Raw genomic sequence first — 72,089 nt, forward strand, 5'->3', positions numbered from 1 at the left:
CCTATTTACCATGGCTTTAGTGCCACACAACATGATGGAGGATGTTCTCAGTGTGAAGATGAGACTTCATCTCCACAAGGGCTGTGCAGTGGTCACTCCCACCAATACTGTTATGGACAGATGCATCGACGACAGGTAGATTGGTGAATGCAAGGACAAATAGGTTTTTCATTCTTGTTGGTTCCCTCACCATCTGCCGCAGGCCCAGTTTGGCACCTATGTCCTTCCAGACTCGGCCAGTAGTGGTGCTACTGAGCACTCTTGGTGATGGACATTGTTATCCCCCACCCAGAGTAAATTCTATGCCCTTGCTACCCTCAGTGCTTCTTCCAAGTGGTGTTCAACATGGAGGAATGCTGATTCTTCAGCTGAGGGAGAGCGATAGGTGGTAATCAGGAGGTTTTCTTGCCCGTTTTTTACCTGATGCTATGAGACATCATGAGGCTTGGAGTCAATGTAGACGACTCCCAGGGCAACTCCCTCCCAACTGTATACCACTGTGCCGCCACCTCTGGTGGGTCAGGACATACCCAGGGATGGTGATGGTGGTGTCAGTGACATTGGCTGTAAGGTATGAATCAATGAGTATGACTATGTCAGGCTGTTTCTTGATTAGTCTGTGGGACAGCTCTCCCAATTTTGGCACAAGTCCCCAGATGTTAGTTAGGAGAATTTTGCAGGGTGTGCCTTTGTCGTTTCCAGTGCCTTGGCTGATGCTGGGTGATCCCTCCAGTTTTATTTTTCTAGATAGTGGTTTGGTGGGTTGCGTGGCTTTCTTGGCCTTTTCAGAGCAGTTAAGAGTCAACCACATTGCTGTAGGTCTGGAGTCACATACAGGCCAGACCAAGTAAGGACAGCTGATTTCCTTCCCTAAAGGGAATTAGTAAACCAGATGGGTTTTTATGATACGAACATACGAATTAGGAGCAGGAGTAGGCCACTCGGCCCCTCGAGCCTGCTCTGCCATTCAATAAGTTCATGGCTGAACTGATTACTCCACATTTCCACCTACCCCCGATAACCTTTCACCCCCTTGCTTATCAAGAATATATCTACCTCTGCCTTAAAATTATTCAAAGACTCTGTTTCCACCACCTTTTGTGAATGAGAATTCAAAAGACTCACGACCCTCTGAGAGAAAAAAAATTCTCCTCATCTCTGTCTTAAATGGGCAACCCCTCTATTTTTAAACAGTGACCCCTGGTTCTAGATTCTCCCACAAGGGGAAACATCCTTTCCACATCCACCCTGTCAAGACCCCTCACGATCTTATATGTTCCAGTCAAGTCGCCTCTTACTCTTCTAAATTCCAGCGGATACAAGCCTAACCTGTCCAATCTTTCCTCATAAGATAGCCCGCCCAGGTATTAGACTAGTAACCCTTCTCTGAACTGCTTCCAACGCATTTACATCCTTCCTTAAATAAGGAGACCAATACTGTACACAGTGCTCCATATGTGGACTCACCAATGCCCTGTACAGCTGAAGCATAACCTCCCTACTTTTGTATTAAATTCCCCTTGCGATAAACGATAACATTCTATTAGCTTTCCTAATTATGTGCTGTACCTGCATACTAACCTTTTGCAATTTGTGCATCAGGACAACTAGATCCCTCTGCATCTCAGCGCTCCGCAATCACTCACCATTTAGATAATATGTTTCTTTTTTATTCTCCCTGCCAAAATGGACAACTTTGCATTTTCCCACATTATACTCCATCTGCCAGATTTTTGCCCACTCACTTAACCTATCTTTATCCCTTTGTAGCCTCCTTATGTCCTCTTCACAACCTACTTTCTTACCTATCTTTGTGTCATCAGAAAATTTAACAAGCATACCTTCGGTCCCTTCATCTCAGTCATTTATATAAATTGTAAAAAGTTGAGGCCCCAGCACAGATCCCTGTGACACACCACTCATTACATCTTGCCAACCAGAAAATGACCCATTTATGCCTACTCTCTGTTTCTTGTTAGCTAGCCAATCTTCTATCCACGCCAATATGTTACCCCTACACCATGACCTTTTATTTTTTGCAATAACCTTTGATGTGGCACCTTATCAAATGTCTTCTGGGAAGCTAAGTACAGTACATCCACTGGTTCCCCTTTACCCTCAGCACATGATACTTCTTCAACGAACTCCAATAAATTGGATAACTATGACTTCCCTTTCACAAAACATCCACTGGTTCCCCTTCATCCACAGCACAAGTAACTCCCTCAAAGAACTCCAGTAGTTTCCAATAGTTCTACAGTCACCCTTCCTCTTTCATCTAATTTAGACAAATTGAAATTCCACCAGCTGTCATAGTGGGACTTGAACTCATATCTCTGGAGCATTAGATTAGATTAGATTAGAGATACAGCACTGAAACAGGCCCTTCGGCCCACCGAGTCTGTGCCGACCATCAACCACCCATTTATACTAATCCTACACTAATCCCATATTCCTACCAAACATCCCCACCAGTCCCTATATTTCCCTACCACCTACCTATACTAGTGACAATTTATAATGGCCAATTTACCTACCATCCTGCAAGTCTTTTGGCTTGTGGGAGGAAACCGGAGCACCCGGAGAAAACCCACGCAGACACAGGGAGAACTTGCAAACTCCACACAGGCAGTACCCGGAATCGAACCCGGGTCCCTGGAGCTGTGAGGCTGCAGTGCTAACCACTGCGCCACTGTGCCGCCCATAATCCAAGTCTCTGGATTACTAGCTCTGTTTGGAGCTGGCATTCTAATATTTGTTCTTTTTCTATCTTTGTAGTTCTGGACAAGCAGCTTGCCAGCATTGGTGTGGCCCAGGACAAGACAGAACCTCTCTGCACCCTGTGTCTCTCTCACCAACACTTGCAAACACCAGTACAGCTATACAGATTCCAGAGGACATAGTTAGCAAGCAGAGGTGGTGGCCTTGAAAAAAGAAAAATGTGCATTTAAGTAGCCCCTTTCACAACCTCAGGATGTCCCAAAGTGCCTTGCAGCCAATGACGTATTTTTGTAAAGTAATCACTGTTATAATATAGGAAACACTGCAGCCAATTTTCACACAGCAAACACTTTCCATCAACAGTATGTGATGGAGTCCACGGTCGGCTGGACCAGTGGGGGAGTGTGTGAAAACTGTTGTCTGACCAGATGACTTGTCGAATGTTCTGTTAGGTGCACTGACCCTGATTTCAAAGCTTGTTTTTTTTGAGACATACCCTGACTGAAAGGGAAACTAAAGCTGAAACTGAAACTAAAATTCTGGGGAAACTAAAACTGGCTGTAACTAGATAAAGGGGACACAGAGCTATTCAAGCTCAGATCATGCTGGAGTGGTGTTCAAACAAGTTGAAGAAAGTGAAGTCTGAATCCAGGAGCTGTTTCTGTTATTTAAAGTAACCGATTGACCCGACCTGGCCATAGAGTGTCACTGAAGGGTTTGGATAAAGGTAATACTGGTAGACTCACAGCATCAAGGCTGTCATGAACAGAGTTGAAGAAGTTCTGAAGTGCTGAGTGTTTTGGGTGAAGACCGTATCCGTGGAGCTTGGGTTGAAGGGGAATTGCTGTCAGATGAGAATCAGTGACAGTTTCTTAGAAGACAGGAGCTGGAAATCTACCTGCAAAAGTTCAAAGCTTTGAAGAACTTTGTGGCTGTAGTTGGTGCCATATATGCTGAGTGGACTTCCAGTAAATTCATTAGATCTATCTTTAGTGTATCTGATAATGTGTAATTTGTAATATATATATTGACCATGATTTTTCTGTTAATTCATGTTTGATTTATGTTCATTTTGATTTGATTGTTGGAGTAAAAGTTATAAAAGTGAAATCTTGTCCTTTTTTTATTGGGGTCATTTGGTAAATTCAGTTCTTTTGGCTTGTTGATCTCCATGGGGATCATAACAAGTGTAATTATGCCAATTAATCTGTTCTTTTAATGATGTTAATTAAGGGATAAATATTGGCCAGGACTTGGGGATATGTAACTATACAGTACAATTGTCACTGCTTGTGAACTAACACCTGAAACTCAGAGATAGAAACGTAAAAAGTTACGCAAACCTCAGAACAGTATTTACCAAGAAATGAGAAGCTTGGAACTGTGAAATAGCAGTGGGACTCTCCCAACAGAGGAAATAGTTTCCATCTACCCTATCAAATCCTTTAATCATCTTAAATACTTCAATTAGATCTTCTAAATTTCCATATTTAAAGGAGTACAAGCCCAGTCTATTCAACCTGTCCTCTTAAGACCCAGAATCATTCTGATGAATTTTCACTGCCCCTTTCTAAGAACAATTATATTGCCCCAGATTTTGCTGCCAAAATAATACTGAGATTAATGATCATGCCATCATTAGTGTGTAAATCATCCAGCAATTTGTGCCAAAGAAGAGATACCCCCTGAATTGTGAATCACCGCAAGTTGCTGGATAGTTTGCAGCGTTCCACTGTTAGCCTCCACTACTGGCAGCTTTCCCTCAATCTCCTTGTATGTTTCAAGAAATTGCGGCATTTTCACATTAATTACCCATTAACTTCATCACGGAAAGTTAGGGATGTTAATGAAGAGATTCATCTTCCTGCAATGTCACTCAACCTCGCTGAAAGGGAACAATTGAAACCGTGGAGTCTCATCCCTACAGGTTGTAAACTGTTCTGGTAAATTTTTTCAATTAAATTTGATCAGATGTCCCATAGCCCTTCTCAAGCAGAAGGGTGAGGGAAAAGGTCTAATTAATGGGCTATGCTCCCAGATGACCCGCTCCAGCAAAATCGGGGTGGGGGGGGGGGGCAATTCATCCTGAGGTGCAGTGCCCAGAACTGAACACGGTGCTCCAGATGCAATCTAACCAAAGCTTTATACAACTGTAACATGACTTACATCCCGCTGCCTTCCTGCCCCCATAAGATGAAGGCTAACATTGCATTAGCCTTTTTGATTAATTTTTGTTCCTGTCCACCAGTTTTCAGTGATTTTTGTACATGGACCAGTAAATGTCTCTGCTCCTCCACACCTCCCAGTTTCTTGGTATTTAGAAAATAGCTTGATCTCTCTTTCGTATCCCCAAATTGAATGACCTTGCACTTGCCCATGTTGAATTCCATGTGCCACAGTTTTGCCTTTCAATTAATCTACAAATGTCACTTTATAACTTACTGCTCCTATCTACGTTACTTTCAACCTACCGTCCAACCTAAGTTCGTCTTTTACTCTTCAGATGAGGTAATTGATCCTCTCTTGAATTGTGGTAACACACTTTCCTGTGGTCTTGCCTTGGGAATTATCTCCCAGTAGACCACTGTGCAGTGTGGAGAATGCCCCAGCATGCATCAGTGTGATTATCTTCAGTGGAACCACTGGGAGTGTGTCTTTACTTAGGCAACAACACTGTTTATTTACATTTTTGTTTTTCCAATTGATTCCAAATCAAGCTGGACCACTAATTTTAGAGGTAAAAGTTACATTTGGCTGGGGCACAAAGCGAGGGGTAGTGGATTGGCTGCTCATTTTACACCCCGTATGATTTTCCTTTCCATGTAAAGGAAGATTAGATGAGTATCTAATGGGCAACCAATCCACTACTGCCCATTTTGCACCTCACCACAGCTGAGTTTCACCCCTTAAGTCTTACAGGAAATTGTCTTCATTTGTTTATTGATTATTTTAAGGAGAAAGACTACTGAGATGATTGTACCACCGCAATTAATTTGTTCACACTGAAAATTCAAAAACAGTGATTACGTAAAGATTTAGGCCACAAAATTCACAAGGCTGAAGAGGGCGGAAAATCTGATTTCCAACCAGGACAGGATGTCGGGTGGAAGCCATGTTAAGGAGCGTATCAAAAGAGATTTCTCAAGCTATCCTAGGAAATTCTACTCTTTATGCCCTTAGAAGAATTCACACCAGCTAAAGTGTGGGTCCTTCTGAAGATCCCAAACTTTTAATAAACTATGATCATCGACCTCTTCCCACACTGCTCCAGTGCTCATTTCATGTTGTGGTAAGGGTGACCTTAAAAGAAGAAAAATTGTAGTCATTTATTTATGCCTCATTGTTGTATAAACACTTTGATAAGTCATTAGTCATTGCCTTGGACATCTCTTTGAGTGTATAATTCTGGTCAGCATGCATATGGGACCATTCAGAAGCTAGAGGCAGTGTGTAGGTTCAAACATGTGAAGGACAATAGTAGGACAGATGCAAATAAACATTTATTGAGGCAGAAAATGATAAAAAGCTGGAACTGGTTAACAGGAATAGCACTTGAGGCCAGGACAATGACTCATTTAAAAAACAATAAGATGTTTTAATGGGACAAACCTCTGAACGATGGCTTCAAATGATCTAAAGGGCTTTCTTTATCCAGATTTATCCTGTGATCTCAAAATTCTTTGTTTAAGCTTGATGCAATGCATTTTGCAACAAATTATGGCTCTCCATCAAGGTTTTACTTATGGCTGCCTAGTCTCCTCTCAAATTGCTCTATTTATTCTGTGGCTGACTGTTTATCCTCTAACTGTTTTTCGATTAACTCAAGGATTCCCCAGCTCTTTCCTCATATCAATGATTTCTACCACTTAACATTAACTCTATCTACTCTTTTCTTGATGATTCTGCCCTACATTCATCAACTTCCACCACATTACATACTATCCCTGCTGGCAACTCTGTCACCTTCCAGGGCAATGGCTGAAGAACATATCTTCAATCTTCTCCATGGTCTTCAATTGGACAACAAAATCCCAGGTCTGGGCAATCATTTATGCTGTTGTTGCACCTTGGAGGTGACACTTCCACCCAATGATCCTCTCAAGTGCTGACCTCACGATAAGTTGCAGGGTCCGTATGGTTGTATATCATTTGATATTGCTTGAGTGGAAACCCCAGGGAACACAGGAGTGCTACATTACAGGGAAAGGAAACCTCAGGTGCAGGCCTTTAAAGAGCTGAGATGGCTAAAGATTTGCAGCAGCATGTAAGCAGTGAACATTTTGACAAACTGGGGTAACTGTGGGGTATGTGCTGTACATGGCTCGCGTGAGATCTTGTAACACTTGGAAGGGGTAAAAAAAGATCATAACATTTTAATGATGGTGAGCTACAAACCACCCTGAATGAAATGTAGCAAATGAGAGAATGACTGCAGGGTGACCTACGGAGGAAGTCACAAGAATGTGTCTCATATGCCATGTGGATGGAGATGATAGTGCCACCACATCTCTCATTTCCAGAATTGCAAACCACTGCTGGATAATCTTTAATGGCTTGACAAAGGCAGGCAAGGTGACACACTAACCATCCTCCCTTTTCTTCTTTGAACATCACCTTTTAAATTAAAAGCTTCGCAAATTACCTTTCACACTGCGCTGTGGTTAAGAGGTCACTGTTACTACTGTTATGACAGCTATTACCACTACTACAACTGCAATAGCACAACAACCTATTGCACTTTAACGCAGAAAACATTTCAAAGCTTTTCACAGAGGCATAATATAAAAAAAAAGATTCTGAACCAAAGGAGGATATTAGGAGTGTCAACCAAAAAAATGTTGTTTTAAGGACGGTCTTGAAGGAGAAGGAGATGGAAAGGGGAGAGGGATTTATGAAAGGAAAACTCTGGATGTAATGAGATATGTATTGCCATCTTCTCAACAGCAATTGCTTTATGGTGGTACCAGCAGATCAATTACATCAGCTGTCCAATGTCACCTAATTCACTCAATCATTTTACTGGTGAAATTTGCTTACAGTGCAAGGTAGGGGGCCAACTGAGGTGCGGTGATAGGGAATGTTGATCTCCTATGAGGAGCAAGCCATGGAGCTGCTGGAGAAGCACTTTGCTCAGGTCATGGGTGACGGCAAGGTCAGTGGGACATTTTAGGCAGCAGGTAAGGGGCCGTATGTCTGCATAATCACTGCAACATCCCTGTGAAACAGTGCACAGCCAGAACCTTTCACCCCCTTTGTCTTATTAATTCCAAGGGAGTCATGCTCACATATTCTTAGCCTGTACTCTCTTTTCCTGCAGCTCTATCCCAGCAACAGGAGCAGAGAATGAGGAAAAGGAAGAAAATAATGATGAATTGGAGGAGCAGACGGTCAAGACCATGTCGCCCTGTTCAAGTGAATCTTCAGTGCGCTCTTTTAGAGACATTGTTATCCGCCCTGCTTTTTTCTGCGGAACACCAGTTCTCCATAAATCACTGCTTCAGCAACTGTGCATAATCTATCCTAATAACATGTCCAGTTGAGTGGAGCTGAATATTGGTTAACATAGCCTCAATGCTGGTGCTGTCAGCACACTCCAGTACATCATAATTGGTGATCTTGTTCTGCTATCTAAGTAAGGTTTGAAGGTGTCCTTGGTGAAACTTTTCCAGCTGTTTATCTGCTTTCTAGAGAAGGTCAATATTTTGCATCCATGCAGGAGATTGATAAGGACATCAGACTAGCAACCTTACAGTTTAGTGGGAACTTTGATACTGCACTGATTCCAAACACGCATGGACAGTCTACCAAAGGTCATGCTCACTCTCTGTATGTGAGCCATCACTTCCTTTATCAGCCCTTGCATCATCAGATAGAACATTTTCAAGATAGGTGAACTCCTTGACGAATTTCAATCCAGTTTCACCGAGAGTGATCAATGCTCCAACAAATGGTTTGCAAGGAAGTTGTTGATACATTACTTTAGTCTTCTTCAGACCAATAGTAAGCCCGTAGTTGTTAATCTATCCATCATCAGGTGAAGACGCTCTTCAACATGCAATTGTTTTTGTATAATTTGTTTGGAGACTTTGGTCAATAGTCTTAAAAGTTCAAACTGTTTCCCTGGTAATTCAGATTGCAGCTGTGAGAAAAGAGTTGGTTGGCTTATGTTTACTTTTGAGTTGCTTGTAGTAAAGGAGAATTTTGTGCTATTCTTAGAGATTATAGTCATGTAGGAAAGTGGATGTAATTATGTTACACACAGTTATTCATTCATATTATGTGGACTTGCATGGTTGTGTGGAGCCAAAGAGGTTTAATGTGTTGTGATGTTCTAGGATAGATACTGGATTGAAGGAGTTGTTCTTTATTTGAAGGTGGGAGAGGAGGGGTTCTGGTGGTGGTGATAACTATTCTTTGGCCTCCTTATCTCGAGAGACAATGTGTAAGCGCCTGGAGGTGGTCGGTGGTGTGTGGAGCAGCGCCTGGAGTGGCTATAAAGGCCAATTCTAGAGTGACAGGCTCTTCCACAGGTGCTGCAGAGAAATTTGTTTGTTGGGGCTGTTACACAGTTGGCTCTCCCCTTGCGCCTCTGTCTTTTTTCCTGCCAACTACTAAGTCTCTTCGACTCGCCACACTTTCGCCCCGTCTTTATGGCTGCCCGCCAGCTCTGGTGAACGCTGGCAACTGACTCCCACAACTTGTGATCAATGTCACAGGATTTCATGTCGCGTTTGCAGACGTCTTTAAAGCGGAGACATGGACGGCCGGTGGGTCTGATACCAGTGGCGAGCTCGCTGTACAATGTGTCTTTAGGGATCCTGCCACCTTCCATGCGGCTCACATGGCCAAGCCATCTCAAGCGCCGCTGACTTAGTAGTGTGTATAAGCTGGGGATGTTGGCTGCCTCGAGGACTTCTGTGTTGGAGATATGGTCCTGCCACCTGACGCCAAGTATTCTCCGGAGGCAGCGAAGATGGAATGAATTGAGACGTCGCTCTTGGTTGACATACGTTGTCCAGGCCTAGCTGCCATAGAGCAAGGTACTGAGGACACAGGCTTGATACATTCGGACTTTTGTGTTCCGTGTGAGTGCGCCATTTTCCCACACTCTCTTGGCCACTCTCTGGACGTAGCAGTGGAAGCCTTTCCCATGCGCTTGTTGATTTCTGCATCTAGAGACAGGTTACTGGTGATAGTTGAGCCTAGGTAGGTGAACTCTTGAACCACTTCCAGAGCGTGGTTGCCAATATTGATGGATGGAGCATTTCTGACGTCCTGCCCCATGATGTTTGTTTTCTTGAGGCTGATGGTTAGGCCAAATTCATTGCAGGCAGCCGCAAACCTGTCAATGAACACTCTGCAGGCACTCTTCAGTGTGAGATGTTAAAGCAGCATTGTCAGCAAAGAGGAAGTTCCCTGATGAGGACTTTCCATACTTTGGACTTCTCTCTTAGACGGGCAAGGTTGAACAACCTGCCCCCTGATCTTGTGTGGAGGAAAATTCCTTCTTCAGAGGACTTGAACGCATGTGAGAGCAGCAGGGAGAAGAAAATCCCAAAAAGTGTGGGTGCGAGAACCCAGCCCTGTTTCACGCCACTCAGGATAGGAAAGGGCTCTGATGAGGAGGCACCATGTTGAATTGTGCCTTTCATATTGTCATGGAATGAGGTGATGATACTTTGTAGCTTTGGTGGGCATCCAATCTTTTCCAGTAGTCTGAAGAGACCACGTCTGCTGACGAGGTCAAAGGCTTTGGTGAGATCAATGATAACTATAGACTGTGGCAAACAGATGAAATTCTTCATTGATATGATCTCTGATGCCTTTTGAAGCCATCGCTGAGGATTCTTCTGAGTGATGGTCTTCCCAATGCTCCATTCCATGTTCTTCTGCTCTGATGCAGCTAGGACCACCAGCCCAAGAATCTCCAAGCCCAGATCTTTTTCGATAGAAGATTTGTGCAGGGCTGCAACAATGCAGAATGCACAAGCCAGAGTATACTGCACAGCTCTTCCTGATCTACCAAGGCAGCAAAAGTGTCCCTTCAAAGTCCCGATAGTTCTCCAAACGACTGCTCTGATCACAGTATGGGGAGAGTTGTGGCACTCCCTAGGCGCTGTTCTTACAACTGTTCATGGGATCATTGTCAATGACAGAAAGTGTCTGCTTAGTCACCACAAACGATTTGTTCTCTTGAAGAACTCAATGGGAGCAGAATTCCAGAGGATGAATGAATTGTAGCAACATCCAAACTTCTGACTTTGACATCTGAACTCGCATGATTTGAACGTTCAGTGAGTGGTAACACTTTCTGTTAAGGCAGTTTAGGTGATTAAGTATAGGAGTTCATTATAGTGCATTAGTGCCATCTGTTGCACCCAGCAATACGAGAAAACAGGGTGGCCTTGGTGGGAGGCTAATACCTCATAGGATGCATTCTCCTCCAATGCTGCCTCACTCTCCTCTATCCTTGTACTGCTCCTCCTCCATTAAAGATACAAGCAAGGAATGTCCGTGCTGTTAAGACCACGTGGTGTGACGTGGGTGGCTCCCACTGTTTAACTCCTCGACTGACCACAGCATGTCTATTTGCATTAGAGTTTAGCTCCTTGGTGCCTTATTATTCCAAATAAAGAGGCAGTGACAGGTTTTCTTGTAGGTTTTTCTAAAAAAGAAAATCGATTGTTTTGTGATCAATATACCTTATCCAGTATTTGTTGCAACCGCATCCACTCACGCATTCGCTCCCGTGTGTGCGCGCACACACACACACTCACACGCACACACTCACACACACTCACACGCACACACACTCACATGCACACACTCACACACACACGAAGAGACAGATAAAGAAGGGAAAAGGGAAGGTGGCTTTTAGTGGGAGAAAGGTTACAATAAACCTGTTGCATTCTCTTGGAAATCAAGTTCTTGATGGATGCAGGCCTAAGATGATTGTAGCTTTCTCTCTTGATTGAAGGTTCAATTGAAGAGGGTAGGTTACTTCCAGCTCTCATGGCTGTATAATGTAGATGTCAGATTCTGCAGCAGGGCACATGCTTTTTCTGGTTTGGACAGAACACAAGCTGTTAGGATGTTGCTTTTCTCTCACTCTCTCTCTGGCTGTCTTTTTAAAAGTAAAGCTGTTATTTCTCACCTCCCATTAGGAGACACTCTGGTCTCTTCCCCATGGTGATCGTTCAATGGCCCAGGACGTGACTATTTCACACCTTCTTTGTTTCAGAAGAAGACATTCAATTCTGGAATGTTTTAGGATAGGTGTAGGATGGGTTCAATTGACACCTCTTAGCTTCGAAGATTTGTCCTTTACCTTTGATGGACAGTTTGAATACAAAAAGGGCTAATCCCTTTTTCTTTGGAGCATTGCTCACTTTTTAAAATAAATGTTTTTATTTAAAGACAAAGTCTGTTTTTCATAACTCTTCAGAGTTAGTCCATGGTTGTTGTCTCATTGTACTTCCGATGTGCATGACAATACACAAGTTTCAGAATCTCTCACTGTGAATGGACGAGCCTCTAACAGACTTTGGAAATGAAAATATCCTGGGTGGGTCTCACAGGCCCTCAGGTTGTTGGAGATATGTCCAGTTTTATCCAGATGCTAGGTAAAAAAAGAAAAAATGTATAAGCTCTTGTGTAAGCAATCACTTCTGTAAGTTTCTTTAAGCTGCAGGTTCTGAAACAAGGCACGTTGCCAGTCTCAACTTATGCTGACAATGGGTATTCCTTTGTAGCTCTTTGTTAATTATCCATGGTGCAGGGAGAGTGCGTGTCACCGGTTCTGGGGACTCTGGCACCAGTCATCCTCATCTTAATAATATTATGATAATCTCCATACAGAGGGCTCAGATTGGGATGGAAACTACAGTGTTGTCATTACAAGGTGTAAACCTGACAGAAGTGGGCCCTAAACCAGAAGCCATCGCCAAAAATACTGGTATTAGCCACAAACTTACGAAACATGGAAAGTAAATTCAGGGCTGGTTTAATCAACAGTTACCACCTCTTACCTCTGATTTATCCATCCTTAGTCCTTGTTCCAAGCTCATTATTTCCTTTGAACTCAAGAGAACCAATTCCTTCATTATTAAGTCTGCCTCCAAGAATCTTAGATGTTTGTTACTTGGAAAACAATTATTTGCTCCCCCACAGCTCTTAACTGTCTATAAAACCCGGATACATTTAATATGTGCATACCGTTCCCATAACTGGAGAGACTGTAGCGCCTCTCACACGTTTTGATAGGATACAATAAAAAGACCCAAATGCCTCTCTCCCTACCACAACCTTTCTTGTCATTCTCAGTTCACAACATATTCTTGTCACATAATGAAACGGAATCACTTTTGCCTAAGTTGTCAGAGATGAGTAATGAAGGTCAGATGCCAAGACAAGATCCCTGACACAGCATTCCTTAAAAAAAAAAGCCCGCATGATGAGCAGGGGTGCTCTGATCATGAAGGTAAGGTGATGATAGTCAGTTCATGTGGTGTGAATGTCTGAGGAACAAATGCCAAGGAAGATCTTTTTTTGCCACGTTGATAACGATGGAAGCAATTTTGAGTGGTCAACAAAAGAGATATAAAGACTACTTAAATGCAGCTCTGAATCAGGCCAAATCAACGTCCATAAGTGGGTACAACTTGCTCATGTCATGAACACGTGCCTTTTTTAAATCCATCAGTTGGAAACCTGAATTAAACTTTAAAAAGAAAGCAGGAGACAAAGAACTTGAATTGAACTCTAAAAAGAAAGCAGCCACCACAATTTGCATCAAAATACCTCATATACCAAGGTATCGAGGTGGAGACGAATGTCTGGTTAATCTCCCACCAGAACAATGGCTTGCAAATTTTGAATGCGCTACCAGCCTTACCTCCATTAACAAGAAATTCAAAGTCATCTTGGAACATTAACACTGGTGGAGACGAACCTCAAAGGGTAAACACTGAAACAATGGGACCCTGAGAGATTGAGATTTAGATATGATCTAATTAGACTGCAAAAGAGAGAATACACTGAACAATCATGTGACTGTCTCTCCATCTGTGTAAAAACTTGCAGTTTATTTTTGCTATAGCAGACAAGCACCTGAGGTTGACCAGTGCAGGGCGCAAATGCGGGTCTCTCTCTCTCTCCAGACAATGCTGTAAGTTCAAACCCTGCCTGCTGGCTGCAAAATATCCAATTCTATCATTGTTGCAGACAGAAACCCCAGGAGAAAGCCATCTACATCACTGTTTCCAAGAAAACCCTGAACCAGGTGGCCACCTCTACCAGCCAGAAACTTTAGGACCACGAGTGCATCTGCAAGACAACTGAATTACCAAACTCCACAGACTGTATATTCTTTTATTTGTTCTGGACTCTAATCCGATCAATCTATGCTTCTTCACTCTGTAACCTATTTGCGTGTGTGTGTGATTCTTATGTTTGTGTGTGTGTGTGTGTGTGTGTATGTGTTTGTGTAAAAGTTGGAGCATAGTTTATTATTTTACTTAGATCGGGTTTTTGGTTTTAAATACAATAAATTAACCACTTTCTGGTTTAAACTCAAGTAAATCTTTCCGAATGGTTCTTTTATGATCATAGCACATAAAGGGTTAAATGCTCACTGAATTGGTAAGCATATCCACTGTTTAAAAGAAATAGACTCTGTTGTGGTCAAACAAGGAGAGGGACAAGAGGGGAGTCTTTCGACCCCTCCTCACTTGATCGTAACACTCAATTTAAGAAAACATGGTGATAAACCATCCATGAAGGTCTGTTGTATTGCTGATGCTGAAAGTAAGCACCAGTTGAGGAAGTCTCACTTGAAAATCTGGGATCCACTATTCAATCTGTGAACACTCATTCCCAGCAATTCATGTCTCATCAGTCACAAAATAACCCACTGCAGAAAATGAAATGATATTCTGGCTGTCTTCTTCAATATTGATCAACAAATGATGACAAAAATGCAGCTATGGTCAGTGCTCCTCTCAGCTTATCTCTTGAGTTTCTTCTAAGCTTCAGCTGTACCATATCGGCACCAATAGGCGGAAAGAAGGATGAGGTCCTGCAGGCAGAGTTTGGGGAGCTAAGAGAGAGATTGAAAAGCAGGATCTCAAAGGTAGCAATCTCCAGATTACTCTAGGTGCCACGTGCTAGTGAGTACAGAAATGGGAGAATACAGCTGATGAAAATGTGGCTAGAGAGGAGAGCTTTAGATTTCTGAAGCATTGGGACTGCTTTTGGGGGAGATGGGACCTATACAAGCTGCACCTCAACAGGGTGCGGGACCAATATCCTTGAGGGGGTTTTGCTATTGCTGTTGAGGAGAGTTTAAACTAGCTTGGTAGGGCAATGGGAACCTGAGTAGATTCCAAAGGGAGAGAAGAAAACTTGGAAATGAAAGGCAGAAAATTAGTAAGTGTGTTTCAAAGGCAGAAAAAACAAAGGCTAGAAAATAGACAATAAGGTATGTACTTCAATGCAAGAAGTCTAGGGAATAAGGCAGATGAGCTGAGAGCACAGATTGGCATGTGGGAGTATGATATATAGCTATTATTGAGACATGACTGAAAGAAGGGCAGGAATGGCAGCTCAACATTCCTGGTTACAGGGTTTTCAGATGAGTTAGAGAGGGAGATAAAAAAGGAGGGGGGAATCATAATATTGATTAAAGAAACAATTATAGCTGTGAGGAGGAATGATATGATAGAAGGATCATCAAATGAGGCCGAATGGTTGAACTGAAGAACTAAAAAGGGTCAATCACATTACTGGGAATGTACTATAGACGCCAAACAGTCAGTGTCATAGAATCATTTACAGCATAGAAGGAGGCCATTCGGCTTATCAAGTCCATGCCGGCTCTCCATGGAGTTATTCGGTCAGTCCTGCTCCACCACTTGATCCCCGTAGCCCTGCAAGTCTATTTCCTTCAAGTGGCCATCCAATTTCCTTTTGAAGTCATTGACTGTCTCCACTTCAACCACCCTTGTAGGCAGTGAGTTCCAGGACATTACAAACCGCTACGTAGAAAATGCTTTTTTATGATGCCGCCAAGGGGCAGCATGTAGTTGAGAAATAGAAGGGGGCCAAGGATAAATCCTTGGGGCACACCAAAGGTAATGGTACAAGAGCAAAAAGAGAAGCCAATGCAGGTGGTTCTCTGGCTATGATTTGATAGATAAGAAACTAGGCAAGGCCAGTTCCACGCAGCTGGAGGACAGAGGAGAAGCACTGGAGGATGATGTTGTTAACTGTATCGAAGATTGCATAGAGGTCAAGCAGAATAAGGAGGAACAATTTACCATGATCACAGTAATACAGAATGGCATTTCAGTACTGTGGCAGCAGCAGAAACCTCTTTGGAGGAAATCAAACATGGCGACACAGGCAATATGGGCATGGACCTGGCAGGTGAAAACACCGTCAAGGGCTTAGGAGAGAAAAAGGAGGTTGGAGATGGGGGTGGGGGGGGGGGAGGTGGTGGGAGTTTGCTAAGACACAGGGGGTAAAGGGTGGATTTTTTGAGGAGAGGGGTAACAACAACAGATTTGAAATGCAAGGGGAAGTTAACTGAGGTGAGAACATGGCAACCAGGAAGGTCAGTCTGGTAGGAATAGGGCCAAGGGAACAGGAGGTGGATCTCATGGACCGGTTGAGCTTGGAGAGAACATGGCAGGAGATGCGATAGAATCTAGAGAAATACATGAGTTCAGGGCTAGGGCAATGGGGAACGTTAGAAGAAGTTTGGCCCAGTGGACTAGGAGATGGGAAGGAACCAGCGGAAGCAATTGAATGGATGGTAGTGATCTTTGTGACAAAAGGGTCCATAAGCTCCTCGCTCTTGTTATTGGAGGTGGAGGAGGTGCAGGAGGGTGGTTTCAGAAGATGGATTGTGGTGGAGAAGAGAACCAGGGGTTATTTTTTCTCACATCCACACAATACGAGCTTATGATATAAAATGAACATATGAAGTAAACCTGAAAAGAATACATTTCTTGTAATATACATAGAACAACAAGAATCCTGAGCTAACTTTCATGCTTGGACAAGTCTTGGAGACATCATTAAAATACAAACGACCTCTCTGGACACATCCCTGAGAAGTCATTAAAATACAAATGACCTTTCTAGACACATCCCTGAGAAATTATTAAAAGGTAAACAACCCTTTCTGTGGTAATGACTGCTTCTCTCCAACTGATTGGGTTGACAATACTGTTACAGACTTTTGGACTCCAAACTCAAATTCAAAAGAATGGGTGTTAAAAGCCCACCTTATCAAGGTGAGATGAGGATGAATAACACCTGGACTCCATTGTCTAACAATGGCCTCGCCATGAGAAACCATTTATGAGGACAATGGAAAGACAAACTATGGTCACATGACAGAAATTAGATTTTTGATAAGGAGCTTTAGTAAAGTTATAGTCTGAGCAGACGTCTTTATAACGGAGACATGGACGGCCGGTGGGTCTGATACCAGTGGCGAGCTCGCTGTACAATGTGTCTTTGGGGATCCTGCCATCTTCCATGCGGCTCACATGGCCAAGCCATCTCAAGCGCCGCTGACTCAGTAGTGTGTATAAGCTGGGGATGTTGGCCGCTTCAAGGACTTCTGTGTTGGAGATATAGTCCTGCCACCTGATGCCAAGTATTCTCCGAAGGCAGCGAAGATGGAATGAATTGAGACGTCGCTCTTGGCTGGCATACGTTGTCCAGGCCTCGCTGCCGTAGAGCAAGGTACTGAGGACACAGGCCTGATACACTCGGACTTTTGTGTTCCGAGCTGGCGGGCAGCCATAAAGACAGGGCTAAATTGTGGCGAGTCGAAGAGACTTAGTAGTTGGCAGGAAAAAAGACAGAGGCGCAAGGGGAGAGCCAACTGTGCAACAGCCCCAACAAACAAATTTCTCTGCAGCACCTGTGGAAGAGCCTGTCACTCCAGAATTGGCCTTTATAGCCACTCCAGGCGCTGCTTCACAAACCACTGACCACCTCCAGGCGCGTATCCATTGTCTCTCGAGATAAGGAGGCCCAAAAGAAAGTCTGAGCAGACAAGGAAGATCCATTTATGCCATTGAAGAGAAAGGACCCTGCCTAAGATTACCAGCTTTGAACTACAGGTAGGCAGAGACTGGAGTTTGGCCTTGAACACCCTACCTCAGAAATCCTAACAGGACTTCACCCTGGGGAAAAGCAAGTTTAACAAAGAATTCTTTAAAATCATCAGACCGAACGCATGTTATCTTTATAATTTTTTTTCTTGCGTGTGTGCATATTTGTATGAGTGTGAGAATGGGTGTTGATGTGTATATTTTGGGTGTTGTATAGTAAACGTTTATCTTTTTTTTAAACTGACAAGAAAACCTATCATTTGTCTGTTCGTGGCAATTAAAGCGCTCAGGGGTTACAAAAACACCTCTTCCTTAAAAAAAAACACTGTCTTCAGTCAGTCAAGAGGGGAAAAGGAAGAAACTTTCCCATCATCTCTCACCTGTCTGTAACACTTTGCATTTCAGGATGATCTTTGAGTACTGAGCAGTTTTAACAAGGGAGAGCAAGACCCAATACTGCTTTATGTGAATTGAATGTTTAGTGATTGGTTTCAAGATGCTTTTCACTCTGTGTCTAGGAGCTGAATTTTACCAGCCCTCCAACATCGGGGGTCGTGGTGGTGGGCCTTGGAAAATTCTTCTGGGAGAAGCCTGCCTCAGCCCCCGATGCCAAGAAGGCCCCGCTGCATTTTACTGGCAGCGGCAAGGCCTTGGTGTGGCACCCCCGCCACACAGCGGCGGAGCCTTCATTTGCATACTAAAATTAATGCTAATACATGCCAATAAACTTACCTGGACTGGACGGCCACCTACACAGATATTCTGGCCAGTGGCCGGATGTCCCGTGCCTTTGGATCCCAGTTTGGAAATCCGAGGCGAGACACTGGTGGGAGGGGGGAGGAGTGTAATTTTCAGGTCAGAAGGAGGGTGGGGAGTGGAGAAAACTGATTCAAATGGCTGATGGGATGGTGGGAAAGGGTTGAAGGGCAAAGAGTACAAAGTTTGGGGTTGAAAGGTGGGGACCAGCAAAAATGGTTTTTCGGGGAGAGATGGAAATAAAATTGTGGGGCGGGGGGGACGGGTGTTGAAGAGGGGCTTTGATCTCTACTTTAATGTTTTTTACTTAAATTACATGCGGTTGTGACTTTAAAATTTAACATTAGCTGTCAGGTCTTGAAGCCCTTTAAAAATGGCGCCGGCACCAGCACCTGCGCAGTGGAGCCAGACGTCATTGTCAGGGACGGAGCGGCCACTTCCTCTACGTCATCAGGGGCGGCCGTTCCACCCCCTCTATTTAAATGAGCGCCCGTGCAAAATATCACGGGGGCTCAGCGGCGGCCACTCCACGCAAGTCGATTGCCAACTTCAAAGTGCACTGCGCAATTTGCGGTGTGCTTATAAAATTCAGCCCAGGGTATCACTGTGTGTGTCACAGCTGCCATTAAATAGAATGTTTACATTTTGTGGCCATGTACATATTCAGAAAAGAACATATGAACATACGAACTAGGAGCAGGAGTAAGCCCCTCAGCACCTCGAGCCTGCTCCACCATTCAATAAGATCATGGCTGATCTGATTGTAAGCTCAACTCTATATTTCCTCCTACCCCCGATAACCTTTCACCCCCCCTTGCTTATCAAGAATCTATCTACCTCTGCCTTAAAAATATTTAAAGACTCTGTTTCCTCTGCCTTTTGAGGAAGAGAATTCCAAAGACTCACCACCTTCAGAGAAAAAAATTCTCCTAACCTCTGTCTTAAATTGGCGACCCCTTATTTTTAAACAGTGACGCAAAAGACTACGAATGTTGGAAATCTGTAATAAAACAGAAAATATTGGAAACCCTCAGCAGATCAGGCATCATCTGTGGAGAAACAGAGTTAATGTTTCAGCTCGATGACCTTTCATCAGAAATGGAAGAAATTAGAAACTTACCAGTTTCTAAGCAAGTACAGAGACAGGAAAAAAGGGGGAGGTGGGAAAGAAGAAAAGGGTTGCAATAGGGTGGGGAGCAGGAGTGATTAAATGACAAAAGAAATGACAAAAGCAAAAAGGGTGGGATTAACAAATCCAGAGCCCCATGGATGTCAAGGAGCTTAAAGGAGAGAATAAAGAAAAAAAGGGAAGATTGACAGATACTGAGGGCTCAATACTGCAGAAAACCTAGAGGAGTATAGAAAGTGTAGGGATGAAATTAAAAAGGAAATTTGGAAAGCAATGACAGGGTATGAAAAAGTATTTGTATGTAAGATCAAGGAAAACCCAAAGATTTTTTTATAAATACATAAAGAGCAAGAGGATAACTAAAGAAAGAGTAGTGCCCATTAAGGACCATAAGGGTAACTCGTGTCTGGAGGCAGTGGATGTGGGTAGGGTTCTTAATGAATACTTTGCGCCTGTTTTCACAAAAGAAGAGGACAATACAGACATTGCAATCAAGGAGGAGGATTGTGAAATATTACATGAAATTAACATAGCGATAGAGGAGGTATTCAGGGGTTTAACATCTTTGAAAGTGGATAAAGCCCCAGGCCCGAATGAAATATGTCCTAGGCTGTTAAGGGAAGCAAGAGAAAAAATAGCAGAGGTTTTGACCATTATTTTCCAATCCTCTCTGGTTATAGGTGTGGTGCCAGAGGACTGGAGGACAGCTAACGTTGTCGCATTGTGTAAAAAGGGAGAAAGAGATAGACTAAGTAATTACACGTCAGTTAGGCTAACTTCGTTGGTGGGAATACTGTTGGAAAATTCTGAGGGACAGGATAAATCTACATGTAGAAAGACGCGGATTAATCAAAGATAGTCAGCATGGATTTGTTACGGGAAGGTTATGTCTGACTAACATGGTTGAACTCTTTGAGGAGGTAACAAGGAGGGATGATGAAGGTAGTACATTTGATGTATTCTATATGGATTTTAGCAAGGCTTTTAATAAGGACTCATATGGCAGATGGGTCACAAAAGTACAAGCCCACGGGATCCAAGGCGGAGTGGCAAGTTGAGTCCAAAATTGTCTCAGAGGCAGGAAGCAAAGGGTAATGGTCAATGGAGTTTTTGTGGCTGGAGGACTGTTTCCAGTGGGGTTCCAAAGGGCTCAGGACTAGGTCCCTTTCCCTTTGTGGTATATCAATGATTTGGACTTGAATGTAAAGGATATGATTAAGAAGTTTGCAGATGTTACAAAAAGTGGCCTTGTGATTGATAGTGAAGAAGATAGCTGTAGACTGCAAGAAGATATCAATGGACTAGTCAGGTGGGTGGGACAGAAGCAAATGGAGTTCAATCCAGAAAAATGTGAGGTAATGCATTTGGGGAAGGCTAACAAGGCAAGGGAAAACACAATAAATGGTAGGATATTGAGAAGTGTAGAGGAACAGAGGGACCTTGGAGAGCATGTCCATAGATCCCTGAAGGTGGCTGGAAAGGTCGATAAGGTGGTCAAAAAGACATATGGGATACTTACCTTTATTAGTGAGGCATAGCATATAAGAGCTAGGAGGTTATGCTGGAACTGTATAAAACACGATTTAGGTCACAGCTGGAGGACTGTGTCTAGTTCCGGTCACCACACTATAGGAAAGATGTGATTGTACTGGATAGCATACAGAGGAGATTTATGAGGATGCTGCCTGGGCTACAGAATGTTAGTTATGAGGAAAGATTAGATAGCCTAGGGTTGTTTTCTTTGGAAAAGTGGAGGCTGAGTTGAGACCTAATTGAAGTGCAAAAAGATAGAGTGGTCTAGATAGAGTGGATAGTAAGGCCCTTTTCCCCTTGGTTGAGGGCTCCAGAACCAGTGGTGGGGGCGGGGGGGCGGGGGGGCGGGGGGGGGGGGGGTGGGGAGGGGGGTGGGGGGAAGGGGAGATAGATTTAGGGGAAGAGCTAGGAGTTTTAGAGGAGTTTCAAGAGAAAAATATTTCACCCAGAGGGTGATGGGGATCTGGAACTCTCTGCTTGAAAGGGTGGTAGAGGAAGAAACCTTCATAACATTTCAAAAGTACTTGGATATGCATTTGAAGTGCCATAACCTACAAGGCTATAGACCAAGAGCTGGAAAGTGGCATTAGGCTGGATGGCTCCTTGATGACTGGCACAGACACAATGGGCCGAATGGTCGGCTTCCATGCTGTAAATTTCTATCATTTTATGTACCAAATGTAGGTGCCTCGGTGCTACGGAGTGATGCATTCAGCCACTGGGCCATTGGTCAGCAATGACACTGCTTCTGTAACTCTGTAGGAAAGAATGAATTGATGAATGATCGACTGGATGTAACAGACCCATTTCTTATTCCCAGTCTTATGGTGGATTCTTTCTCGTCATAATGTAATCAGTATACTGGATATTTGGAAGGGCAGATGTAGTAGGAGCCAATTCTATGGACCTTATTGATTTCTCCTCAGCAGGGCCTTCTAAATTAAAACACTCATCTTTGCCCCTACACTCCCATTGGAAATCATCATTTTGGAGGTTTTCTCCCATGAGAACCATTCAGAATTATCTTGATGGATATCAGTGCATTTCAATCTGCCTTTAAGGCATTTGATGTATGGGGATATAGGATATTATTCTGGTTTACTGAGGTTTGGGACATAGCTACTGCCACACTTATTTGGTCATTGATGTTAAGCTGACTCCTGCCAGCTTCAGCAGTAAAATCTGATTAATGACTACAGTTGTTTGGAGTTGCTGGCGGTAAAAATGAACTTCATTCGTGTTACACAGAATTAGGTCTATTAGGCTGTGGATGGTAAACAGAGAATTGTTTACTCAGGAAATGGTTCTATACAATTTGTTTATAATGCCTACCTGATAATTCTTCAAAACAGACTCACGTTCTGCTAACAAGCAGTGCTCCCTATATATGCACATTGACTGTGCTGATCCAGTTACGTCAACCTCTCGTAAGGTAATTTATTTCACTGTTTTTTTAAGGCTGGGAATTCCTCTTTAAGACATTTAAATCAATGCAATTGCAAATAATACAATTTAATAGCTATCTTAATGTGTGACAGAGTAGAAGTGCTAATGATGGTGTGACCATAATTTTGACAATGTTGTAATCTGCAACAAAGAACAGTGATGAGAGTATTTAATAAAGACTTGCCTTTTGAACTCAGGACATTACAAAACATGTAACCTACCTGTTTAACCAAGCTTTCGGTCATCCAGCCTAGTATCTCCTTACACAAAAACAAAAAATGCTGGAAATACTCAGCAGGTCTGGCAGCATCTGTGGAGAGAGAAGCAAAGTTAATGTTTCAGGTCCGAGATCTTTCATCAGAACTGGCAAAGGTTAGAAAAGAATTAGGTTTTAAGCAAGTGAAGGGGAGGGGGTGGGGGAGAGAACAAAAGGGAAGGTGCTTGATAGAGCAGAGGGTGAATAAATAACAAAGCTGTCATGGGTCAAAGACAAAGCATGTGTTAATGCTTGCGGTCCAGAGAGAGTGTTAATAGTGGAATAATGAGCAGCTCTGACTGCATGAAAAGCAGGCACATGGTTAAAAAATAAAATATAAAAAAAGGCCAGTCATGCTCTGAAGTTATTGAGCTCAATGTTCAGTCTGCAAGGCTGCAGAATGCCTAATCGAAAGTTCAGGTGCTGCTCCTCGAGCTTGCGTTGATGTTCACTGGAACACTGGAGCAGGCCAAAGATAGAGATGTGAGCATGAGAGCAGGGGCATGTGTTGAAATGGCAAGAAGCTCAGGGTCATGCTTTCGGATTGAGCGGAGGTGTTCCGCAAAGCAGTCACCCAATCTGTGTTTGGTCTCCCCAATGTACAGCAGACCACATTGTGAGCAGCGAATACAGTATACTACATTGAAAGAAGTACAAGTAAATCGCTGCTTCACCTGAAAGGAGTGTTTGGGGCCTTGGATAGTGAGGAGAGAGGAGGTAAAAGGGTAGGTATTACACTTCCTGCGATTGTATTGGAAGGTGCCGTGGGAGGGGGATACGGTGTCAGGGGTAATGGAGGAGTGGACCAGGGTGTCGCGGAGGGAACAATTCCTCTGGAACGCTGACAGGGGAGGGGAGGGGAAGATGCATTTGGTGGTGGCATCACGCTGGAGGTGGCGGAAATGGCGGAGGATGATCCTCTGGATGTGGAAGCTGGTGGGGTGGAAAGTGAGGACAAAGGGAACCCTGTTGCAGTTCTGGGAGGGAAGGGAAGGCGTGAGGGCAGAAGAGCGGGAAATGGGCCGGACATAGTTGAGGGCCCTGTCAACCACAGTCAAGGGCGGGAGGGGGGAATCCTCGGTTTAAGAAAAAGGAAAACATATCAGAGGCGCTGTTGTGGAAGGTAGCATCATCAGAGCAGATGCGTCGGAGACGGAGAAACTGGGAGAAAGGAATGGAGTCCTTACAGAAGGCAGAATGTGACGACGTATAGTTGAGGTAGCTGTGGGAGTCGGTGGGCTTATAATGAATACCATAATGAAAAACCCATCTGGTTCATTAATGTCCTTTAGGGAAGGAAATCTGCTGTCCTTACCTGGTCTGGCCTACATGTGACTCCAGACCCACTGCAATGTGGTTGACTCTTACATGCCCTCTGAAATGGCCTAGCAAGCCACTCAGTTGTATCTAACCTCTACAAAGTAAATAAAAAGGAATGAAACTGAACGGACCACCCGGCATCGACCTAGGCATCAGAAATGACAACGGCAAACCCAGCCCTGTCGACCCTGCAAAGTCCTCCTTACTAACATCTGGGGGCTTGTGCCAGAGTTGGGAGAGCTGTCCCACAGACTAGTCAAGCAACAGCCTGACATAGTCATACTCACGGAATCATACCTGACAGACAATGTCCCAGACACTGCCATCACCATCCCCGGGTACGTCCTGTCCCACCGGCAGGACACACCCAGCAGTGGTATACAGTAGGGAGGGAGTTGCCCTGGGAGTCCTCAACATCAACTCTGGATCCCATGAATTCTCATGGCATCAGGTCAAACATGGACAAGGTAACCTCCTACTGATTACCACCTACCGCCCTCCCTCAGCTGATGAGTCAGTACTCCACCACGTTGAACAGCACTTGGAGGAAGCACTGAGGGTGGCAAGGGCACAGAATGTACTCTGGGTGGGGGACTTCAATGTCCATCACCAAGAGTGGCTCGGTAGCACCACGACTGACCGAGCTGGCCGAGTCCTAAAGGACATATCTGCTAGACTGGGCATGTGGTGAAGGAATCAACAAGAGGGGAAAACATACTTGACCTTGTCCTCACCAATCTGCCTGCTGCAGATGCATCTGTCCACTACAGTATTGGTAGGAGAGACCACCACACAGTCCTTGTGGAGACGAAGTCCCGCCTTCACATTGAGGATACCCTCCTTCGTGTTGTGTGGCATTACCACCGTGCTAAATGGGATAGATTTCAAACAGATCTAGCAATGCAAAACTGGGCATCCATGAGGCGCTGTGGGCCATCAGCAGCAGCAGAATTGTACTCAACCACAATCTGTAACCTCATGGCCTGGCATATCCCCAAGTCTAACATTACCATCAAGCCAGGAGACCAACCCTGGTTCAATGAAGAGTGCAGGAGGGCATTCCAGGAGCAGCACCAGGCATATCTCAAAATGGTGAAGCTACCACACAGGACTATCTTTATGCCAAACTGTGTAAGCAGCATGCGATAGACAGAGCTAAGCGATCCCATAACCAATGGATCAGATCTAAGCTCTGCAGTCCTGCCACATCCAGCCATGAATGGTGGTGGACAATTAAATAACTAACTGGAGGAGGTAGCTCCACAAATATCCCCATCCTCAACAATGGGGGAGCCCAGCACATCAGTGCGAAAGATAAGGCTGAAGCATTTGCAACAATCTTCAGCCAGAAGTGCCGAGTTGATGATCCATCTCGGCCTCCTCCTGATGTCCCCAGCATCACAGATGCCAGACTTCAGCCAATTCGATTCACTCCACGTAATATCAAGAAACGACTGAAGGCACTGGATACTGCAAAAGCTATGGGCCCTGACAATATTCCGGCAATAGTACTGAAGACCTGTGCTCCAGAACTTGCTGCGCCCCTAGCCAAGCTGTTCTAGTACAGCTACAACAGTGGCATCTACCCAGCAATGGAGAAAATTGCCCAGGTATGTCTTGTACACAAAAAGCAGGACAAGTCCAACCCAACCAATTACCGCCCCATCAGCCTACTCTCAATCATCAGTAAAGTGATGGAAGGTGTCATCAATAGTGCCATCAAGAGGCACTTGTTCAGCAATAACCTACTCAGTGACGCTCAGTTCCTGACCTCATTACAGCCTTGGTTCAAACATGGACAAAAGAGCTGAACTCAAGAGCTGAGGTGAGAGTGACTGCCTTTGACATCAAGGCAGCATTTGACCGAGTATGGCATCAAGGAGCCCTCTCAAAACTGAGGTCAATGGAAATCAGGGGGAAAACCCTCCGCTGGCTGGAGTCATACCTAGCGCAAAGGAAGATGGTTGTGGTTGTTGGAGGTCAATCATCTGAACTCCAGGACATCACTGCAGGAGTTCCTCAGGGTAGTGTCCTAGGCCCAACCATCTTCAGCTGCTTCATCAATGACCTTCCTTCAATCATAAAGTCAGAAGTGGTGATGTTCCCTGATGATTACACAATGTTCAGCACCATTCGCGACTCCTCAGATACTGAAGCAGTCCGTGCCCATATGCAGCAAGACCTGGATAATATCCAGGCTTGGACTGATAAGTGGCAAGTAACATTCCCACCACACAAGTGCCAGGCAATGACTATCTCTAACAAGACAGAATCTAACCATCTCCCCTTGACATTCAATGGCATTACGATTGCTGAATCCCTCATTATCAACATCCTAGGGGCTACCATTGACCAGAAACTGAACTGGAGTAGCCATACAAATACTGTGGCTACAAGAGCAGGTCAGAGGCTAGGAATCCTGCGGCGAGTAACTCACCTCCTGACTCCACAAAGCCTGTCCACCATCTACAAAGCACAAGTCAAGAGTGTGATGGAATACTCTCCACTTGCCTGGATGGGTGCAGCTCCAACAACAGTCAAGAAGCTCGACACCATCCAGGACAAAGCAGCCCGCTTGATTGGCACCCCATCTACAAACATTCACTCCCTCCACCACCGATGCACAGTGGCAGCAGTGTGTACCATCTACAAGATGCACTGCAGCAACACAAGAAGGCTCCTTCGACAGCACCTTTCAAACCAGCGACCTCTACCAACTAGAAGGACAAGGGCAGCAAATGCATGGGAACACCACCATCTGCAAGTTCCCCTCCAAGTCACACACCGTCCTGACTTGGAACTATATCACCGTTCCTTCACTGTTGCTGGGTCAAAATCCTGGAAATCCCTTCCTAACAGCGCTGTGGGTGTACCTACCCCACATGGACTGCAGCAGTTCAAGAAGGCAGCTCACCACCAACTTCTCAAGGGCAATTAGGAATGGGCAATAAATGCTGGCCTGGCCAGCAATGCCCACATCCCATGAATGAATAATAAAAAAAAATTAGTAGGCAGCCTATCCCCAGAGATGGAGACAGAGATGTCGGGAAAAGGAAGGAAAGTGTTGGAGATGGACCATGAAAACGTGAGAGAAGGGTGGAAATTGGAAGCTAAGTTGATGAAGTTTTCCAGTTCGGGGCGGGAGCAGGAAACGGCACCGATACAGTCATCAATGTACCGGAAAAAGAGTTGGGGGAGGAGGCCTGAGTAGGACTGGAACAAGGAATGTTCGACATATCCCACAAAAAGACAGGCATAACTAGGACCCATGCGGGTACCCATAGCAACACCTTTTACTTGAAGCAAGTGAGTGGAGTTGAAGGAGAAGTTGTTCAATGTGAGAACAAGTTCAGCCAGGCGGAGGAGGGTGGTGGTGAATGGGGACTGGTTGGGCCTCTGTTCAAGGAAAAAGCGGAGAGCCCTCAAACCATCCTGGTGGGGGATGGAGGTGTAGAGAGATTGGACATCCGTAGTGAAGAGGAGGCGGTTGAGGCCAGGAAACTGGAAATTGTCAAAATGACGTAGGGCGTCAGAAGAGTCATGGATGTAAGTGGGAAGAGACTGGACCAGAGGAGAAAAGATAGAATCAAGATAGGAAGAAATAAGTTCAGTGGGGTAGGAACAGGCTGAGACAATGGGTCTGCCTGGACAGTCCCGTTTGTGGATTTTAGGAAGGAGGTAGAAGCAGGCTGTCCGGGGCTGCAGGACTATGAGGTTGGAAGCTGGAGAGGGAAGATCTCCGGAGGAGATGTGGTCAGTGACAGTCCTGTGGATAGTGGCTTGATGTTCGGTGTTGGGGTCATGGTCCAGGGGGAAGTAGGAAGAAGTGTCTAAGAGTTGACGCTCAGCCTCTGCAAGGTAGATGTCGGTACGCCAGACAACAACAGCACCACCCTTGCCTGCAGGTTTGATCACAATGTCGGGGTTAGACCTGAGAGAAGAGAGTGCGACAAGTTCAGAGGAGTGAGAGGAGCAGAAAAATTGAGACGGCCGATGTCTCGCCGACAGTTCTCAATGAAAAGTGCAAGAGTGGGTAAGTGGCTAATATCTCCTTATGCAGCTCGGTGTCAAAGTTTGCTTTATAACGCTTCTGTGAAGCACCTTGGGACATTTTATTACCTTAAAGGTGATATATAAATACAAGTTGTTGTGATTTACAGCCAATGGAATACTTTTGAAGTGCAATCATTGTGAAGAACGAAGTGACAAGACACAGAAAATGAGCAGCTAATCTATTAGGACAATGAGTCAAAAAAGGAAAAGGCAGCTTGCCTCTGAGTTACAAGGTTCCGGGTTCAAGTTCCATTCCAGCACTTAATTATAAAAACCAAAGCTGACACCCCAGTGCAGTACTGAAGGAGTGTTGTACTGTTGGAAGTGGTCTTTCACATGCGACATTAAACTTGAGGCTCCTTTTGCCTGCTCCCCCGTGAACATAAACAATCCCATGGCACTGTTTTGAAGAACAGGGGAGTTATCCCTGGTGTCCTGGCCAATATTCATTCCTCAATCAACATTTCAAAAACATTACCTGGTCATTATCACATTGTTGCTTGTAGGAGTTTGCTGTGCGCAAATTGGCTGCTTTGTTTCCTACATTACAACAGTGACTACACTTCAATAGTACTTCATTAGCTATAAAGCGCTTTGAGATGTCAGGTCGTAGTGAAAAGGGTGATGCAATTGCAAGTCTTTCAATGAGTCAAAAGATGATTTGCCTCATCTTTTGAATGAGAAGTGTTTTGCATAATGAGCTGTGACTCTATCACTTGTAGGGACAGTGATCAAATCTGAGAGCCTTTTTAAACGCAATCTAACAGGCCCCTAAAGTTGCAAATATCAAGGAAATGTCAGGAGTAAGAGTTATGTAATTAGTGAGACAACCCATTTAAAACATATGGAATTGTGTAAGTCTGAGATACTTCACACCAGTAAGATTTATGATCAGCAACGTGACGTGGACAGAAAACTCAATTAAAAATCTGGAGCCACCTTTACTTTCAAGTGATTGGTCAGATTTTTAATAAAAAATGAAACTCCTCCACCGTTTCCATGTCGCCCATCGGGTTGTTGCAGTTATTTTATTTTTTAACCATGTGCCTATTTTTTCATGTGGACAGCATTGCTCATTAACACTCTCTCTGGACTAACGCTTTGTCTTTCACCACAAGCATTAACACACTCTGCCTTTGTCCTATGACAGCTTTGTTATTTAATCTCACCCCTCCTGGGCCCTATCATACACCTTCCCCCAGTTCCGAAGAAGGGTCACTGACCCGAAACGTTAACTCTGCTTCTCTTTCCACAGATGCTGCCAGACCTGCTGAGTGGTTCCAGCATTTCTTGTTTTTATTACACACCTTCCCTTTTGTTCTCTTCCCCACCCATTCACTTGCTTAAAACCTAATTCTTTTCGAACCATTGCCAGTTCTGACGAAAGTTTAGCTTTGCTTCGCTCTCCACAAATGCTGCCAGACCTGCTGAGTATTTCCAGCACTTTCTGTTTTTATTTAATAAGATCGCTTCCCTCCTCCCGGGGGCCCCGCCCAACGTTAGACTCGGCCACTTCCGTCACTCTTCGTGGAGGGGATGTTGGTGTTAGACTCGGCAATTTCCGTCACTCCTCGTGGAGGGGATGTTGGTGTTAGACTCGGCAATTTCCGTCACTCCTCGGGATTGCTGCCTTGTTTCCAGACGGCTTTATGTCTGTGGGGGCGGGGAACGGTGGCGCGCGTGCGCGGTCGCCATCTTGCTGGACTCAGTTTTCCAGTGACAGCGACTGAGGGAGAAGAGTAGCCCGGTCAGAAACACCAGGCAGGAGCCGAATCAGCCACTCCAGCTCCCCTAGCAACCGGCGCCCGCCTTTCCGTACATCCCGGCCCTGACCGGAGAACGCCGGCAATTCCCCTCCCCCCAACTCTATATCAGATAGATATTAATTTTGAATGATGCGGTGAAACGGCCGGCGGAGCGGCTCCCTCAGCCTCGGGGACCTGGGCCTGCGGTGCTGCCGGCGCTCAGTTTGTGTTTAAAGGAAGGAGGAGGGCGGGGTGGGAAGCCAAACTGTTCGGCTGTCTGTGGAGTCCGGCCTGCGCTTGGGGCCTTGGCCCCGTTCTCTGGAGTGAAGCGAAAGGCGAGCAGCTGAAGTGTCGGCAGCGGTTCTTGAAATGAGGCGGCGGGAGGAGAGGGAGAGGGCGAGGAGGCGGTGTCTCATTTGAAAGGAGGGCAGCGCTTAGCCAGCCAGTGTTAGAGAGGGAAAGGGAGACAGCGGGTGGGTTCAGAGCAGACACCGGCCGGCCGGGTGGCTCGGTTCAACTCGGCTCAGCTCACATTCCCCCTTGGCCCCCGCTTGAAGTTGGCTGATTTGCCGCAGTCGGGTCGGGTCTGTTTGGGAGTGGAACCAGGGGTGGGGGAGGGAGTGGAGGGGGGGGGGGGTCTTTTTAATTTTAAATGCGATGATGCACCAGTCGGAAAGCGCGGCGGACAGGAAGATGGCGCACCCGCTCTACCCCCGGCGGAGCAGCAACCCGGCCGGTGCGGCCGCCTCCGCCTCCTCCTCGGCCTCGCTCAGTAGCCTGATGGGGGCCCCCACCGGCCGCCCGCACCCGGACGACGTCCCACCGGCTACCATGCGCTCGCCCGCCGTTGTGTCGGCTCCTGGCCCGCTCACCAACCCCAGCTCGGTGCCGGCTCCGGCCACCCCCGCCGGGCCGCATCCTCCGCAGAGTCTTAGCCTGCATCCTCCTACTGTCCCTTCTCCAACCCCCGGCTCTATGGCCGGAGCGCAGATGAAGAAGAAGAGTGGCTTTCAAATCACCAGCGTGACGCCGGCACAAAACAACGCCGGTTCCAACAACAGCATCGCCGAGGACACCGAGAGCTACGACGATCTGGACGAGTCTCACACCGAGGATCTCTCGTCTTCCGAGATCCTGGATGTCTCCAGGGCCACCGACTACGAGCCAGAGCGGAGCTCTTCCGAGGAGACTCTGAACAACGTCGGGGACGCGGAGACCCCCAGCGCCCTGTCTCCCAATCAGCCTCGCCTGCCTCAGCACCAGCCAACTTTGTTTAATGGGAGCATCCACGGCCTCCATCCACACCATCACCCGCATCATCATCACCACCACCACCACCCTGCCATGGTGGTGGGGCCTGGGATAGTCAGCGCTGCTACTGCACCTTCAGGAGGAGGAATAATCCCTTCTATAAATGTTGCTGCTGGTACTGAAAAGAATGGCATCAGTGCACCCATGTCTGGATTAGTGAGCAGCTCAGTTGGTACACCTGCGCCACTGACTTCCAACATCAGTACCCTTGGTAATGCCAGAACTGTAAGTGCAGTGAGTGGTGTTAGTAGTAATGTAAATACCAACGTTGGTGGGACAACTGGCACCAATGCTAACGCTGTTGGTAGTACTACCACTGTTATTGGGGCTTCTTCTAATACTGCAATTTCTACGAGTGCAGCAGGAAGCCAAGTGCCTGCAGTAAGCCAGCAGCCTGCAGCTGGCAGTTCCAGGTTTAGAGTTGTGAAACTGGATTCCAGTACTGAACCTTACAAGAAGGGTCGTTGGGTTTGCACTGAATTTTATGACAAGGAAAATGTCACTGTTCTCACTGAAGTCACCTCTGTGAACAGAACGGTGGAAAGTGTAAAGCAATCTGTTGCTGATGCAAATCTGGAACGGGAGAGTACAAGTGGAGGAAGTTCGGTAAGCAGTACTTTGAGTGCAGTAGGTTATTATATTGAAAATGCTGGTAATGGGGAGCCAGGGTTGGTTTCTGCACCTCAGCAGCAGTCCTTTCAAGCACTGTGTAATCAGCAGTTGGATTTTAGCAGTGGTGGTCCTCTGCCACAAAGTGCTTCTCAGCCACAGCTTACACAGGTACAACTGCATTCACAAGATGTTATGCATTCACAGCAGAAGCCAAGTGCTCCCCTCTCTGGTCGTACAAGTATCAGTAATGTAACAAATGTTCAACAAGCCCCAATCCAACAGCAGTTACCATATTCTCAGCAGCAACCACCTTCGCAGACTGTGTCAGCTGTGTCCCAGCCACAGCAACTATCGTATCCTCAGCAACAGCCAGCTTCACAGATGACAACACAGCATATTATGTCATCAAATACAAGTGCTGTCATTACAGAATATGTACAGCACCCTCAAATGCAGCCCTCTGCACAAACTATGCAGCAGAGCAGTGGTGGGGTCAGATCAGTAGCACCATCAGGCCAACCGCAAATTGTTCAAGGCCAAGCACAATCTGTATTAGCACAAGTACAATCTGGACAGGCACCAAGTCAGCCTGTGGGACATGTTTTGGCAATGATGCCACCTACTGGTGCTGCCAATGGGCAGTTGGTAACTGGTCAACAAGGGAACACAATCCCTTTGTTACAGCAGGCTTGTTCACCACCTATTAACCAGTCAACACCAATTGGCTTGCAGCCAAGTGCTCCTCAACCTGCCCCCGTACAGCAAGTAGGACAGCCTTTGCAGAGTGGAATGATACAGCAGCAGGCCAGCGCATCAGGGCTTATGCAGCAAGTAACTGTGGCGCCACCAAAACAACAGTTGTCATCACAATCACAAGGTCAAGGAGTCGAGTGTATTATTCAAAGTGTGAATAATCAGATAACTGGAATAAGTTCTACACAATCTGTTAATGCCAACCTGCCCAGTGTTGGATCTAATGTATCTACCAGTATACCTACTGCACCTGCAAACACTGTTCCACAACAAACCACTACGCAGACCTCTGTGCAAAATGGCAGTTTGATCCAGAATGCCAGCCAGTCTTCCATACCAACAAAGGCAAGCCTCCCTGTGGCACAAGGAGGACCACAGAAAATGGTGCCAGGCTCTGCCCAGTACTCAGCTCCCATCCAGTCCCTGTTGAATGCAGTGGAAGATTCACATCGACCTGCAGACCAGCCAGCACTGAATGTCCAACAGGCAGCTATTGGAGAAAGTGTACTGAGTGCAGCTTCTGCTCTGGTCCAGGAAATTGCCAGCAGTGCCAACCTACCTGCTTCTGCATCGCTACTTCCTTTAAAGACCTTGCCACTGTCCATGCAACCTGTGGATGGTGAAGATGACAGGTAAGAGTAGGTTTTGGCAAAGCCTATCTTGCGTGTTCTTAAGTAAATGTAAGTTCCATGTTTGCATATAAAATACTTTTTCTTCAGGAAACTTTTGTGGTTTAGCATTTGTTGCATTTTGCAGCTTTACTTTGAACTGTGACTGCTGTTTACATGTTCCAGACAGTGATATGTTTTTACATTGATTCCAGCAGTATTTGTTTTTATTTTAAAATTTTCTTCAGAGATATTTAACTATGTATTGGACATTCTCAAGTCAAAATGGCTTCTCTCGGTCTTCTGTAGACACAACTTTTTTTAAAAATTCATAAATTAACCGTCACTAGATAAAAGTAACCTCCAAAATACTGCAATTAAGACTATAACAGTCTGTAACTTGCAAAAGGAAGAATAAGACTATAAAATTTTCTACAAAGTAGTCAAAACATGGACATTTTAAAATTACATCAGTAAGAATTTAAATAACCAGAAGAAAGACTTGTACTTCATCGTACAGATCTTATGTTGTAACTATCGGTGTTTGTCAGATGCTCAGCCCCATTGTAGTTGATGGTGCGGGATAAGAAAAGGGAGAAAGTTAGCTGAAAAATTGCAGGATGTGTGGCGAGATTACTCAGTTGAATTATTCCTGTTTTGGAATAATTAAGCTTTTAAAGAAATAATTTCATCTTGTTCAGTGAGAGGTGCTGGCCTTTGCAGCTGTGCCACTGGATGATACCCAGTGCTTATTGCTGTCGTATTGATTTGAATTACATGGAGCATTACCATGGAAGGGCACACTGATTTTTATGTATTTTTAGTTGCCAATTTGTGAAGAACTTTTTTATAAAGTTGATTAAAAAGGAAAGCATTGCCTTGCAGACAAAGTACTCGTCAAAATAGTTTAGAATCTGACATTTGACCCATGTAGAATATGAGCCGATTGCTGCACACTGAATCAGCCAGTTGTTTGGCTTGTCTGCCCTACATTGCTATGGAATAGTGTAATGCTATAGCACTCTGAACAGGGGACTTGGTTCTGCCTCCCTTTCATTGGTGATTGGCATGGAGCTGGTGCCTTGTGCCAAAGTTTATACAAATGCTTAACAGATGGTTGATGGATTCAGATAAAAAGATGACTGTCAGAGATAGTGTGAACTCAAAGCTCCTAGAATATGAATGCAATCTTTTCCTTGGTTTTTTGAATTACCAGTATCTGTTCCATTTTACATGTTTAAGTTACTGAAAGTACATATTTTGATCTAAATATGTAAAACAGTCAATGTATGGATCTGAATTAAAAGGGTAAAACATTGCAATGTTTACTGTAATTTCCTGCCCGCCCGCCCTGCCAAAGACCTGTATTTAATGTCAAAGCAAGCTTGATATGGGACATGGACTGTGCATCTATTTGCATATATAGACACGTTTTACCATTTAAAATGGGTTTTTTGCTTTAGAAAATAAGTACGTTATATATGTGTGCATTTTGTTTGTGGGAAAACTTGCGGTTCTGATGCAAAAGAAAGACTGCAGATTGACTTTCAGGATGTAAAGATAGTTGTAAATCCCCATCCCTTGGGTATATGAACAGTGGGGTATGGTACTGAGCCCGGATGAATTGTTCTCTCGTGAACCTTGAGTTGATGGATCTTAACTGTGCAGTGGTTAAGGCATAGTTGACAATGGTTGGAGAGAACAGGAGAATGATTCGGGGTCCTGTCTCCCATTTCTGTTCAGTCCTCCCTGCTGGCATGTGTGTGTAATAGATGCAGGAGACAACAAGGTTATGATGTCTATTCCCACTGCCCCCACTCCTCCAGTTTCTTAGATTCATTTGAGCGGTGAAAGTCTACTGAAAGGCTGCCAGAGCCTGCAAAACTCTACTCCAGCATAAAACATTGCCCAGCAGAGGGGGGAAAGCCTGAAATCAGGGAGTTTGTATGATGTAAAGTTTTCAGATGTAAGGTATATAATGATCGAGGTTTATTGCTTCACCCAAAAATGGAAATGGGTGATACTGGGGTCTCTGCAAAAGAAAATTAAATCCTCTGCTGTGTTACATTGTAAAAGTTTATAGCAGTTCAACAGTGATATGCTGGGAGCTATTTATGGTGAGCCTGTGACTGCTTGTCAAATCTAAGTGATTAACATGATAAGCTTCTTGCTTCCCTTGCTCCATCCATGACTCCCCATTTTTACTAATTTTTATCTGTTTTCTCCTAGGCTTAAAGGTCCAATATAGGCACAAGTGTTACAATATGCTGCATATTGTAACATCAGAATGAATGCATGTGAATTTACTGTGGCATTTTCTACTTAAGCTTAGTATAGGGTGGCTTGGAATGATACTGTATTTCAAATGATCAATCCTTTTTTTTGAGAGTAACTTGTTTCCTTTGGATGGCCTTGGAAAGAGAGAAGTTTTTTTGTTATCTTAGAATTGTTCAAGCGAAATCTTAATGTGTCTAAATATTTGCTATTGTCTTAGGAATTTAAAGATGCTGCTTAAAATAAAATGGAGGCTGCATTTAATTCAGAACCTCCTGAAGGAAACCATTGGTGTTACTGGTAACGGCCCAAAAAATGAACATTGTGTTTTTCTTGCTATTGGCTCCTGACAGATTGTAAAGTTGAGATGCCTGTGACTTTGCAGCTAGTGCAAGTGAAAATTACGTTGGTAGAACATTTTATAACATTTTTAACAGTTAAGCAGTGATGGGATGCTGCAGTGAGAGGTGTTGAGAGATTAAATTAAATTATTAATGAAACATTGGAACCTAATAAGACCATCAGGGCAGTTCGTAAATGAAGCTAGAAAATGTGATGTTTTGCAAAGGCAAATATCTAGACACATGAAATTGAGTTTTGTATTTTTAGGTAGCATGTCTGAAAATAAAACAGCAAAGAATGAAATTAAAACAAAGTGCTGGAAATACTCAGCAGGTAAGGCAGCATCTGTGGAGAGAGAAGCAGAGCTAAAGTTTCTGGTCTTTCATCAGAACTGGCAAAGGTTAGAAAAGAATTTGGTTGTAAGCGGTGGTTGGTGGGGAAGAGAACAAAAGGGAAGGTGTGTGATTGGGCAGAGGGTAGGAGAGATTAAATAATAAAGATGTCATGGGACAAAAGCAAAGAGAGTGTTAATGCTTTTGGTGAAAGACAAAGCATTAGTCCAGAGAGGGTGTTCATGGCGGAGTAATGAACAGCTCTGTCCAAAAACTACACGATTGTTGAACTCAATGTGTCTGCAAGGCTGTAGAGTGCCTCATCGAAAGATCAGGTGCTGCTCTTTGAGCTTGCTTTAATGTTCAGTGGAACACAGCAGCAGGCCAAGGACAGAAATGTGGGCATAAGAGCAGGGGTGTACGTTGAAATGGCAAGCACCCGGAAGCTTGGGGTCATGCTTTTGGACTGAGCGGACGTGTTCCGCAAAGTGGTCACCCAATCTACGTTTGGTCTTCCTAATGTTGAGGCGACTGCATTGTGAGCAGCGAATACAGTATACGAAATTGAAGTAAGTACAAGTAAATCGCTGCTTCACCTAGAAAGGAGTGTTTGGGGCCTTGGATGGTGAGGAGAGAGGAGATAAAAAGGGCAGGTATTACACCTCCTGCAATTGCATGGGAAGGTGTGAATGATAAGTCTAATATGACATACTGCAGAACTTTTTTTGCATAAATTTTGACCTGTAAAGACATCCCTTGCAAATTTGCTATTTGGCTTGAACAGAATCTTTTACAATGTGATTTTCTTAAATACTCTGTCTTGCCTGGTGTTCATGAACAAATGTCTGATTCTTTTTCTCTCTATCTTCCACTTTCTGTCTCCCTATCTTCATGTGACTCTCACTGTATCTTGTCTCTGTATCTGTTTAATGCTGAAGTCTCCATTTTTTTTGCATGCATTGCCTCCACCCAGATTCCCCCTCCTCTGCATGTATTTGTGTCACTTCAAACACCTTTCCTCTTTCTTTACTTTTCACTGTCTCCCTTGCTTCATGTCACCCAAGACGTGGGTTTCTTGGCCCACAAAGATTAATGAATACTGTTTGTGACTATGAAATAGGGACTAGCAGTTCAGCTCAGCGATTTAGAGGACTGTGATGGGATTGGGATGGCAATGCTTTGGACTGCAATTTGAGGTAAGCTGGAAATGTGGAGATTGATCACTTTGGAAAGGGTTAGGTCGAAAAAGAGGAATTTAAGGAGGGTGTTGACAAGAGTGAGGCAGAGGGGTGTTGAAAGATCTCTCAAGGCTAGAGTCAGATGAACAGAGTTCTGAGGAAGTTAGAAAGAGCTAACTTGATAAGAGTGAGGCCAAGCCGGGTTTTAAATACAGTTGCGAATTTTAAGTTGGAGGACAGGGAGCCAAAATAGGTCAACAAGGCCAAGAGTAATGGGTGGATGGACATGGTGTGGGTTAGGAAACCCACAGCAGAGTTTTGGATGGGCTGAAATATACAAAGCATGGAGGAAAGCATTGGAATAGCCAAGTCTGGGGATGACAAAGGCACTGATGGTTTCTGCAGCCTTTGGGCTGAGGTGGGTGATGGTACACTGAGCTGAAAGTGGGCAGTCTTTGTGATAGTGAGGACATGGGACTGGAAACACAGCTTGGGGTCAAATAAGGCACCGAAGTTGCAAACTGTCAGTGAGTCTGATTCAGTGTCTGGAGTGGGAGATGGAATCTATGGCAAGGGTATGCTATGGAGTGGGGGCTGAAGATGGTTGCTTTGATCTGCCTGGTGTTTACCTGGAGGAGATTGCAACTCATCCAAGATTGGATGTTAAACAGTCCAACACAGGCCAGTAAAGGGTTTGAGAGGGTACAAGTGAAAGCTGAACCTGTGTATTTGGATGATGTCACCAAGGGACAGCATGAAAATGAAGAACATAGGAGCAGGAGTAGGCCATCTAGTCCATTGAGCCTGCTTTGCCATTCAGTACAATCATGGCTGATCATTCACTTCAGTGCCTTTTTCCCACACTATCCCCATATCCCTTTATGTCATTGATATTTAGAAATCTGTTCATCTCTGCTTTAAACATACTCAATGAGTAACTACAGCCCTCTGGGGTAGAGAATTCCAAAGATTCAAAACCATAACAGTAAAGGAAGAGGAGGATGCTAAGGATAAATACATGGGGAAACTCCAGAGATAACAATGTGGGACAGGAAGAGAATACTGACCATAGGTTGCTAAGTAAGAGCGGAACCAGTCCTATTGAGGTGGATAATGGAGGAAAGGCGATGCAGCGACTGTCAAAGGCTGCACAGAGAATATTAAGGGAAAATACACTGCTGTCACAATCACATCAGATGCCATTTGTGACTGATTAGGGTTGTTTCACTGCTGTTTCACTGGGGAGGGGTGGTGAGTGGAAGCAATGTTTTGGTGAAGAAAAGGTCTTTTAGCCTATTGAAAGGTTAGAGGAGAATTTCTGTTAGAAATATCCAGATTGCTTGTGTTTATCTATTAGATACTGGAGCATGAATGTGGAACAAAAAAAGGCATTTGACCCATCAAACCTATACCTTCCAACAGCTTGTGTGATTTCAGTACTGTTGTGGACATTCTCTGCTCTGATCTGAAGCAGATGGGTGTGCAAGTTAAAACTTAAAAGAAGGAGCAAAACTGATTTCTTTCTGGTCTCAAAGATAATCACATGAAAAACTGAGATCAGATTATCGTTCATCCCTCACAGTTTACATTATGTTACGGTTATTTTATTCTGTACAGTGTTTAACCATGTTGACAATTACGTTCCTGTAATATCAGTCTTCTATAACCATTGGTTATAGAGTATTTCATATTTAGTTTGTTTCCAGAGCCCTATGCCTTCTCAACTGATTTACGTTTTAGTCCAAGAGTTGAATTTTCACTTGACTATTGAGGGGTTGTGTCAAAGCCCTTTGACACATTCTCTGAGGAATGTTGTGGGAGTTGCAGCTTCTACCTTGCTTCTGTGGAAGCACATTGCCCTGGGTGATGGATTTTTACCATGTTAGTGAAATATAAGTGGTGAGGCAAGAGACATTAAATAAAACTTGACTAGGATGAGTTAGTCTTGCATCTTTGATGGTTCTGGCATGGCAGAGGAATGTTTTGGGCACTTGAATGATGAACATGGACATATCGATCAGAGTCAGCCAGACCTGGAGCACATTCAAAAGTTCTAGTCACTGGAGGCTTAGAGTGGCAATAAGCTTCTTGCAGTTCTATACTGACGCCTTCATGTGCTACAAATCTATAGGGTGTAAGTGGAGAGATCTGTCATTCATAATCATGTAAATAACTTGAGAAAAACATTTTGGGGGTACAGACTGGTCACGAAAGTAAAAGCCCATGGGATCCAAGGCAAAATGGCAAGTTGGATCCAAAATTAGCTCAGAGGCGAGAAGCAAACGGTAATGGCCGATAGGTGTTTTTGTGACTGGAAGGCTATTTCCAGTGGGGTTCCGCAGGGCTCAGTACTAGGTACTTTGCTTTTTGCAGTAAGTATCAATGATTTTGACTTGAATTTAGGGGATGTGATTAAGAAGTTTGCAGACAATACAAAAGTTGGCCATGTGGTTTTTAATGAAGAAAACTGGAAACTGCAGGAAGATAACAATGGACTAGTCAGGTGGGCAGAACTGTGGCAAATGCAGTTCAATCTGGAGAAGTCTGAGGTAATGCATTTGAGGAAAGCTAACAAGGTAAGGGCATGCACAATAAATGGTAGGATACTGAGAAGCGTAGAGGAACAGAGGGACCTTGGAGTGCATGTCCACAGATCCCTGAAGGCTGGACAGGTAGATAAGGCGGTCACAAAGGCATACGGGATACTTGCTTTTATTAGCTGAGGTGTAGAATATAAAGAGTTGTAAGGTTATGCTGGAACTGTATAAAACAATAGTTAAGACACAGCTGGAGTATTGTTCTGGTCACTGCACTATACGTAAGATGTGATTGCACTAGAGAAGGTGCAAAGGAGATTTATGCGGATGTTGCCTGAACTGGAGAATTTTAGAAAGATTGGATAGACTAGAGTTGTTTTCTTTGGAACAGAGGAGGCTGAGGGGAGACCCTCAGTGGCGCAGTGGTTAGCACCGCAGCCTCACAGCTCCAGTGACCCGGGTTCAATTCTGTGTGGAGTTTGCAAGTTCTCCCTGTGTTTGCGTGGGTTTCCTCCGGGTGCTCCGGTTTCCTCCCACATGCCAAAGACTTGCAGGTTGATAGGTAAATTGGCCATTAGCAATTGCCCCTAGTGTAGGTAGGTGGTAGGGAAATATAGGGACAGGTGGGGATGTGGTAGGAATATGGGATTAGTGTAGCATTAGTATAAATGGGTGGTTGATGGTCGGCACAGACTCGGTGGGCCGAAGGGCCTGTTTCAGTGCTGTTTCTCTAAAACTAAAACTAAAAACTAATTGAAGTGTATAAAACTATAAGGGGTCTAGATAGAGTCAGAGAGTGGTTAGTCATAACGGCGCAGAAGGAGGAAATTCGGCCTGTTGAGTGCATGCTGGCATTCTAGAGCAATCCAATCAGTCTCGTTCCCCTGCTCGATCCCCATAGCCCTGCAGGTTTATTTCCCTCAAGTGCCTATCCAGTTTCCTTTTGAAATCCTTCATCTCCGCTTCCACCGCCCTCGTAGGCAGAGTGTTCCAGGTCATTACCATTTGCTGTCAAAAAAATTCTTCCTCATTTTCCTCCTAATCTCTTGCCCAAAACCTTCAATCTGTGTCCCCTAGTCCTTGTACCATCAGCTAATAGGGACCACTTCTCTTTGTCTACCTTATCTAAATCTGCCATCATTTTGTACACCTCTATCAAATCTGCCCTGAATCTTCTCTGCTCCAAGGAGAATGACCCCAGCTTCCCCAATCTAACCTTATAGTTAAAATCCCTCATCCTGGGAACTATTCTAGTAAATCTCCTCTGCACCCTCTTGAGGACTCTCTCATCCTTCTTAAAATTTTATGCCCAGGACTGAACACAATACTCTAGTTGCGGCCCAACCAGAGCTTTATAAAGGTTCAGCATATTCCCTATTCCCCTTGGTTAAGGGGCCTAACCAGGGGGCATAAATTTAGGATAAGAGGTAGGAGATTTAGAAGGGATTTGAGGGGAAATTCTTTCAACCAGAGGGTGGTGGGGAATCTGAAGCTCACTGCCTGAAAGGGTGTTGGAGGCAGAAACCCTCATAACATTTAAAAAGTACTTGGATGTGCGGTAACCTGCAAGGTTACAGACCAAGAACTGGAAAGAGGGATTAGGCTGGGTGGCTACTTGTTGGCTGATGTGGACATGGTAGGCCAAATGGCCTCCTTTCCATGTTGTAACTTTCTGTGATTTTACTTCTAAGCAGGGAACGTACTTGCATGTTAAGGAAACATTGCAAATCCAGTGGGTGAGGTGGGCCAACAACAACCACAGGGCGGCGCAGTGGTTAGCACCGCAGCCTTACAGCTCCAGCGACCCGGGTTCAATTCTGGGTACTGCCTGTGTGGAGTTTGCAAGTTCTCCCTGTGTCTGCGTGGGTTTCCTCCGGGTGCTCCGGTTTCCTCCCACATGCCAAAAGACTTGCAGGTTGATAGGTTAATTGGCCATTAGCAATTGCCCCTAAGATAGGTAGGTGGTAGGGGAATATAGGGACTGGTGGGGATGTGGTAGGAATATGGAATTAGTATAGGATTAGTATAAATGGGTGTTTGATGGTCGGCACAGACTCGGTGGGCCGAAGGGCCTGTTTCAGTGCTGTATCTCTTTAAAAAAAAAAACCACTTGCACTTTTAACTTAGGTAGGTGTCTTCAGGTGCTGCAGAGAAGTGTAATCATGCAAAAAATGACAATGACCCAAAGAAGATGGCACTTGGGAGTGAATAAAAGCTTGATCAAAGAAATAGGGTTTAAGGGGATGGGGGTGAGAGATTGTAAATGAGAGAGCTTTAGGGAAGGAATTCCAGAGCTTAGGTCTTAGTTGAAGGCACAGCTGGCAGTCGTGGGTTGAAGGAGGTTGGGAATGCGCAAAAGGCCAGAGTTGGAGGAACATGGACTTATGGGCTGAAGGAGGTTACAGAGATGGGGTGAGGTTGTGAAAGGAGTTGAATACTCGTGTGAAAAATTTAATTTGGAGGACGGGGAGTAAGTCAGCAAGCACAGATGGTTGAGTGGGATTTTGAGCGGATTAAGATGCAGGCAGCAGCGTTTTGGAGGAGCTAAAGTTTTTTCGGGGGTAGTGGGTAGGCTGCTGGTCAGGAAAGTGTGGAATAGTCAAGTCTGAGTGGACATGAACAGACAAGCTGAGTCTGGGTTGATTGTGGACCCAATATTTGATTCCCACTTGTGTAGTTTGTGGCCAGGTTCGATGTATGTGAGGAGTAAGAACCCAGGTTGATACCTTCAATTAGGGGTGCTGAGGCCACTTGTACTGCTGCTACCACTCAAGGTTGTTGATTACAGCAGGTTGTTGGTCAACTTTTATCTCTGAAATTGTCAAGTGTCAGTATCAGAATTGTCATTTCGTGTTGCAGAGGTTTACATCTGCTATCCTAACCACTTTAGTGTGAAGTTTGCTTCAGGAGCTGAATAGTCACTTAAACACTAATTACACTACTTTTCTTAAGGAAAAATCATGTTTAACTAACTTGCTGAAGTTTTTTGAGGAGGCAACAGAGGGTTGATGAGGGCAATGATGTTGATGTGGTGTGCATGGACTTTCAAAAGGTATTTGAAGCAGTGCCACACATCAGACCTGTGCGCAAACTTGTAGCTCATGGAATAAAAGGGACGGTAGCAACATGGATTCGAAATTGGCTGAGTGATAGGAAACAAAGAGTAGTGGTTAATGGATGTTTATCGGGCTGGAGGAAGGTTTCTGGTGGAGTTCCCCAGGGATCAGTGTTGGGAACCTTGCTTTATCTGTTATATATTAATGACCTAGGCCTGGGTGTACAGGGTACAGTTTCAAAGTTATAATTCTAAAAGGGGTGTAGGAGCAGAGGGATCTAGGTGTATATGTGCATAAGTCATTGAAGGTGCCAGGACAGGTTGAGAGAGCAGTTAATAAAGTATACAATATCCTGGGCTTTATTAATAGGGACATAGAGTACAAGAGCAAGAAAGTTACTTTGAACTTGTATAAGACACTAGTTTATCCTCAGTTGGAGTATTGCGCCCAATTCTGGACACAGCACTTGAGGAAGGACATGAGGGCATTGGAGAGAGTACAGAAGAGATTCACAAGAATGGTTCCAGACATGAAGAATTTCAGTGATGATGATAGATTGGAGAAGTTGGGACTGTTTTCCTTGGAGAAGAGAAGGCTGAGAGATGATTTGATAGAGGTATTCAAAATCATGAGTGGTCTGGACAGAGTAGATAGAGAGACACTGTTCCCACTCGTGAAAGGATTGAAACTAGAGGGCACAGATTTCAAGTATTTGGTAAGAGGAGCAAAAGTGACATGAGGAAAAGCTTTTTCACGCAGTGAGTTGTTAAGGTCTGGAATGCGCTGCCTGAGAATGTGGTGGAGGCAGGTTCAATTGAAACATTCAAAGAAGAATTAGACAGTTCTATGAAAAGGAAGAATGTGCAGGGTTACGGGGTGAAGGCAGGGGAATGGAACTGAAGGAGTTGCTCTTTCAGAGAGCCAATGCAGACATGATGGGCAGAATGGCCTCCTCCTGCACTGTTTAAAAAAAAAAATTCTGTGATACACTCTTAACCCTGAACTCTCCTTTCCTTACTCCACCACCCACCCCCACACCCGACTTCATTTTTCTGTCGTCTTCTGATGCAGATGTTGCCATGTGCCCACCTTAACTCCCAAGTAGCCATTCTTCATGTTTGAGGCTGCTCGCTGAACTTTCAACACTTGCAAACTTCTACTGTGTGTGTGTGTACTTACCATCTGAGTTTGACTCTGGATGTAGCCTTTTAAAACAGAATATGGTAATATTTTAATTTGCCAAAAAACTCAGCAATGACCTGTCCCAAGTTTGACCCTAATTGGGCTGCTAAATAAAAAGTAGTTTATTTAGTGGTAGGCTAGTGATGGTTAAATGTAAGCATACTGCAAACTAAGGCCTGTTTTTAATGTGGTAAAGCAGCTGCTTGTGAGGTGTATTTTGTATACTGCCTCCCAGAAACTGCCTTTTGTTGAAAGACCACTGGATTTTACTACAGAGCAGCAATAACCTGTTGGCTCTATGGCTATAATTATAATCCTTGAATTTCTCAAGGTGCCTTTTGCTTTTACATTGATTGTATTCGGTCAGCTGCATGCTATAATATAGGTACATTCCTCTCTCTGAATATATTGAGTATGAATTTCAAAGAGAGACAAAATAGTTACCTCTTTCCCATTGCGGTAGTATAATAGTGCCTAGACATACTATTTGAGGGATTTAACAGAAATAAATCTTTTCCGTCATAGCAATACTTTTATCTTGCTTCTGGTGCAAGTGAAACTCGTGCTCTGACTGTTGCTCTCCTTTTAATTGCATCTGTCTGATGTTGGAGGACTAATAGTGCTTTCAACATTTGATAGTCTTCTGCCTACACCTAAATGTTTCTGTAGTTGAAGGTGGCAGTGAAATGAAAGGTGAGGCATTTTGCACAGTTAAAATGGGGATCAGTGGCATGTGACTGGCTAACTGTTGAAAACTGTGTGAAACTTCACTTTTTCCTATGGAAATAATTTGACAGTGCCTTATTACATAGTACTTTTAGCACATAGAAGCCATTTGGCTCAACAGGTCCATGTCGGTGTTTATGCTCCACCCGAGCCTTCGCCTGCCCTTCATCGAGCTCATTCAACATAATCTTCCTTTCTCCCATCTAATTCCCCTTAAATACACTTATGCTAGTTGTCTTAAATATTCCTTTTGGTAGCAAGTTTCAATTCTTGGCACTGTGGGTAAGGAAGATTCTCCTGAATTCCCTACTGGATTTAGTAGTGACTATTACATATTTATGGTCTCTAATTCTGGTCTCTCCCACAAGTAGGGTGGGTGTAGAGAAAGCATTTCTATCAAGCCCTTTCATAATCTTAAAGACCTCTATCAGGCAATCACTTGGTCTCTTCCAGAGAAAGATCCTCCAATCTGTTCAATCTTGCCTCACAGGTATAACCCCTCAGTTCTAGTATAAGTCTAGTAAATTTTTACTGCATCATCTTCAGGCTGGAGACCAGAACTGTTCACAGTGCTCCATGTGTGGCCTAATCAAGGTTCTATACAGTTTAACATGACTCCTCTGCTTTTCAAGTTTATACCTCCTAGATGCCAACCCTAGAGCTTTGCAATTTTTATGGCCTTATTAACCTGTGTTGCTACTGGTTATAATTTGTATATCTGTACCCCTAGATCCCTCTGCTCCTCGACTGTATTTCAACACTTACTTTCCAAGTTGTATGTGGTCTCCTTATTCTTCTTACCAAAATGCACCTCCTCAGACTTGCCTAAATTGAAGTTCAGTTGCTAATTACACGCTCATTTTGCAAGTTTATTAACGCGCAGTGGTTAGCACTGCAGCCTCACAGCTCCAGCGACCCGGGTTCAATTCTGGGTACTGCCTGTGTGGAGTTTGCAAGTTCTCCGTGTCTGCGTGGGTTTCCTCCGGGTGCTCCGGTTTCCTCCCACAGCCAAAAGACTTGCAGGTTGATGGGTAAATTAGCCATTATAAATTGCCCCTAGTATAGGTAGGGGAATATAGGGATAGGTGAGGATGTGGTAGGAATATGGGATTAGTATAAATGGGTGGTTGATGGTCGGCACAGACTCGGTGGGCCGAAGGGCCTGTTTCAGTGCTGTATCTCTAAATCAAAAAAATCTTCCTGTTATAATTGCACCCCGATTTGGTGTCATATGCAAATTTTGAAATTGTACTTTCTGTTCCTGAGTCCAGTTTGTTGAAATAAATTGTGAACAGCAGCAGTCCTAGCACCAATCCTTGTTGAACACCACATACCTTTTTCCAGTCTGAGTAACTGCCTTTAACCCCGACCCACTGTTTTCTGTTTTGTAACCAGCTTGCTATTAATTGGGCGGCACAGTGGCGCAGTGGTTAGCACCGCAGCCTCACAGCTCCAGTAACCCGGGTTCAATTCTGGGTACTGCCTGTGTGGAGTTTGCAAGTTCTCCCTGTGACCGCGTGGGTTTTCGCCGGGTGCTCCGGTTTCCTCCCACCGCCAAAGACTTGCAGGTGATGGTTAAATTGGCCATTTTAAATTGCCCCTAGTGTAGGTAGGTGGTAGGGAGTATGGGATTACTGTAGGGTTAGTATAAATGGGTGGTTCTTGGTCGGCACAGACTCGGTGGGCCGAAGGGCCTGTTTCAGTGCTGTATCTCTAAATTAAAAAAAAATTTTCTACTTGTCCCCTGATTCCTCATGTTCTGACTAGTCATGAATATTATGCAGTACTTTATCGAAGGCCTTTTGAAAATCAAAATATATTGCATCTACTGCATTAGCCTCATCTACAGTTCGTTCAAAGAATTCAGTAAAGTTGCATTTTGGTTGAGGCATTGCACTTTTTGCTCATGCATTGTATTTTCAGGAGTGTGCATTGATTGAGTAGATTTATTGGCATAGTTGTGCCTGCTTAGTACTGTGTACTTACTGAGGATCAAGATTTTCCTGTTCACATTAATTGAATTCAACCTGCAATATTGCAGTGGGGCACCTGACAGTAAAGAGAAGAGGTTTCCATATTTTTCAGACATCATTTTTTTTTTTAGAGCTAGTGTTTCTGTTGTAAAGATGGTGCATGTGCAATGGCCTGTAGCATGTTTGAGTTCTAAGTTTAAAAATAGCTTCCCTTTGGGCTAAGCTTGTAACCACCTTTTGGTGTTTTAGAAACCTCATCTGTGGTTTTATTTTTGTCTGTTGTAGGTAAGCATACATAAGTGAACATGTTGCTTTTATTTCCTTATTTTTGATGCTGAATGATGTGTTTAAACTGATCACAAAGTTTGGCACTGTGGCACCTAATTCTACTTCAAATGAGTTGCAATAAACAGACCATCTGAACATTCTTTTTTTCTTTATCTGAGGGGAGGGTCACAAAATCTAGTGAAATGAACGGTAAGCGAGAAGGTTCATTCTTGGATCAAAATAAAGTGATGTGGGTAAGCAGGAAAATTCAGCTAAAATGGCAAGGCTATTTTGACAAAGGCAAGTAAAATAGTTTAATGAACACAACTCTCTTCACAAAATGTAGTGCCAAAAAGTAGTTGAGGTACCTCAATAGCTTCATCTTCAGTACCACTTTTCCAGCAACCCCCCACCTCTCCCAGGAACTTAGTAAATAGTTAAAAGTGTGTTTGTTGCTGCCCAACAATCCAAAGAAATTATTAATTCCTGCCTGTGCCAAACAAGGGAAGTGGCAATATGTGTTGCATCAGAACTCAGTATGCTAAAGCCATTTACGGTTTGTCCCTAATTTTAGAAGTAACCTGTAGGGAAAACTAAGTACAGCCAGACATCTTAGTTTAAATTTAAAGAAGTTATTTGAGTAACCCAATGTAATAATTGACTCTTTTGTCTATAGATAAGAGCTAAAGGGGTTTAGCTTTGGCAAACAATTCTGCCCAAAACTTGGCTCATTTTAAAGATTTTCCTTTTTTTTCCCCTACAGTTCTCTTGGACAGTTTTACATTTTCACCTTTTGCTCTTTTGAAAGCTTTGGTCTTATTTGGGTATAGCTTCCCGGGTGCTGATCTGCCTCTGCTGTCCCACCTGTGGCCATTATTGATGTATGAACCTTAATGATACATATTGGTGTTGCAGCCAAACTAACTTCTGTTCTCAACTAGATGCCTAAATGCATACTTCCAGCACATGCGTTGCTAGATGGTGAGCAGGATTGAGTTTTCTCCTCTCCCTTACCTAGGAAGCACCAGTACCACCATTTGGTCTGAGAAGAACTAACTCAGCACAGACTGTAGATTGAACCTGGGACCTGCGTGGTCTGTATTGCTAAGTTGCTCAGTGGGGCAACTTTGTGATGAAAAAAAGACTGACTTGCCTTTATAAAGTGCCTTTCAGAATGTCCCAAAGCATTTTATAGCCAACAAAGTAGTTTTGAAGTGTAGTCACTGTTATAATGTAGGAAATTTAGCAGCTAATTTACATAAAGCAATCTCCCCCAGATGCTAATCAAATAAATGACCATCAACATTTGTGCTACCTGTTGGTTGAGGAATAAATGTTGGCCAGGACACTGAGAACAGTTCTCTGCTCCTCTTTGAATAGGTCTTAGAGTTTGTATGCTTAAAGCACTCACCAGTATATTTTATGTATCCCACCAGACACAGAATGAGGGAAGTGATACAATTGTACAGACTATGCCATATCTCCTTCTAGTTTTCTGTGGCCAAAATTTTGTACCTTAGTCAGTTGAGTTGGCACTTTCTGCTCTTTACTGCCCTCCAAATAAAACAAAGCTACTTTAGGTCATCACTGGAGAGCTGCCTGTGTGGAGTTTGCAAGTTCTCCCTGTGTCTGCGTGGGTTTCCTCCGGGTGCTCCGGTTTCCTCCCACATGCCAAAGACTTGCTGGTTGATAGGTTAATTGGCCATTATAAATTGCCCCTAGTATAGGTAGGTGGTAGGGAAATATCGTGACAGGTGGGGATGTGGTAGGAATATGGAATTTGTGTAGGATTAGTATAAATGGGTGGTTGATGGTCGGTACAGACTCGGTGGGCCGAAGGGCCTGTTTCAGTGCTGTATCTCTTTTTAAAAAAAAAGTTGGAAACTGCTGCTTCAAATCTTTAAAGATTGAATTAAATTTGTGCACAAAACAGATATTTAAAAGTAATGAGGTCTTAATGCTGCGTTTTGTGCTCAGTCCTTTGCATGCCTGGGTATAACAGGAGACCATGTGATTGCTATAAAATGAGTAATGAGTAACAAAATAAAATTCCCTTCTGTACATGTAAATTGTAATGGTCATTTTGAAAGGCACTTTATTTGCAATACTTATTTTTAAGTAGGAGTGTTGAGCACCACTGAACAGGTCAGCTGTTTGTTCATCTGACTTTGTGACCTCTGATGTTGACCAAGAAGGCGAATGCAGTACAGCTTTTGCTCAAACTATAATCTGTATAAAGTGGGAAATCTTTTTACCAAAGTGTAAAGGAAAGCAGACTTTTAACACTTCTGGCTTGAGAGTGGACACAAGGCACAAGCTGAACTTGGTGGCTATTTCATTAAAAAAGTCACAAAAAATTATTTACGGTAGATATTCCCATTGTATAGTATATTTGAATTATTTCTGCAACCTCTCAACTCTGCTGGAGCAGACTTTGAGCTTTGCACACATTTGTAGTTTAATTCTGTGCAACAAGTACTACCTTTCCAGCTGTGATCCTTTTCTTAAATATAGTGAGAGTCTGTTACCCATGCCACCCACTTATCAGAGAGGGTGGGAAGGAGATTGATGCTCATTACTATTTTTGCACGCTTCCCAGTGAAAGTTTTAAGTGATTCATGATAGCTTGATATTTTACCTCTTCTGTGTTGGTTTGGCATGGTAGCACTTGCGTTTTGGTTCAAACCCGTCTCCAGGACTTAAGCACATAATCTAGGTTGATACTTAATTGCAGTGCCAAGGGAGTGTTGCATTGACTGAGGTGCCATCTTTTGAATGGCAAATCAAACCAAGGCCTTCTCTGCATACTAAGGTGGATGTAAAGGATCCCATGGAAATTATTGGAAGAAGAGAATGGATTTTTTCCTAGTGGCCTGGGCAGCATTCATCCCCTCAACCAACACCAGCAAAATACATTAATTGCTATTCATCTCATCGCTATTTGTGGGTCCTTGCCGTGTGCAAACTGGCTACCACTTTTGCCTGCAAAACAAGTCTGACTATACTTCAGAAGTAGTTTAATGGTTTGGATATTCTGAGGATGTGATGAAATGCACCTTCCTCACTTTCTCTGTCATATTTACATTTCTATCAGCCTGATATAGTCATACTCACCAAATCATACCTTCCAGCTAATGTCCCAGACTCCTCCTCCACCATCCCTGGGTATGTCCTGTCCCACTGGCAGAACAGTCCCAGCAAACTTGGGGACACAGTGGTGTACAGTCAGGAGGGAGTGGCCCTGGGAGCCCTCAACATTTACTTTGGACCCCATGAAGTCATGGCATCAGGTCAGACACTGACAAGGAAACCTCCTGCTGATTACCACCTACTGCCCTCCGTCAGGTGATGAATCAGTGCTTCTCCATGTTGAACACCACTTGGAAGAAGCACGAAGGGTAGTAAGGGCACAATATACTCTGGGTGGGGAACTTCAATGTCCATCACCAAGAGTGGCTCAGTAGCACCACTACAAACTGAGGTGGCTGAGTCCTGAAGGACATAGTTGCCAGACTGGGCCTGCGATTGGTGGTGAGGGAAAACCTACTTTACCTCGTCCTCACCAATTTATCTGTTGCAGATGCATCTGCCCATGACTGTATTGGTAGGAATGACCCTGCATAGTCCTTGTAGAGACGAAGTCCCATCTTCACACTGAGGATACCCACCATCGTGTTGTGTGGTACTACCATTGTCCTAAATGGGATAGATTCAGAATAGATCTGATAGCCCACAGCACTTTATGGTTGCCCATTTTTGAGCTATCAGCAGTAGCATTGTATTCAACCACAATCTGTAACCTCATGACCCTGTATATCCCTCACTCTACCATTACCATCAAGCCAGGAGATCTACACCAGTTCAATGAGGAATGCAGGAGAGCATGCCAGGATTAGCACCAGACATACTTAAAAATGAGGTGCCATCCTGATGAAGCTACAACACAGGACCACATGAATGCTAAACAGCAGAAGCGGCATGCGATAGAGCAAAGTGATACCACAACCAGTGGATCAGATCAAAGCTCTGCAGTCCTGCCACATCCAGTTGTGAATGGTGATGCGTGGATAATTGAACAACTAATTGGCGGTGGCTCCAAAAACATCCCCATCCTCAATGATGGAGCCCAGCACATTGGTGCAATAGACAAGGCTGAAACATTTGCAACCATCTTCAGCCAGAAGTGTCGCGTGGATGATGCATCTCGGCCTCCTCCTGAGGTCCCCAGCATCACAGATGCTAGTCTTCAGCCTATTCGGTTCACTCCATGTGATATCACAAAACGGCTGAAGGCACTGGATACCGAAAAGGGCATGCGCCCTGACAACATCGCGGCTGTAGTGCTGGAGACTTGTGTTCAAGAACTAGCTGTGTCGCTAGCCAAGATGTTCCAGTACAGCAACAACACTGGCATCTACCTGAGAATGTGGAAAATTGCCTAGGTATGCCCTATCCACAAAAAGCATGACTAATCCAATCTGGCCAATTACTGCCCATTAGTCTACTTTCAATTATCAGCAAAGTGATGGAAGGTGTCATTGACAGCGCTGTCAAGCGACATTTACTTAGCAGTAACCTGCTCACGGAGGCTCAGTTTGGGTTCCGCCAGGGGCGCTCGGCTCCAGACCTCATTCCAGCCTTGGTCCAAACATGGACGAAAGAGCTGAAATCGAGGTGAGGTGAGAGTGACTGCCCTTGACACCAAGGCAGTAATTGTCTGAATGTGCATCAAAGAGCCCTAGCAAAATTGAAGTCATTGGGAATTGGGGAAACCCTCCACTGGTTGGAGTCATACCTATCGCAAAGGAAGATGGTTGTGGTTGTTGGAGGCCAATCATCTCGGCCCCAGGACATGAGTGCAGTGTCCGCAGCCCAATCATTTTCAGTTGTTTCATCAATGACCATCCTGCTGTCATAAGGTCCAAAATGGGGATGTTCGCTAATGATTACAGTGTTCAGTATCATTCACAGTCTCTAGACATGCAGCAAGACGTGGATAACATTCAGGCTTGGGCTGATGAGTGGCAAGTAACATCGTGCCACATAAGTGCCAGGCAGCGACCATCTCCAAGAAATCATTTAACCATATCCCTTTGACATTCAATGGCATTAACCTCGCTGAATTCCCCCACTATCAATATGCTGGGGTTGACCATTGACCAGAAACGTAACTGGATCAGCCATATAAATACTGTGGCTACAAGAGCAGGTCAGTGGCTAGGAATTCTGCGGTGAGTAACTCACTTCCTGACTCCCCAAAGCCTGTCCGCCATGTACAAGGTACAAGTCATGAATGTGATGGAATACTCTCCTCTTGCCTGGATGAGTGCAGCTCCAATGATATTCGAAGCTTGACACCATCCAGGACAAAGCTGCCCCTTAATCGCCACCCCTATCCACCACTTTCAACATTCACTCCTTCCACCACTGGCTCACAGTGGCAGCAATGTGTACCATCTACAAGATGCGCTGCAGCAACTAACCAAGGCTCCTTCGACATCACCTTCCAAACCCGTGACCTCTACCACCTCGAAGAACTAGGGCAGCAGAAGCGTGGGAACACCACAGCCTGAAAGTTCCCCGCCAAATCGCATGCCATCCTGTCTTATATCACCGTTCCCTCACTGTCGTTGGATCAAAATCCTGGAACTCCTTAACAGCACTGGGTGAGCCTACACCACATGGACTGTAACAATTCAGGAAGGCAACTCACCACCACCTTCTCGAGGGCGATTAGGGATAGGCAAAAAATGCTGGCCTTGCCAGTGACTCACATCCCATGAATGAATAAAAAAAAACTTCAGTGTGTCTCCATCTTGCAAAGTGCGATAGACAACTAATATGCTGCACTGTCAAAAACGTTTCCACTTTCCTAATATAGTTGCTCTGAATGAGATAACAATGACCGATGTTTCAGTAGTGATGGAAGCTTGTTTTTCCGGTTTTGTTTGCCTAGGCCAGCAAGGTTATAAAATACTATTTTGCAGCTGCAACTACTAGGTGTTAAGGAGAAGCAAAGTTGAGATTGGAGGCGTTTATTGTGTAGGGAAAAATGTAGTTTCTTCAGAATTTTAAAGCTCTATGCACTAAACAGAAATCAAGATTTGAAACTTCACATCCCTAATATGGAATTATCTCCTTTATTAATTGGATGATGAGAAAGCAGAGAGTCGTGGTGAACTAAAAACAGAAAATGCTGGAAATATTCAAGTCTGACAGCATCTGTGGAGAGAAAAGCAGACTTAAGGTTTCAGGTCAGTGACCTTTTCAAGCATTTTCTGTTTCAGATTTCCAGCATCCACAGTATCTTGCTTTTGCGTTGGAGCAGTGCTGAACGGTTACTTTTCAGACTGAAGGTAAGTGTACAGTGGTGTTCCCCAGGGGTCGGTATTGGAACCGCTGCTCTTTTTGATGCATGTTAATGACCTGAACTTGGCTATACAGTGCATAATTTCGAAGTTTGCAGATTACCTGAAACTTGGAGATGAAATAAATAATGAGGTTAACGAACTTCAAGGGGTCATAGACTTGTAAAATGGGCAGACAGGGGACAAATGAGATTTAATGCACAGAAGTATGAAGAGATATATTTTGGTAGGAAGAATGAAGAGGCAATATAAACTAAATGATACAATTATGAATGGGGTGTAGGACCAGACACACCTTGGGATCTATGTACAAAAATCTTTGAAGGCAGCAGGACAAGTTAAAGCTGTTTAAAGAAAAAAAGCATACGAGATCCTTGACTTTGCAAATAGAGGCATAGAGTACAAAAGCAAGAACCTTTATAAAACATTGATTAGGCCTCAGCTTGAGTATTGTATGGTGTTCAATTTTGGGCAACAAACTGTAGTAAGGATGTCAAGGCCTTAGAGTGCAAAAGAGATTTACAGGGATGCTACCAGGAATGTGGGAGTTCAGTTATATGGAGAAGCTAGGGTTTTACTTAGAGCAGAGACGGTTAAGAGGTGTTAGATAGATGTTCAAAATCATGAAGGGTTTTGATAGAGTAAATAAGGAGAAATTGTTTCCAGTGGCAGAAGCATTGGTAACCTGAAGACCCAGATTCGAAGTGATTGACAAAAGAGCCAGAGACAAAGCAAGGAATTTTTTTCTAATGCAGTGATTTGCTGTGCTCTGGATTGAATTTTTAAAAAGAAATTGTACTAGAGGGGGAAAGAAATTACAGGGCTGTGGGGAAAGAGCATGGGTGTGGGACAAATTTGATAGCTCTTTCAGAGAGCTGGCACAGGCACGATAGGTTGAATGGTCTCCTGTGCTGCATTATTCTACAATTCCATAATAGGCAGCAGCAACAGATGACTAATGTCTCTCTGGTTTAATCCTGGCAGTGGCTGGGAGCAGTGAAAGACTGTTGTAGTGGGATTTCAATTGACAAATTGCAGATTTCCTGTAGTCTACCACATTTATTTATTTATTTAGAGATACAGCACTGAAACAGGCCCTTCAGCCCACCGAGTCTGTGCCGACCAACAACCACCCATTTATACTAACCCTACAGTAATCCCATATTCCCTACCACCTACCTACACTAGAGGCAATTTACAACAGCCAATTTACCTATCATCTGCAAGTCTTTGGGAGGAAACCGGAGCACCCGGCGAAAACCCATGCTGTCACGGAGAACTTGCAAACTTGCACAGGCAGTACCCAGAATCGAACCCAGGTCCCTGGAGCTGTGAGGCTGCGGTGCTAACCACTGCGCCACTGTGCCGCCCCAAAAAAAAGAACAAACCCACGCGCTGCTCCAGTCCCAGCTCGTGGCCAAGTACTGCAATAAGTGGCAATTAACCCTGCCTTTGGACTTAGAATCATTGACTGACAGCTTATTCCATCAGGGAGTGAGATTTGTTTGCAGGAGAAGTGGTATGTGAAGCTTTGGAGCTGATGTGTGTAGGTTTTAATGGATCACCTAGTTGAGATATGGAGTTGTTCAAGGGCATAAACGTAAAACTCAGATTAGCTTTGCCTCCTTGCCTCAAGGACTTTTTTTAAAATATACATAATGTTGGGGCGTTAGACTGGCTTAGTTTTTGCCTGCGGCCTAACTTTGTCTTTTAGTAACATCCCTTAGGTTATTCATTAGGCTCAAGGGACATAAAAATGCAAACGCACTTACCTGAGTGAGTGTTGTAATAAGGTGAACGTCCAAGACATGATGCTTACGTCCTCTTAAGATAGCTGTGTACTCAGGTCAACAGTTCATGTGATGTACCATAAGAGGCCAGTTTCTCAACATGGCCTGGGTGACACTCTTCAGTCTGTCACATCTCTTGTGAGCCAACATCATCAACTTGTATTTATATAGCACCTTTAATGTAATAAAACATCCCAAGGCGCTTCACATGAGCATTATAAAACAAAATTTGACACTGAGCCACATGAGATATTAGGGCAGATGACCAAAAGCTTGGTCAGAGGTAGGTTTTAAGGAGTATCTTAAAGGAGCAAAAAGAGGTTTAGGGATGGAATTCCAGAACTTGGGGCCTACGCAGTTGGAAGGATTAAAATCGGGAATGCTCAAAAGACCAGATTAGAGGAGTGCAGACATCTTGGAGGGTTGTGGGGCTGGAGGAGATGACTGAGATAGGGAAGGGCGAGGCCATGGAGGCATTTGAAGACAGACGAGAAATTTAAAATAGAGTTGTTACTTAACGAGTCAGTGTAGGTCAGCAACACAGGGATAATGGGTAACTGAATTTGGTGCAAATGAGGATATGGGCAACAGAGTTTTGGATGAGCTCAAGTGTATGGAGGGTAGAACATGGGAAACCAACCAGGTGTGTGTTGGTATAGTCGAGTTTCGAGGTAACAAAGGCACGGATCAGGGTTTCAACAGCAGATGAGCTAAAGCAGGAGCAGAGTCAGGTGATGTTATGAAGGTTGAAATAGATGATCTTAGTGATGACGCAGGTATGTGTTTGGAAGCTCATTGGGTCAATTATGACACCATGGTTACAAACAATCTGGCTCATCCTTAGAGAGAGGGATGGAGTCGGTGGCTAAGGAATGAATCTTGTAGCAGGTACTGAAGCCATTTGCTTCGGCCTTCCTGAAATTTCTGCTCATCCAGTACTGAATGTTTGATAAGCAGTCTGTCAATTTAGAGACAGTGTCACACAGACCTCATTTTACTCTGATAGGTTACGATTCAGATGTGGTATGAGTTTGTCATTCACTGGATTCCATGAGCTTTGGCTTTGATTGTCAGGAGAGACCCTGATTGGTAGTTGTCACACTCCAACTTTTATCCTTTCCTGTTTTCTGCTCAAATGGGACAAAGCTAAATTACTAGGAACAATCAAAGTGGATGAGCCATGGAAGCTACGTGTTGCTCAGTTATGTTTGGTTTTCTTGTAACTGACCTTGAGTCAGCTGTTTGGTAGGTAATTATAGCTGTTGGATGACGTTTTAACAAAAATGATCAGCAACTTGATCTTATCCACTGCAGTGTAGCATCTGCCTCCTTCTTTGTCTGAGTATGGTTCGGATTCAGTTTGGAGCTTCCATGATGGCGTGCTTGTCTATGTTGAAGGTGATGTTTGGGTGATCTGTCGTTTTTTCTAGCTAAGTGGATCTTGAAACAGCCACTTCGTAATACACGTAGTGAAACTGGTTTTGGGAAACGCGTTGAAGCAAATCAAGCCTGCGCTCAGCCCACTAGCCTTCCTGTCTAAAACTGAAACATTAGCAGGGCTTCTTGTTTTAAATTTCAGTGCCAATTTATCTTTGGTATCAGCACTGAGTATCTTCCACTGGCTCTGCTGTGCACAATAGGTCTTGGCTCTAATGGAGAAGGTATTGAAGTATTGAGGTTTGGCGGTAGTATGGTCCTGCAGTCCAGTAACACTGATGTGCTTCAGGTTCTACCCCCTCCATCTTATCTGGGTTAGAAGTCTATACTCTGTGCACAGAACAATGGGGAAGTGCCTGTGGTGTTGAGGGCTTGTGCCACCAGTTATACAAAATAATTTTAAGGGGACATAGCAACATATTGCAGTACTTATGCCAACTTTGCCTCCCTTCACCCCCCCCCCCCCCCCCCCCCCCCCACCAACTTCAGTACAATTTGGAATGGGAGCAAGGGAAGCTCCATGAACACAGGAGTTCATGAAGTGGCAAAAACTTTTTTTTAAATTGTTTGCAATATATTCTGAGTGCAGAGTTGCTGTTGCAGATTTTCTAACTCATGAAGTGCCCACATTTTGTGGTTTTGGTGGTATAATATAGTACGCTGGAGATCAGACCTTAGACCATGCATGCAAACATCGGTACACCTCGCTTTCAGTGACTAAGGACAACTGTCTCTGCTTCCTGTGGATAACATGATGCCAGCTTCAGAGCATTACCAACAACAGCAGGCGCACCTGCAAACTAGCTGCAGTACAGAGGCAGCACTTCCCTCAACTGTTCTGCTGTGGCCCATTGACAGCTTGCATTGCAATATCAGCTAATCTCACAAATCAAACCGGTACCCAGCACATCGGTCAGCATGGCCTGCTCTTATGCTCATTTCCTATGGAATTGCACGGCACAACTGCCCAATATTACCGCGCTGTTGCATTTTCCAAAATGGGCGATGTTGATAATGACTGCCGCCCACCCAACCTGAAGTCCATCCTGGAGTGTTGGTAAGTGTTATTATAGTAGGTTGTTGTACAAAACTCTTGGAATATACATCTGTCATAGGCCGATGCTCCTTACTACTCTCCTTCACCCCTCCTCAAATTCTACCTTTGGAAAGGCTAACAAATATTAAAAAATTATACTGACAATAAAATGGAATTTAAAAAAAAGTCCCTCTACCCTTCTCCAGAATCCAAGTGGTTGCATCACTGATTTTCCCCTGCAGTCCTTGGGGCTACCAGGCCATGTCTTATAATCTGGTCCACTCCATAATGTGCTCCCAGCACTCGGTGTGCATAGAATTTATTTGACGTATACTGCGGCCAGTTGTTTGCATAGTCAGCATCTGATGCTCGATGGTCCCATCATAATACCACTTGTTGCAAATTATTTTATTTTGCAGGATTTTGAAATCGTGATTCCCTTAATGTCTGTTCACTATTAGGATTCATTGCATTTGCAAAGATAAATGTGCAGGTCTAGGCTTCATTATCAGCACTTCATGTACAGATTGTGACACAAACAGCCTTGCTTTTATATGGCATCTTTAACATAGCAAATTGTCCCAAGGTGCCTCATGACTATTATCAATCAAAATTTGACATTGAATCAAAAAAGGAGGCATCAAGACTTGACCAAAAGCTTGGTCAGAGGTAGGTTTTAAGGGGCATCTTAAAGGAAGAAAGAGAGGTACCGAGGCAAGAGGTTCAGGGAGAGAATTCCAGTATTTGAGTCTCAGTAGCTGAAGGCATGGTCACCAATGGGGAGAGATTAAAATCAGATGTGCAAGAGACCAGAAGTGGAGGACCATAGAGACCATAAAGATAAGGCTGAAGCATTTGCAACAATCTTCAGCCAGAAATGCCAAGTGATGATCCATGTCAGCCTCTTCCTCAAGACCCCAGCATTACAGATGACAGTCTACAGCCAATTCGATTCACCCCATGTGATATCAAGAAACGACTGAAGACACTGGATACTCCAAAGGCTATAGGCCCTGACAACGTTTCAGCAATAGTACTGAAGACTTGTGCTCCAGAACTTGCCGTGCCCCTAGCCAAGCTGAACCAGTACAACTACAATACAGGCATCTACCCGGCAATGTGGAAAATTGCCCATGTACGTCCTGTACACACAAAGCCGAACAAATCCGACCCAACAATTACCGCCCCATTAGTCTGTGCTTGATCATCAGTAAAGTGGTGGAAGGTGTCGTCGACAGTGCTAATAAGCAGCACTTGCTTAGCAATAACCTGCTCAGTGATGCTCAGTTTGGGTTCCGCCAGGGCCACTCAGCTCTTCACTTCGTTAAAGCATTCGTTTAAACATGGACAAACGAGCTGAACTCATCCCATGAATGGATAGAAAAAACTCTATAGTTTGTAGGGCTGGCGTAGTTTACAGAGATGGGGAGGGGCAGGGCCATGGTGGGATCTGAAAACAAGGATAAGAATTTTAAAATTGAGCCTTTGCCAGGTCAGAAACCAATGTAGGTCAGCACAGGGAACTTGGTGGGAGTTAGATACGGGCAGCAGAGTTTTGGGTAAGCGCAAGTTCATTTGGAAGATGGGAGGCAAGACCAGAGAGTATTTGAACCGTTGAGTTTTGGCCAGATAAATGCCAGGCAATGGCCATCTTCAGGGAGTGTCTTGACATCCAATGGCATTACCATCCCTGAACCTCTCAACATCAACATCCTGAGGGTCACCATTGACCAGAAACTTAACTGGACCATCCACATAAGTTGGGAATTCTGCGGCAAGTAACTCTCCTCCTGACTCCCCAAAGCCTATTTAGCATCTACAAAACATATTTCAGAAGTGTGATGAAATACTCTGCACTTGCTTGAATGAGTGCAGCTCCAACAACACTCAAAAAAACGAGACACCATCCGGAACAAAGCAGCGCACTTGATTGGTGCCCCATTCACCATCTTAAACATTGACTCCCTCCGTCACCAGTGTACCATGGCCGCAGTGTGTACCATCTAAAAGATGCCCTGCAACAACTTGTCAAGGCTTCTTGGACGGAAACTTCTAAATCCTCAACCCTTGCCACCTAGAGGAACAAGGCAGCAGACACATAGGAACACCACCGCCTTGGCCAGTTCCAGCCAAGTCACACACCATCCTGACCTGGAATTATATCTCTTTTTTTCATCGTTGCTGGGTCAAAATCCTGGAAGTCCCTCCCTAACAGCTTTGAGGTGTACCTTGAACTGCAGTGGTTCAAGGTGGTGGCTCATCACCAACTTCTCAAGGGCAATTCTTGATGGATAATAAATGCTAGCCTTGCCAGCAGTGGCCACATCCCATTGTTACGACTGAGGTGGGAGCAATGCACTGTCAATTCAGTCCCATCACTCCACAGATCGCAGCATATTATTAAAGTTTTCCCACTCAACCATAAAACAGCCAAATTAAACGCTCTAGTAAACCCCCCCCCCCCCCCTAAAAAAAAAGCAGACCAAACCAGGTATCTTTAGACAACAACAAATTAACCATTTATTAAAAACTAAGCCTTAAACACTATGTATAAAGACCTTATAACTTATTTTAACCTACTCCCCTATTCACGCACATGCTCAAAAATCGACGGTTAATCGTATTTTTTTTTTTACAAAGAATGATTTAAAAATTAGCTGCTTCTTAAGAATAAATAACTGGGTCGTTAGCCTTTGTGGGTTACGTTCCTGGTGGGTGAGGTATCCTAGTGCATAATTAATCAAATGCCACTCAAAAGTCTCCATGCAGATTTGATGAAACAGACTTTTCTTGATAGATGTTCAAAGCACTTTGGCTGCAGCAGGCGTCACAGTTCTTTCAACGATGTGCACAGCAATAGCTCGACTTTAAAAACTGGCTGTCTTTTGTAACAACTTCACTGAAAATTCCAGCAAGCACAATCTGTCAAGAGATGGTCAATCTTGAAGCAAAGACTCTTGGATTGGAAGTAAAGAAAAGGAATTTTGCTACCTTCAGCAATACAAATGGTCTCTTCAAAGGGTTTTTTTTCTCAGGCAATTAACATGGCCTGCAGCTCATTGTCGAATTTCTGCCGAGTGAAATAGACAGCTCCTTCCTCCAGTAAGCACGCTTCGCTGGTGTGTCTCAAAACTGGTTTTAGCTGGTCAAATTGAAACACTCCTGTTGCCTGGGTAACAAATGCAGCTGTGGCACACTGTTCTCATAAATCTAAAACTTTTCTCTTTCTCTTAAAGGTACACTGTTTCAAACAGAGGGAGAAAAAATACAGTTCCATGACACCATGTACAAATTTTTTATAAAAAGTAACAAAGGCATTGTTGAGGGTTTCAGCAGCAGATAAGCTGAGGCAGAGTTGAACGATGTTGCTGAGATGGAAGCAAACAGTCTTCGTGATGGATAGGTGGCCGGAAGTTCATCTTGGAGTCCAACACAAGAAGGTCTTGAAGGTCTGGTCTGCACATGTTCAATGTTCATGGCCTTGGTCATGACTGCCTGCTTACTCATGGGCTTGCCTGTTTTCTGGAAGTAATGAACTTGTGCTTCCGGGTGCAAGTATCATTATTACTTTGTAACTTGAATCTGTTAGGATGTATTTTTTTGTTGGGGGGTACACCGGTGGTGGTGAGGGAGTAGTAAGAGAGGATCAGATACTTTGCACAATTTTTGATCTTGAGATTAATAGCTGTTGAAAGATGCTGCAGCAGTTGCCAGCTTAGGTGGACAGTACTGTAACATGGGAAGGTGCATTTGAGCAGTCAGAAACTTGAGTATCCAAGATAGAAATGAATGCAGGGGTGACAGTACACCATTGATGGTGTTAAGTTTAATTGGATAGAGTATTTCGGTGTCTTTTGTGCTCCGAAGTCGATTTGGAAGCTAATTAAAAGTATATAGTTTTGGATCATTTTATATAAAAACTGAATGCATTTTACCTTCCTTTTTGTTATCCTATGTTGGACTTGAATTTAACTTGATTCATTTTTGGAATGTTTCCCATAAATCAACAATTCTCTGCAATATGATCTTTTTTCACAAATTTCCACTGTTTTCAATAAGAAGTTTTTGATTTGTACTGATTTGGATGAAAGTGGTAATTTGCTTATAATCGATGGAACAAGTGCATTTTAGTGATTGCCTGTGATTGGCTTAATGCTTTATTCTATAAATAATTTTATGCCCACCTACTAAACATTTTTATGCAGACTTCAAAAGACCTTTTTTGTGCATTTCACAGCTTGAAACCACTGAATATATATTGAATGTGTGTACTGTATTGGCAACTCGAGAAATAGTCAAGAGATGGATTTAAATAGAGAAGAATGGGAATCAGGCTGCTAAAATGTATTCCAACCGACTGTTGGTGTGGTAGTGGTAAATTTACATTATCTGAACATGGATGACTGTTTTGTTTCCCTTGATTGTCGAAAATTGTAATTGTTGTGGTCAAAGTTGAGGTTTTCAGCACTAGTTAAGGGAGCACTTTCACTTTGGGCACACACTGTCAGCATCAAGCATTTTCTTGTCTGGTCTAGCAAGGGTCAAACATTGAGTAGACTTTATCCCTGTGCCATCAAATCAGTGGCTGAACCAAGTTGGTTTTTAGTGCTGGATTGTAGCCAGTTTTCTGCCTTGCGACTGCTCCACTGCTTTATTTTTGCGCTGAATTCTTTTGAGGTGGAAGAGACTAGCACCACATCTGCTCGGCTGAATCTTAACCTAGTTTCCAAAAATGAAAACTTTTGAAGTCAAATGTGCTACTTACTAATCCTGCCTGCCTTATATCTGTAGTTGGTGGCTGTGTAGTGTATATTATGCAAGATAATCTGCACTCTAAAAGTAAAACTGCACACCTGTGTATATTGTACAATCTGGTTTCATGTGTCAAGAACATAGTGTAAATGCATTCAGGAGTTCTAGTAGATGCTGCATTGAAAGCGGCAGATAAAACAAATACAGTGGGGACAATTTTGGCCTAACCCATCAAGAAACAAATCAGTGGGGAGCAATATTGAGCAGGGTGTAAAATAGAGTTTCCACCGGATCCTGTGGGTTTTCCACCCAGTGAATTGGGCTAAAATTACCTCCAGTGTGTCTCACTTCCTTATGATGCTTTTTGGGTCATCTTTTTAAATAGAAATTATGGTAACCTTACCTTTTTGACCAGAGCAGGCAAGTTGCAGGCCTAATTTGTAACATTGGAGGTGGAGGGTCCATTTATCTCAAAATAAGAACTCAGTTTATCACAATGCACCATAATTATGGGTTCTGAAACTGGTGACATAAGCTAGATCATCCTGCTGATAATGCAGATACACCAGTAAAATGCCCAACTTCTGTTACCTGCTTTCCTTCCTGATGAGTTTGTGGACAATGTGATGCCAGTGACCCTGTGCATGCCTTGAATTTTGATCAAAATTTGAGCGAAGTTGAACAATGTTGCTAATGCCAGTTATGTTGACATCATTTTGCAACGTTAACTTATGATAGTGTTCTAAGATCCAGTGTAATCTTCATGTTTGTGACAACTATGTTGCCTTTGGCTGTTTGGGTAACATGAATATGGCATCAGGAACCCTTTAAGTAGGTTTGTATTTTTTTTAACAAAAAGGCAGAAAGATGTTAGAACAGCAACATACTGTCAGATAGGCTACTTTGTACAAAATGACAATTGCTGCCTTTTTTAAAAACAATAGTTTGAATGTGAACCCACAGACTGGCTGCAAGCTTCAAGTACATTGTTTTAAGGAAATATGTCACATTGTAATAACTGAGGCTTGTGCCATCAGCTTCTGAAAAGTGTTAGCTGGATGTTGGGGATAGGGGTGTGCATCCATGTATCAAACGTTTTGGTGCATGCCATGATTGGGTTGTGGAGAGGGAAGCAGTTACTGTCCAGGTTCCCCACACTAAGTGGGAGCACTATTAAATGGAGTGTTGCATTTATTTATGTTGTGGAATTAAAGAATTCGCAATCTCCCTCATTTTATGGTAAGCTGGGCTACTTAAGGAATTCCTGATATGTGTTGTATAGCTAGCAAGCAGTTGACCAAACCACTGACCACCCAACTTTCCTTCCTGGCCCCATGTTTTCGGATATTAAAAGTTCTCTCTCCTCAGATACTGCCCCTCTCACTTACAAATTTATCAACATCATCTTGACCCCTCTGTCCTTGCAAACTACTGCCCCATCTCCAACTTCAACTTCCTCTCAAGTCCTGGAATGTGCTCATCATTCTCTCAATTTCATGTATGAAACCTTCCAGTCAGGTAATTGTCCCTGCCACAGCATTGAAATGGGACTTATCAGCATCACAAATGGTATTCTATGCGATTGTGATTGTACTATTCCTTCTCGACTTATTTGCAATCTGCCACAGTTGACCACACGATCCTCTTCCAATGCCTCTCTACTGTCATTCAGCTGGGTGGGACTGCTCTGACTTGATTCTATTTTTATCTATCCAGTCGTAGCCAGAGAATCATCTACAATAGCTTCCTTTCCTGCTCCCACACAGTTACCTCTGAAAACTCCCAAGGTTCTATACTTGGCCCTCTCCTATTTCTCATCTACAAGCTGCCCCTTGGTGACATCATCAGTTTCCACTCAGCTGTATCGCCACACCACCTGTCTCAACTTCTCCACTTTCTTTAAATTGTCAGACTGCTTGTCTGACATCCAGTCCTAGATGAGTAGAAATTTCTTCCAGCTAAATATTGGAAAGACCAAAGCAATTTTCGCCACAAATTCTGTTCTCTAGCCATCAGCTCCATCCTCTTCCTGGTTACTGATGGTGAACCAGACCATTCGCAACCGTGCCGTTTTATTTGGCCCTGAGGTGTCTGCTGCTTCACCAAGAACATCTACTTCTATCTCCATCCATGCTTTAGTTCATCTGCTGAAACCCTCATCCATGTCTTTATTACCTCTTGATTATTCCATGCTTTCCTGGCTGGCCTCTTACCTTCACCCTCCATTAATTTGAACTCATCCAAAACTCTGCTGCTCCCATCCTAACTTGCACCAAGCCAAGTTATGTTTATCCATCACCTTTATGCTTACTTACCTACATTGACTCCTGGTCCAGCAACACCTTGATTTTAAAATTCTCATCCTTGTTTTCAAATTCCTCCATGGTCGTCTTCTCTATCTCTGTAACCTCCTACAACCCTCTGAGGTTTCTGCACTCCTCCAGTTCTGCCCGCTTACATCCCCAGTTTTAATCAATTCATCAGATGCCATGCCTTCAGCTATCTGGCTCTAAGCTCTAGAATTCCCTCTCTACACATATCTCTCTCTGTCTATTTCTCTCTCCTCCTGTAAGGCACTCCTTTAAAACCTGCCTGCCACCTGTCCTAAATTGTTCATGTTGGCTCAGTGTCCAACTTTATTTGATAACACTCCTGAAGCCCCTTGGGATGTTTTGCTACTTTAAAGACACTATATAAATGCAAGCTGTTCTTGACAATCGTTGCAGCACAAAAAGAGGCCATTTGGCCCATGTCTACATTAGCTTTTCGAAGGAGCAATTTACCTAGTGCCACTCCCCTGCCTTCTCCCTGTAGACTTGCACATTCTTCCTTTTCAGATAACAATCCAAATTCCTCTTGAATGCCTTGATTGAACCTGCCTCCACCACATACTCAAGCAGTGCATTCCAGATCCTAACCACTCGCTGCGTGAAAAAGTTTTCCTCCTGTCACCACTGCTTTTTTTGCCAGTTACCTTATATCTGTGTCCTCTTGTTCTTATCCCTCCATCAAAGGGAGCAGTTTTTCCCTATCTATCCTGTCCAGACCTGTAATGATTTTGAATACTTCTATCAAATCTCATTTCAACCTTCTCTTCAAAGAAAACAGTTCCGACTTCTCTAATCTAGCCACGTAACTGAAGTACCTCATCCCTGGAACCATTCTCATGAATCTTTTGTGCACTCTCTAATGTCTTCACATCTTTCCTAAGGTGGCACCCAGAACTGGGCTCAATACTCCAGTTAAGGCCAAACCAGTGTTCTATATTTTATATATATATATATATATTCTATATCATATAACTTCCTTGCTTTTATACTGTATGCCCCTATTAATAAAACCTATGATGCTGTACATTTTAGTAACCGCACTCTCAGTTTGTCCTGCCACTTCAGTGATTTATGCATGTATACACCCAGGTCCCTCTGCTCCTGCATCCATTTTGGAATTGTACCCTTTGTTTTATAATGTACCTCCGTGGTCTTCCTACCAAAATGAATTCCTTCACACTTCTCTGCATTAAATTTCATCTGCCACTTGTCCGCCCATTCCACTAACCTGTCTATGTCCTTTTGAAGTTCTACACTATTCTCCTCACAGTTGACCAACTAATGGGCAGCACAGTGGCGCAGTGGTTAGCGCTGCAGCCTCACAGCTCCAGCGACCCGGGTTCGGTTCTGGGTACTGCCTGTGTGGAGTTTGCAAGTTCTCCCTGTGACCGCGTGGGTTTCCGCCGGGTGCTCCGGTTTCCTCCCACAGCCAAAGACTTGCAGGTTGATAGGTAAATTAGCCATTGTAAATTGCCCCGAGTGTAGGTAGGTGGTGGGAGAATTGTGGGGGTGTGTAGGGAATATGGGATTAATGTAGGATTAGTATAAATGGGTGGTTGTTGGTCGGCACAGACTCAGTGGGCCGAAGGGCCTGTTTCAATGCTGTATCTGTCTATGACTCTAATGACTGTTATCATTGGAGGTGGTGGAAAGTAGGGCTAAATTGGCTTCAAGTTACCATGCCTGGTGATGAAAAGTTAGAAACTGAGTTCTCTGACAGACTTGATAATCTTCTGAGAGTTGGGTAGGTTCCTTGAAATCCAGGTGCTATTGAATATTGATTTGGCTCTTTAGACTTGCCCAAGTGTAATGTGCTCCTGTGGGGAGAAAACACACACTCCAGCGATGGTATATAGAAACTCCAACTGTGAAATTTTCAGCAGCTTGGTTTGGAAACTCTTAGAAAGATAGATCATGCATTTATATAGCATCTTTCATATCATTAGGGCATTCCAAAATGCATGGTCAGTGAATTATTTTGAAGTGCAGTTCCTGTTGTAGGCAAACTTGGTAACCAATTTGTGCAGAGCAAGGGTGCACAAGCATCAGTGAAATAAATGGACAGCTAATCTTCTGTTTGTTGAGGGATAAATGTTGGCTCGGAATTGGAAGAAATACCCTGCTGATCTTTTATGCTCATCTGAATTTTCAAAAGGCAGCACCTCAATTATTGCACTGAGCCTATATTTTTGCGCTCCAATCTGGAATGAGAATTGAACCCAGGACCTCCCGACCATGAGGCAAGATTCATACTATGAGCTAAGATGTCATTTGAGTATGGTGCTGAGATTCACATTGTTAAACACCTGGCTAACTAGGGGGAAAAAAATCTCACCTACAAATAATACATGTACATTGAATGGGAAAAGAATGCATGTTTTTTAAAACTTTTTTTTCTTGTAAGGTGCTGTTGGAATGCAGAGAACCATTTTGATAGTTAGACTTTTATATTCTGTATTTTGGTAATAAGTATTTATTCGTTGGTGAGGTGAACAAAACTCTGCTGTTCAACAACAGCAACTTGTATTTATATAGCACCTTTGAGGAAGTAAAATGTTCCAGGTGCTTCTCAGGAGGGTTATCAACAAAATGTGACAGTGAGCCATGGCAATATTTAGGGCAGATAGCCAAAGAGGTAGGGTTTAAGGAGTGTTTTGAAGGAGGAAAGAGAGGAAGTGAGGCAGAGGTGTTTAGTGAGAGAATTCCAGAGCTGAGGGCTTTGACAACTGAAGGCATGGCCAACAGTGGTGAAGCTATTAAAATCTGGAATTAAAGTTCAGCCTTGCAGAAGTGTTAAAGATGGGGTTTATGTATAGAGCAGAGGGCTAGGATCAAGGTCAGATTGTACAACCATGTATGAAATTCCAAAAAGCAAGATTCACAACTGATGCTTCAGGCAGTTGGAACGTTGCCAAGGCCTGGTGAATTTTGTTAACCCTACCAAATCAAGTCACGTTGCACAAGTATAATGGGCTAAAATGTCTTTATTGTGTCTATTTTTATTTCCTGATTTATGCACCATTTTTATAGAAAGTTAAGTTAAACAGATTATTAACTCCGAATCTTTGCCCCATGTTACTACGTAGATTGTCTTCAAAAGTAGTGTTGAAAGGAACGGTGAATGATCAAATATTCAGATAGTTAGAAGGTTTAACAATTTGGCTCATTGCTGATTGGAACAGAACTGCTGAAAATGCTTTTAATCGATAGTTCATTGGAAATTTTGTGATTTATTTTCTTTGAAAAAATGATCCTATATGCATAACAGTTGGAGAAAGGATATCCCCTTCCTGGTTGAAATGCTCTTTTAGTTTTTGATGAAGTAATCGATCTACATGCTTTAATAAGCTGACTCTGCTTTGAATTCAAACAGTATCCATTTAGTAGACTAAAACTGCATTTCAGTACAGCATTCTGTTTTTGAAATTGTCAGCAATCTTAAGTAGAACAAGATCTCAATGACTGCATCAAGTATACATATGCATTACCTGCTGTTTGTGCAGATTTTTTTGAGAATGGTTTGGCTAGTCTTTTCTGCTGTGTTTTTATAACTAATGGATTAAAACAGTTTGTATTTTCATCTGGAATTATTCTCCAAAGAAGGATAAATATTGAAGGGAAAATATCTAAATATTTCCACTTTTCTGTTTTCATTGTTGCTCTTGTATCCAGTTTCACTGGAGTGTCCACTGCAGTCCTCAAAAGGATAACCTACTCGAAAGGTGGGTGTGTAACTTATTTCTGTTGAAATACTTCATCTTTCGCAGATGTGACATTGCCTTTTAATAATCTCTAGGATATCTTTCCAAGCTTCACAATCCTGTTTAGTGCACGGTGAACTATTGAATGTTGTCAGGAAAACTGATATTTTGAACCAAATTATTGGTATATGCTGCATAGGATAATAGGAAGTAGGAGCAGGAGGAGGCCATTCGGCCCATCTAGCCCGCTCCGCCATTCAAACAGATCATGGCTGATCATCTACCTCTAAGCCATTTTTCCCCACTATCCTCATATCCCTTGATGTCAGTATTCAGAAATCTTATCGAGTTCTGTCTTGAACATGCTCAGTGATTCAGCTTCCACAGCCCTCTGGGGTAGAGAATTCCACAGATCACCACCCTCTGAGTAAAGAAGTTCCTTCTCATCTCAGTTTTAAATGGCCTGCCCCTTATTCTGAGACTGTGTCCCTGTGTACTAGACTCACCAGCCAGAGGAAATATCCTATCTGCATCCATCCTGTCATGCCCTGTAAGAATTTTGTAAGTTTCAATGAGATCACCTCTCTTTCTTCGAAACTTCGAGAATACAGGCCCAGTGTCTGCAATCTCTCCTCTTAAGACAATCCCGCCATCCCAGGGATTAGTCTGGTGAACCTCCGTTGCACTCCCTCTATAGCAAATATATCCTTCCTTAGATAAGGAGACCAAAACTGTGTACACTGCTTCAGATGTGATCTTACCAAGGCTCTATACAATTGAAGCAAGGCATCTTTACTCCTGGACTCAAATCCCCTTGCAATGAAGGGCAACATTCCATTTGCCGCCATAGAAACATAGAAAATAGGAGCAGGTGTAGGCCATTTGGCCCTTCGAGCCTGCTCCGCCATTCATTATGATCATGGCTGATCATCCAACTCAGGTAACCTGTTCCTGCTTTCCCCCCATATCCTTTGATTCCTTAAGAGCCAAGATCTATATCTAACTCCTTCTTGAAAATATACAATATTTTGGCCTCAACTGCTTTCTGTGGTAGCTAATTCCACAGGCTCGCCACACTCTGAGTGAAGTAATTTCTCCTCATCTCAGTCCTGAAAGGTTTACCCCATATCCTTAGACTATGAGCCCTGGTTCTGGACTCTCCCTCCATCGGAAACATCTATCCTGTCAAGTCCTGTTAGAATTTTATAGGTTTCTATGAGATCCCCCCTCACTCTTCTGAACTCCAGCAAATATAATCCTAACCGACACAATCTCTCCTCATACGTCAGTCCCGCCATCCCAGGAATCAGTCTGGTAAACCTTTGCTGCACTCCCTCTAGAGCAAGAACATCCTTCCTCAGATAAGGAGACCAAAACTGCGCACAGTATTTCAGGTGTGCCCTCACCAAGGCCCTGTATAATTGCAGCAAGACATCCCTGCTCCTGTACTCTAATCCTCTCGCTATGAAGGCCATATTCAATTTGCCTTTTTTGCCGCCTGTTGCACCTGCATGCTTACCTTCAGCGACTGATGTACGAGAACACCCAGGTCTCGTTGCATATTCCCCTCTCTCAGTTTATAGCTGTTCAGATAATCTGCCTTCCTGTTTTTGCTACCAAAGTGGATAACCTCACATTTATCCACATTATACTGCATCTGCCATGCAGTAGGGGAGGCAGCGGCGTAGTGGTATTGTCACTGGACTAGTAACCCAGAGACCCGGGGTACACGGGGTTCAAATCCCACCACAGCAGGAGGTGGAATTTGAATTTCATTAATAAATCTGGAATTAAAAGCTAGTCTAATGATGGCCATGAAATCATTGTCGATTGTTGTAAAAACCCATCTGGTTCACTAATGTCCTTTAGGGAAGGAAATCTGCTGTCCTTACCTGGTTTGGCCTACGTTTGACTCCAGACCCACAGCAATGTGGTTGACTCTTACATGCCTTCTGAAATGGCCTAGCAAGCCATTCAGTTGTAGCTACGAAATCAATAAAAAAGAATGAAACCGGACGGACCACCCAGCATTGACCTAGGCACTGGAAACGACAAGGAAAACCCAGCCCTGTTGACCCTGCAAAGTCCTCTGGGGGTCCTGGGGGCTTGTGCCAAAGTTGGGAAAGCGGTCCCACAGACTAGTCAAGCAACAGCCTTCATGGGACTCCGGATCCCATGAAGTTTCATGGCATCAGGTCAAACATGTACAAGGGAACCTCCTACACATTACCACCTACTGCCCTCCCTCAGCTGATGAGTCAGTACTCCTCCATGTTGAACACCACATGGAGGAAGCACCGAGGGTGCAAGGGCACAGAATGTACTCTGGGTGGGGGACTTCAATGTCCATCACCAAGAGTGGCTTGGAGGCACCACTACTGACCGAACCCTAAAGGACATAGCTGCTAGACTGGGTTTGCGGCAGGTGGTGGGGGAGCCAACACGAGGGAAAAACATACTTGACCTTGTCCCCACCAAGCTGCCTGTTGCAGATGCTTCTGTCCATGACAGTATTGGTAGGAGTGACCACCGCACAGTCCTTGTGGAGAAGTCCCGCCTTCACATTGAGGATACCGTCCGTCATGTTGTGTGGCACTTTCACCGTGCTAAATGGGATAGATTTCGAACAGATCTAGCAATGCAAAACTGGGCATCCATGAGGCGCTGTGGGCCATCTGCAGCAGCAGAATTGTACTCGACCACAATCTGTAACCTCATGGCGTGGCATATCCCCCACTCTACCATTACCATCAAGCCAGGAGACCAACCCTGGTTCAATGAAGAGTGCAGGAGGGCATGCCAGGAGCGGCACCAGGCATACCTCAAAATGAGGTGTCAACCTAGTGAAGCTTCTACCCAGGACTACTTGCATGCCAAACTGCATAAGCAGCATGCGATAGACAGAGCTAAATGATCCCATAACCAACGGATCAGATCTAAGCTCTGCAGTCCTGCCACATCCAGTCGTGAATGGTGGTGGACAATTAAACAACTAACTGGAGGAGGTGGCTCCACAAACATCCCCATCCTCAATGATGGGGGAGCCCAGCACATCAGTGCGAAAGATAAGGCTGAAGCATTTTCAACAATCTTCAGCCAGAAGTGCCGAGTTGATGATCCATCTCGGCCCCCTCCTGAAGTCCCCAGCATTACAGATGCTAGACTTCAGCCAATTCGATTCACGCCACGTGATACCAAGAAACGACTGAAGGTGCTGGATACTGCAAAGGCAATGGGTCCTGACAATATTCTGGCAATAGTACTGAAGACCTGTGCTCCAGAGCTTGCCGCACCCCTAGCCAAGCTGTTCCAGTATAGCTACAACACTGGCATCTACCCGGCAACGTGGAAAATTGCCCAGGTATGTCCTGTACACAAAAGGCAGGACAAGTCCAACCCGGCCAATTACCGCCCAATCACTCTACTCTCGATCA

General features: G+C 44.0%; 1 protein-coding gene across 1 annotated transcript; it reads left to right on the top strand.

The window, feature by feature from the left end:
• The first annotated feature begins 30,727 nt into the window (after positions 1 to 30,727).
• LOC137374151 (TSC22 domain family protein 1-like) lies at positions 30,728 to 53,595 on the top strand. The gene is made up of 2 exons (XM_068039931.1): positions 30,728 to 33,398; positions 53,529 to 53,595. The coding sequence occupies exons 1-2, from the start codon at positions 30,748 to 30,750 to the stop codon at positions 53,593 to 53,595; spliced, it is 2,718 nt and encodes a 905-aa protein (XP_067896032.1). The 5' UTR covers positions 30,728 to 30,747.
• Positions 53,596 to 72,089: the final 18,494 nt, after the last annotated feature.

Source organism: Heterodontus francisci, chromosome 10 (assembly GCF_036365525.1).
Source record: "Heterodontus francisci isolate sHetFra1 chromosome 10, sHetFra1.hap1, whole genome shotgun sequence".
NCBI lineage: Eukaryota > Metazoa > Chordata > Chondrichthyes > Heterodontiformes > Heterodontidae > Heterodontus > Heterodontus francisci.

Bases quoted from the DNA above. Each gene is read 5' to 3' on its own strand.
- LOC137374151 (XM_068039931.1), top strand. From the start codon at position 30,748: ATGATGCACCAGTCGGAAAGCGCGGCGGACAGGAAGATGGCGCACCCG. The intron at 33,399-53,528 runs GTAAGAGTAGGT...TTTCTGTTTCAG, and splicing joins GTGGATGGTGAAGATGACAG to ATTTCCAGCATCCACAGTAT.